Source organism: Chaetodon trifascialis, chromosome 2 (genome assembly GCF_039877785.1).
Source record: "Chaetodon trifascialis isolate fChaTrf1 chromosome 2, fChaTrf1.hap1, whole genome shotgun sequence".
Taxonomy (NCBI): Eukaryota; Metazoa; Chordata; class Actinopteri; order Chaetodontiformes; family Chaetodontidae; genus Chaetodon; species Chaetodon trifascialis.
Window position 1 is genome coordinate 12,825,841 of NC_092057.1, and position 72,089 is coordinate 12,897,929.

At 41.9% G+C, this 72,089-nt stretch overlaps 2 protein-coding genes across 3 annotated transcripts in view; one reads left to right on the plus strand and one right to left on the minus strand.

Moving 5' to 3' along the window:
- Nucleotides 1-30,385: 30,385 nt before the first annotated feature.
- Nucleotides 30,386-51,413, minus strand: ugt8 (UDP glycosyltransferase 8). Its single transcript, XM_070986878.1, has 6 exons — nucleotides 51,222-51,413; nucleotides 45,126-45,958; nucleotides 40,091-40,233; nucleotides 35,517-35,593; nucleotides 33,984-34,203; nucleotides 30,386-33,764 (listed from the first exon to the last, which is right to left on the minus strand). Exons 2-6 carry the CDS (start codon nucleotides 45,954-45,956, stop codon nucleotides 33,383-33,385), a joined length of 1,653 nt encoding a protein of 550 aa, XP_070842979.1. The 5' UTR covers nucleotides 45,957-45,958; nucleotides 51,222-51,413; the 3' UTR covers nucleotides 30,386-33,382.
- Nucleotides 51,414-62,546: 11,133 nt separating this feature from the next.
- spock3 (SPARC (osteonectin), cwcv and kazal like domains proteoglycan 3) overlaps nucleotides 62,547-72,089 on the plus strand; it is a 17,449-nt gene continuing 7,906 nt past the window's right edge. For both annotated transcript variants that reach the window (XM_070977355.1, XM_070977367.1), the window contains exons 1-2: nucleotides 62,547-62,636; nucleotides 62,809-62,931. In XM_070977355.1, the coding sequence (XP_070833456.1) occupies nucleotides 62,809-62,931 (123 nt within the window). In that variant the 5' untranslated portion in view covers nucleotides 62,547-62,636. The remainder of the gene's footprint in view (nucleotides 62,637-62,808; nucleotides 62,932-72,089) is intronic.

Below are 72,089 nucleotides of genomic sequence, written 5' to 3' on the forward strand. Positions count from 1 at the left end.
GCGAAGGGCCATATGGCTTTGTTTGGATCTGCACACAGGCCAGCCAGAGTATGTGCGTGTGAGAATGTGCGTGTGAGAATGTGCGTGTGTTTGATCTGTACGCAGGCCAAGCAGCGCTGAAACAGCAGCAATTTAACTGATGCTCCCACCATATGGTGAGAGTGATAGCATTAGAGAACCTGCGCTGAACCTGAAACTGAGGGGGGGGGGGGGGTAGGGTGGACCACAGCTAGAGGCCAGGATTTGTAGAGCAGCCTCATTATAGTACAGTGGTATGCAAATCATGCACAAATACTGTACATCCACAGACATACAAACTTGAGTGTGTGAGAACACACACATACACTACGTAATGTCCCTACAAGTGTGCAGGCACCTAAATGCAAATTAATGTGTGTGATCATCACACTGGCCAAAGTGTGCTGGCAAGGAAATACTCACAGGTTTGTGAACAGACGTGTGTGTGTGTGTGTGTGTGTGTGTGTGTGTGTGTGTGTGTGTGTGTGTGTGTGTGTGTGTGTGTGTGAGCCCGCATGTGCATGTACACACACACACGGAGGCCTAAATAGAAGCACAGTTATCCTGTGTGTTTCAGCAATCTGGGTGATTTATGCCTTGAATACTGCAGTGTTTTAGGTGGGATCTCGGGGAATTCACAGCCATATGTCCTCATTTTCCTCCTTCTCTCTTACACACACACACACACACACACACACACACACACACACACACACACACACACACACACACACACACACACACACACACACACACTTTTGAATACATACCCATACACACACAAACTGTGTTGCACTCACATACACAGGCACACACACACACACACACACATTATTTTCAGCTTAAAGGGCAAGGGCAAAAGAAGAGTGTGTGCAGGTTTGAGAGTGTGCGAAGCAGGGGGGATAAGGGCTATAAGGCGGGCAGTCAGAATTTTCTGCTCCAGTTAGAGGGAAAGTCTCGACTCCTGCTCTGGGAGTCAATGGACAAGTGGGATGAAAGGAGGAAAGGAGACAGCATGGACACTGGTAAACTTATGCAATTGGCTGATAATGTCCTGGTCGTTTTGTACGTACCGCGTGGCGTGTTGGTTGCAATGTTCCTGATGTGGGTGTGTTATGAAAATTGCTCTGACAGTGTGCAACTCTGACTCTAGTGCATCACCACCTGTGCCAGCCAAATGGCAAACAAAGACTGTGCTGGGAAAATCAGATGCAATGAATTCCATCCACATACCCTAATATGCAGTTCAAACAGTTGCTTTGATACCATTCTGATGCCAGATACAAAGGTAAAGTTGGATGGAGTAAAGAGTGGAAGAGCAATATTATGAGTTACTACAAGAATAGCGTGAAATATTACAGTGTTTATAAAGAATTTATAAAGATTAATGAATAAAAAATAATATGAAATATGTTATGGTGACACTAAACACTGTTGAGGATTATGGAATCGTAACATTTTTGGGGGAAATACACTTTAGAGTGCATTTTCAGTTTGTCCTAATAAATGCTTCTCTACCTTCCACATGGATAATGCTATCCAAACAATTCAGCTATAAGGCTCCAAGTTACATCACATTTTCAATGCTGCTGCCTGCTGTATAACTGCACCTCCTCTGCCGCCTACCTAACACAGGAACGTGATCAATAATGCATTTCATGCTTAATTATTTTCATGTAGGAGGAAATTAAATTGGCTAAATAAGATGCATAAGGAATAAACTTCTGTAAATGAGACAATTTAAAGATATGGGGACATTACCTATTTTTTTTTTTTTTTTTTTTTTTTAGGAAGATATTGACCCCACTGACTCGTGTACAAGGTAACTGTTTTTTGTTCTGTATGTATGGCATTACTTTTGGCTGAAATTGAAGTCCATAGCTTACTGCGTATGGTTGGCAGAGGAAGGACACATGGAGGCAGGGATAAGCTTCACCTGGTGTGCAGCATGGTTTACAGCTCGTTTTATCAGACAGAACCGATGGCTTGTGGAAAGACTGCATACAAAAAGGTAAAATAAATAAACTTGAAGTGAATTAAGAAGCTCCTGCAGCTTACTTTTAAACAGGAGGCTCCTCCTAAAGAAAACAAAATGTGCATAGTGAATTAAATGATATGACTATTTGCATGTAGGATTTAGACAATATCTACACAATGTCCTAATTACACTAACATAGAATTGGGACAGTCTAAGCTGTTTAGGGTCATAGATCAGAGGGCTTTCTTTGATAGCATACGTAGCATTATCACATTCAACTTTGGTCAGACTGAGGAGGTGTCCCTTTACTGAGATCACATAACCAATAAAGAAAATTATGCATACCGACCGCAATCAAATGAACCAGCACTGTCCACCTGCACTGTGGATTTAACGCTGTATGAAGAGTGAGCTGTTCTGGCAAGATCCCACAGAAAAGAGTTTGTTGGGGAGGGAGGTAAACAGGAGGAACAAACATAGAACCACAAATAGTATTTTATCTTATACACCATCAGTGAGGGAAAATGTACAGACTCACTGCAACTTGCATGTTAAGTTCAATGTACAGTACAGTTCTTTGACAGCATATATTCAACGAGAGAAAGGAAAAGCCCACTCTCCCCCTCTGACATGCTATCAAATGCCAACAGCTTATCTCTCAAAGCCAACCGATTTGGTGCCAGAAATTCCAAAATATCCACAATGAAAGATGTGTAGTATTGATTTCTACCCCCCTGTTCTGTGTTAATCAACATGGAAATCTCAATGTCAGTGGTATTATGTTTCTCTTGCTCCTTCCCTCCCACACCTGTTTTTGATTTGTGAGTTTCTGAGTAGTTGGTGGAGGCTCCAGTAGCATGTGTGCGACCTGCTGCGTTGGAGCTGGTGCTAACATTAGCCAGGCTAGCTGTGTAGCAGGGAGAGAAACGTTGCTCAAGCTTGGAGAAGTCACCTTGGATTTGGATATAGATGTCCATTTTGTTAAACTTCACTTGCTAGCTTCAATGAAAGTGAAACAGCCATGAACAGTCAGTGATGATGACCAGTTTTGTCGAGCGAGTAAGACCGTCAAATTATATTTTGCAAAGGGGGACATCAGGGAGGAAAGCCTCCCTGGTAAATTTTGGTAACTGACATAAAATATGACCGATGAGTGAATCTGGACTGAGCGTATTAATAAATTTATTGATTGTGACCGGTGTTGTGCAAGTTACTGAAATGTAGTTATATTTACTCTCAAAAGTAACTGAATTACTTTAACGATAACTGCATATAAGAGTAATTAGTAATTTTACTCTAATTTTAAATGTCTACTTCAGTTTCCTTGTTAAAGCGCACATAGCTGTATTATTTTAGTGGCACAGTGTGGGACAAGACTTAATTTTACATGAGAAACATAAAAATCACTATGATGAAAAGGTGACATTAGAATCTGATCTCACTGTTCGATCATAAACTGGAAAATCCGGGGAATAGGCCCACTGTTTTCAGGTAGGACAAAAGTAACTACATTTCAGCAATTGTAATCATGTTACTTTGTAATGCTTTACTCCCAACATTGCATGTGACAAATGAATGGATGGTTATTTCATTAACAGATCAGTATGTAGCCTTTACTAGATTCACCTGAAATGGCCAACTGTTAGCTAGTTAGCATGCTAATGTTCTTTTTTTTTCCATCCATCCATCCATTTTCTATACCGCGTATCCTTTTCGGGGTTGCGGGGGGGCTGGAGCCTATCCCAGCTGTCAATGGGCGAGAATTGGGGTACACCCTGGACCGGTCGCCAGTTGATCGCAGGGCAGCACACAAAGACAAACAACCATTCACACTCACACCTAAGGGCAATTTTAGAGTCACCAATTAACCTAATGAGCATGTTTTTGGTCTGTGGGAGGAAGCCGGAGTACCCGGAGAGAACCCACGCATGCACGGGAAGAACATGCAAACTTCACACAGAAAGAATTGAACTGGCAACTTTCTTGCTGTGAGGCACGTGCATTACCTGCTGTGCCTCCGTGCTGCCCGTTCTTTTTTTTTATGTAGGCAAACATGCTTAGTCTCAGAGGTCTAGGCAACACAGTGCGATGGCAGAAGTGTGCAATGCTATTTTAGCTTAGCTACACAACTAGAATATTGTTCTAGCATCACGGAATAACCAATAGACAGAAAAGCTGGAGTGTGTGTTTGGCCAGTGTGCAGTCTAATCTTACAGGGCATAGGTTTGTACTGTGACAGCTCCAACACAGCTTTCTTTTATTTAGCCCCAGCTCTTCAGTCCATTAGTGCCAGCATGCACCTGCAGATGAGGTTTGTAACACAGCTGTCCAAACACTAGAGGCTTGTGAATTAGAATGTCAAGAGAGGAGAAAGTGGGATGAAACATCACAGGGAAGGAGGAATTCTGTTGTGCAGTAGTATGGAGAGCACGAGTCAAGTCAGAACAACCCAGAAGTGCAGGGTGTGTGCGTGCGTGCGCCTGTGTGCATCAAGGTTTTTCAGAAGGTGTAAGTCACCTTGACTGTGTGCACAGCCCATCCGTGACTTTCATTCTTTTGGCAGACAGTCAGGACCAACTCTCACCAGAGAGAGCCATGGCTTTCGAAAGCTGTAGGCATCGTCATCTGAATTTCCAAGTGTTCAAGAGGCTACATGATGTCAGATTATGTTGTGTGTGTCTTCAGGAGAGCGAGATGGATTAGGCCCCAGTTTAAGCCATCCAAGTGAAAACCCAAACTGACAGCAAGGCTCCCCGAGAGAGAGGCAGAGAGAGAGAAATTTGAGGTCGAATTCTATTATTGAAATTGTATCTCATCTTAATATTGAAATCGTATCTACATTGTGAGAGCCATCATCTTCCATCTCCCTCTCTTGCTCTCTGTCTCTTTCTTTCGCTCTTTATCTCTACCCCTCTTTTCACCTTGGGCTTCCTCAAAGGAGAGCTGACAGACTTGGAGTGCAGGCTGGGGCAGACAGAAAAACATTTAGTTAGAGGGGAGGCGGGGCCGGGAGAGGGAGAGACGAAGAGTGCGGAAAAACTAGAAGGAAAGGGAACTAACAGGAGACGAAACGGGAGAAAATCTCAAAATTGTTTCTGCTCATCTATCTCAGTGCGTTCCACTCCTCCTCAATTGCTTTCGCTCCTCCCTGCCTCTGTCCCTTTCTTCTTCCCTTCCTTCTGAAGTCTGAAATCTCTAAGGAAGCTCGCTGGTAGGGCCTAATTTATTTACCACCGTCACCCCAGCTGTATCACTTCGTCATTAATTTACCAATGTCACATTTGCGTGAGCAGTTGGACAACAGCCCGTGCCATGCTGCAGCTACACAGAACATACATGCTGTGCTCTCATCCATAAACATGGACTCTATTATTACTATTCCCTGCAGAGTTAAGGCATTTGGTATGAGCAACTAATGAGCCCCAATCTGACCTATATATTTAAATCATAGATGTGACTTCTGTTATCAGCTGTTTTGGCCATTATTGTGAATCTGCCTTGTTACACACTACATGGGACCAACATGTTTTTTCCATTTGTTTTACAACTGAGACCACTTTCCATAAATGTGAAATAATGACTTGCTGTAGTTCAAGTTTGCATTCCAGGAATTTAGACAAATGAATGCACCAGAAACACACACACACACACACACACACACTTGCGTGCACACACATGCAGGGATGAGGCGTATAAATGAATCACTGTATGATCACAGAGACCACGCCCCACCATGCTCGACGATTATAAATGTATGGAAGACAGAGACCCTCTGCTTGTGTGTGGGCACAGGGAGAAAAGGGAAAAGATGTGTGTGTGTGTGCTTTTGTGTATGTGTGTGTTTGAAAGTGAATTTTCCCAATCTCCACAGCTCACTTGCCCACTAAATATTCAGGCAAGTATTACATTGATTTTGCATCACTGGAATAACAAAGTACATTCCAACTCATTAGGATACTCACATCAAACACATATATTTATGATGAAAGAAGATATTAAAAACTTGATGGAAAGCTTTCAATAATACGATGTAATGAAGCAATAATTCTCAGAGCAGGAAAGGTCTTCTCCAAAATGTCAAAAGAATTTAATTTATTAATCAATAAGCATACAAAGTTCATTCTGGGCTCTTTAAAAAATCACTTAATTTGTCCTGTTTTTGTCGAAGCAGCAGAGAAATCCTCAGCCTAAATGCTGTTAGGGAGCATCATAGAAGGAAGGAGGAAAGTGTGACTTTAATGAGAAGAAACTGGGATAACTCGCTGGATTCTAACCTTGTAACATGGGATCTGCTCTGTGGACATTTTAATGTAGTCACATCCTCAGTGGGATGCGCTGTAGATGTAAAACTGTAGCAAGTATCTCTCTGTGCTGTGCATCAGAACAGACCTCAAGTAAGAAGGAGATATTCACATTTTTTGCAGACTGACAGAGGATAAAGCTTTGCACTAGATTTGACAGGGTCAATGCATGTTGTCCGACCAGACTTCAAGACGTTCCTCCTGACCAGGGAGGAATGCCATGAAAGTGAAATGCTGCTCTGCTTTAGTGAACATGACTTTCTCTCAGGGACGGCAATTTTTTTTTCCTGATGTTATTCATGTTTAAAGACATTTTCAACTATCTGACTATTACAAGAGTGAGACAAAGAGAGCTAGAGGGAGAGTAGCAGACCAAGGGAAACTAAAATGTAGATTAGCTGTATTTATAATCAAAGTAATTCTGTGTAATTCTATGTGATTGTGTGGTTTAACAACATTGAGCTTGACAGTGCAATGGAAGACTCAAGTAGTCATTAGTCAGCAGGCACTCATGTGAAAGCCTGTGTGTCACCCAGCACATCCTCACCGAAGCATTTTGTTTAGAGTAAGGAAAAGATCATGTTTTATATATATATACACACACACACACACACACACACACACACACACACACACACACACACACACACACATACATATATACATATATAACATGACTTCAGTATATTAAGTATGTTCAGTTAAGTCAACACTGACTTTTGGTTTCATGCAAGATACAAACAGCGGTCTATGGGGAGATGCTTGTCTATGATTGTTTGACCCATTCATCCACTTCACCTCCTCCAGATGCCAACTTTCTTGCTCTTTATACTACCTCGCCTGACTTCCGTCATATTTACTGCCAATAGAGGTCTCTGCTGAACAATACACATAAACAATACACATACATACTTACATACACACACAATACACATAAACAATACACATTGGTGCTGCTGTAAACTGGAATTTCCCCTTGCGGGACTAATAAAAGGAATATTGAAATATAGGTCATAACAGCCTGCTTGCACAAAAAGCCTATGTTTTGTAATGTTCAATGCCAATTGTCAATTTTTTTTTCTTTTTTTTTTATTATTTCTATGCCCATTAACTATACAGGACAATTTTTTTTACATTATTTATATTCCATTAAACATTACTTACATTATTACATTTACTTCACTTTAATGACCATACAACTGGGGCCAGTGGAATTTATGAACAAAATATGAACTCGCTAATAGCTGCACAGCTTGATATAGTTGAACAGAAAAGTGGCCCTGAGCACACATTGTGTGTGGTGGAGGTGTGCCAAGAAAGAGGCAAGCAAGGTGGGAAGGGTTAAATATTTAATTATTCTCACTATCCCCTGCAGTAAAGACCCTCCGCTACTAAAGTTACCAGTGTTTGTGTGTTTGAGAGGATATGAGCGTGTGTGTAGCTGCATGCCTGTTTGTCTGTTAAATCATTAAGTGAAAAATAAAACCCAGAAAGGGCAGGAGAAGAAGACAGAGTGATGTTTAGGATGGTGTTATTTGATGGATGATAAGACTCAAAGATGAAAACAAACACAAACACACACACACACACACACACACACACACACACACACACACACAAACAAACTCTCCTCTCCTCTTGTTTCCTGGATATCCTCACATCTTCTCGTGCTTTGAAGGCTCCATCATTACGAGGATGAAAAGACTTACCACTGCAGATTCGTAGGTTTTCTTCCATGCTGTGCTGCCTATGGCTCGGCTAGTCACTCTGATGAACACGGTTGATTTTAAAGATTGTATGTTTCAAATTTAGTGTCATGTTCCCATTGCAGTGGAAAGCTTTTGCTCTGGTTTTGGATTGAAAACACAGAGGTTTGCTAACACAACTGTTCTCAGAATGTTATCAGTATATTGTATGCATATCAATTTGGATGCCTGTGAGTGATTTTCCATGTCTTTGAGAGCACCATTTATAAAAAGAAAAAAGTCTAATCTCAGGACAATTCCTTTTCATTTGGTACTGCTAATTAATTCACTGTATCGCTGTCCAAAGTAGCCATAATAAATTGCCAAAGAGAATTTTTTGAAATCCAACCCACTTAGCTGCCCGAGGCTTTCTAAGTCAGACACCAGTCAATACAGCTGAGAGAGTGTTTGTGTGTCACAAAGGTGAAAATCTACATTTATACCAGGGGACAGTGAAGAAATGCTAAAAGCATTAATGCATACAGTACACATGTAAACAGAGCAGCAAGTGCACGAACGCACTCACATAAACACATTTCACAACAAATAATGCATTTCATTCAAATGCCAAATTCTTCTCTTTCACCTTGATAAAATGTACATGTTGTTACTTCAGTTTCGTGTGTCTGAGTAATGCTGTATGCCTGCTGTGTGTGTGCGTGTGTGTGTATGTGTGGGCATAGATGTCACAGCAGCAGGCGGGGAGGTGTTGATAAGTTATTTGGCATTTTGACAGCGATAAAGGACATTTGTTGCCCTTAGCAATGAAGAAAACACACAGGCATGCAAATACACATTAGCAGTCAATGTATGCCAGTTATTTCTATAGAATACATAGATTTAAAAACATCTGCATCACGACGAAAGAAATTCTCTACTTCGCCCACATGCTACAGAAAAAATTCTGAGGGGATGTGCCACTCTTTGACAGGAGGCAGCTACACTGTGGACACCGAAGTCAAAGCCCCCAACAGCAACATTTCTTCAGACTTAGACTTTGTGAACGACGACAGCAGCTCTCTCTCAAGCACACACGCGCGCACACACACATGCACACAAGCCCATTCTGTACACATATTTTCACCCACACAAATATTGGCGCGCACAAAAACAATCACTTAGGCATGTTGTAGCATGCATAATCACTGCATCCTCTGGGCAACAAAACAATTAAACAGAAGGAGATGCTTCATAGATCACAATTGTTCCTGTAGGGCCAAAAGACGGATGCAAATGAAGCTTTTCAGTGTCAGTACTGAATGCTTGGGTGTATGGGTGTTTGTGTACATATTTGGGTGTCACTGTGAGCAAAAGACGGAATTAAATTCCCTCTGTATCTTCAAAGCTTTAGATAGAGTGAAGAGTCGCACGCCCAGATGAAAGTGACATTGGAGACAATTGCGCCACAAGGCACACAAACACACTGGGCCGCAGCCCACACACATGCTGTATGTGCAACCTGCTGCATGCAACAAGGAATGTAATAAGGGATGTAAATGGGAAGGAGGACATACTAATCAGAAAGGCAAAGGAAATGTGGAAGAGAATATGAAAGGAAAGGCAAATGACACAGCATAAAAAGACACAAAGTCTGCGTATTAAAGTATCAGTTCCACAATATTTACTATCCTGTCCCTCTTTGCATGTTCCAGCCAAGACTGCTGCGTTTAATTTTTGTTTGTTTGTTTTAATCAGAGTGGGCTTTTTTTCATTGCTGTTATGTTGGTGGGTTTGCTATCCCACTTGCTGAAGCACTTGCTGGCAATTATCACAGAGGGGTTCTGCCGCAGTCAGAGAAACAGGGGCCCACTCTGTCCTTATGTGAAATCTCATACACAAGATAAGTCCCCTTATGTTGAGTGTGTTTGAGAAAAAGCCTTGCAGATTATTCACTCATTACATGACAAGTAACATCTGTTTAGGGTATTCCTTGCACTGTTTTATATTTGTGTGTTTGTCCATTTCTTTCTTTATGGTTGTGTGTCTGTTTGGTCCCTTATCCACCTCCCCTGTTGATTCTGATCCGAGATGAACCCTTATCCGATTGGATCTTTCTTGCTCCCAGGGGGAGGGTCTGGAAATAGGCTTATCCTCTGATTGGATCGTTTGCCCCTGAGGGAAGGGTACAAGGGAGGTCAAAAAGAAAACCATGCTATCTTTTGGCCAGTGCAGACAGGGGTCCTGCATTAACTAGCACACACATACACACACTAAAGACATCAAGGTCTCCAGGAAGATTACAGTTTGAAGGGTTTGATGACCCCATAGAGAGAACAGCAAAGACATAAGAGTGTATTAGCCTCCACGGACAAACACAGCAAACACGTTGACCTCAACAAGCTCTCAGAGAAACAGCAGCTATCCAGGATTAATGACGATCAATCAGCAGTGTGTTGTGTTGGGAATACTAGAGAGTGATATGATGTGTTCCATAAATGGTTTATCAATTATTTAGTAGTTTAGACACTTTTAATGTCGACTTTTTACTTTACAGTGTTTCACTTTTTACTTTCCTGCTTTATACCTTTTAGTGTTTCCTAATGCTCTGCAACATTAAAATCTTGTGAACCACAGCAGAACTAGTAGGTACTGAATATTGTATAAAACATCTTAAATATATCTATATATATCTACAGATAGATAGATAGATAGATAGATAGATAGATAGATAGATAGATAGATAGATAGATAGATAGATAGATAGATAGATAGATAGATAGATAGATAGATAGATAGATAGATAGATAGATCAAATCAGGTGGCTTGAATAACCCATAAAGGAAATGCAGTACTTAACAATCCCTCTTGGGGAAATTGAGTTTTTTCACTCTGTTCTTATTTTCATCTCACACACACACACACACACACACACACACACACACACACACACACACACACACACACACACACACACACACACACACACACACACACACACACACACACACACACACACAGGCTCTATAGAAATGTATTAGTTGTGGAGAAATTTCAGTGATCCATGCTGGACCTGCTTCCAGCTGCTTGCATGGCTACTTGTAAAAGCTATAGGTCATTCTACCTCCAACTCAATATAGTTCACATAATGATTAACAATGGTGCCATAATACCAGAGGAACTATTTCCTAAGGACTCATGAATATTGGAGAGCTTTGCCATTTGCCTTTCATAATCATTATTTCAAGCAACAAGTCAGAACATAGCTGAAGGTAGATGTGATAAGTTGTCTTCATTGTGATTTCATGTGCATCTGTTAGCTGGTAGCTCGCTCACCATCGTTGTCTCCATATGAAGGAACATGCTGATGTTAGCTCATCATTTTCAGAAACCCCAAAGACAACTCGTGACAACGTACTGCGCATGCCGGCTTTGTGAATTTTAATGCTGATGGTCGTGGTGCGTGAGCGCACATGCGGTAAATATGTATGCACACAGATGTCCCCAACTCTCTGTCCCTAGAACACACACACACACACACACACACACACACACACACACACACACACACACACACACACACACACACACACACACACACACACACACACACACACACAGGCATGAACAGTTGGTGTATATGTAACACTTGTCTGAGGGGAGATAGAAATAGATCAAGCCGTGGCTTGTCATAGCAGGAGTTAGCCATAATGACAAGAGGTGTTAGAGGCGGAGGAGACAGGAGGTGAAGAAGAGAGGAGAACAGAAGCAGAGAGAGATGGAAAAAAAACAGAAGAAGGGTAGTGACAGAGCATGTGGGAGGGAGGTGAAGAGAGATGAAGTCAAGAAATGTGAGATAGAACAGGTTGCTTGACTGTAGGAAAGAGACAATTACAAGAAGGAATGAGAGAATGATATGTTTCATTTTACCTGGATTGAGAAAATGTAACAGCAGAATAATGGACAATTAAAGTGAAAAACATAGAAACTTTGTACTAGAGCTAACACAATTAGTCAATGAAATGATTAGCGAATTGACCAGCTGGAATTTTGATAATCAATTTATCATATTTCTCTAATGTTCTTATCATTAATCATATATATATGTGGATTTTGAACTTTGGATTGCACAAAACAAACAATTTTAAGAAAAACTGATTAGATTTTTCACTATTTTCAACAATAAAAAAGTTTCAAAATAAGGCTAAAGAGTAGATTACAGTAGAGAAAATATTTTTAATTCGGATGCCTCTGCTGCTTTAAGGTAATGAAACCAGCAGTGTGCGAGCAGCTCATCTCACACTCTGAATCACTGACCCTTCATCCAAACCAGTGACCCACACCTGTTGGCTGCTGTAATCAGACTGGCCTGTTTTCTAACAGCTATTCACCAGCTAAGGCCCTCTGTTGATTATTGCATGACTGGAAATGGACATGGATACTCTGAAAGCTGAAAATATTACTCCCTTTTTTTTTACCTCACAGGTCACAGACCCATTAAAACACTGATGTCATAATGTGACAAAAGCATGTTATTAAACTCTAGGGTAACTCAAAGTTAAAACAAATGTGAGAGTAAATATAAAATGAACTGTGTGCTAAATGACCTGCTCTGTGCTGTGGATGCTGGTAGATGCTCTTAATCTTAAATTTTCAAGATCTCAGTACAGCGTTTGACACTGCTGACCACATGATTCTCAAAGGTTTTACTGTTTCCACTGGCAGCTCATCCTCACACCTGCAAAGATTTCATGTGGGGTCCCACAAGGGTCAGTTTTAGGTCCACTTATTTTCTGTCTCTGCATGTTCTTAATGGGAAGAGTTATCCAAACGCATGACATCCCTTTTCTCTGCTAAGCAGATGATCCTCAGATCTACCTTCTTAACTCAATTATACAACTTTCTCCAAGATATTAATAATAATAATAATTCCCTTCAGTTAAATGAGGACAGGACAGAGATCCTTCTCCTTCCGGAAGTACCTCAATCACCATTGCACCTATATTAGACCACATGCTAAGAACCTTGGTTTTATATTTGATGCAGATCTTAGTTTCAACAGACAGGTAAATTCTGCTGTCATGTCCAGCTTCCTCAAAATTTCGGCATTTCCTATCACCCTCTGATCTAGAGAGAGTCATTCATGCACCAATATCATCCAGGACTACAGTAACTCCCTCTACCTCAGCATCTCTAAGGAGACCATTTCCATATCCTTGCATTGTTACAGTAGACAGGCTCCCATTCATTTAAGGATAAACTTCAAAATTCATTTGATTATCTACATATGTCATGTATCTCAAAACTCTTCACCTCTTACAGTACCACCACACCCATCAGATCCTCCCACCGTGGCATGTTAGCAATGTCCTGTTCATGGGGAAAAGGCTGGGGACTGGGCCTTTTCTGAAGCGGCTCCTCAACTCTGCCACAGGCCATGAGACAGGTTGAGTCTGTTGATGCTTTCAAGAAGCAGAAGACTCACTTTTATTCTATGGCTTTGAATTGTGTTCAACCTGTTTATCTGATGCTTTGGGGTTAAAGTTATGCATTAAATGTGTTTATTTTGTCTTATTTCCACAAAATCTGTTCATGCATATATCCTGTGCTTGTATGTGTATACTTACACAGACATGTCTGTCTTTGTGAAATATTTTGGTTCAAAACCTGTTTGCTTTGTGCTATATAAATAATATAGTGCTTCAAAGCAATACATGAATAAACTTGAAATTTGAAACATTTTCTCTTAATAAGGATTCTTTTGAATTCAAACAAATACCCACGATGGTGTCATGACTAGCTGACGCTCAAGTCATTGTCTAGTGAAACATTTTCTGTCTTGTTGGCTAATTGGTTTCAACAGAGGGAGAAAAATCTGAACAGACCAAAGTCCACTGACACCCATATACTGTTGTGTTTTGGCCTTAAAGGTGAGAAAAATATTTTTCCAATGGGTTTACTGAAACAAAGTCAATTTGTTTACCTATATATATATAACTGACAGAATGATCCCTTACTTGAAAGAATAAATAAGCTTGCTTCTGGAACCCAGCAAACAACTTTTCAAGCTGATTTGCGCAGTCAGTTTGTTTACTTTGGGGCTCCATGTTCTCCTCCAAGTGTCTGCAGAGGATGTGTCAAGTTGGCCCCAGGCAGGCTGCCAGCTTACCTGCAGAAAGTGTCTTCTTTTCCATCCAAATAAAAATAAATAGCCATGGTATCCACGGAAATGTACTGGTTTCTGTGATGGATATCTTACGCCCTCCCTCCCTGCTCTGTTGACCTTCCTACTTAACCTTCTCTTCTTCTGCTGTTTAGCTTCCCACCAGCAAGAGAACCAGCATGCGTTCAGCCATGCGTATCAGCAATATTTCAAACACACATGCAAGGTGCACACATGTGCACACACCTGCACGCACAAACAGACACGCAAAGAGACAAACAAATGAAACCATGCATAACAGATGTGCTATGACAGGTCTGATTTGATTTCACTTTCTAGGACATGGGCATTATACAGCATTGAACAAAGAAATACATATACGGATGTATTTAATAAGTTGCGTAACCTTTTCCTCCAACGTTGCAACTAAAGAGAGAAAAGGAAGATTTGCAATATTTCACAAAGAAAAATGTAAAAGTCCAGAAAGATAAAGTCAAGACTGGCACGACAGAAGAGTCTTGTATTTTAGTAGAGGGAGAGCAAAATAGAGCAAAATAGAGACAGAAAATGAGGGAGGCAGAAAGAGAGAAAGAGAGAGAACTCACTATTTGCTAACTTGGTGAAACAAAACTCTACTTTTCAGCATGATGACAGGTAATCGATGAGAAGAACAGGAGAGAATATGATAACATGACAGGATGCAAAGGGAGCACATGCTGCAGCTGGACACAGAGGTAATGACACACATGCACCACACTCAGGCACACACATACAGAATTTCAAAAGGTCATCAGCAAGTCTGACTACCCAGAAGACAGCTGACAATCAATAGAAGAAAGAAGATGGAACAATACATAAGGAGGCTGTTGATTTGGTATTTGGAGCATTTTGTTCCCTTAGAGACAAGAAAACTTGGTTGTTGTTTCAGCTGACCTTCAAGTGGCATCGCCGGTCCAAAAAAAACACATTGGACCACATTTCATTAAATTTTTCTGTGCAGCCATCAAAGAATTGTCAAAATGAGATTAAAGTTCTTCTTTTGGCATTGATTAAACCCCTAGAAACTCATCTGCGTTCACCAAAATTGCATCTTTAGAAGTTTTTTATATATATAAAAAACATTCCATTTATAATGTGTGTGGATATAATGGTCCCTGCTTCTATCTCCACCCACCTGCTCATCAAACACACAAACCTCTGCTTGTAATTTGTTTTGCTAGCTGCTGTACGCTACACAATGACCAGTAATAATGCAGGAGTAAATCAGCCAGACAGGTTCTGTCTGACAAACTTTCTTCATCAACACTCCAAAGCCATATAAAATGTCAGTATTTGACATGAATCATCACGTAACTCAGCAGACAAACATTATTCAGCACACTGCAGATTTGTTTGGGCTCAGTCAACAGCTGAAAGACAAGAAAAATAAACTTACCAACATGTTGGCTCGTACTTGCTGTGTCCCCAGGATCAGTGGATGGAACAGCATCAGGCTTCCATTTAAGTTTTATGGCAAAATCCATCTGTTTGTCACACTTGTGCGGAGAGGGGCAACAAGGAAGCAAAGGGTTGAACGCAAATGCGGACCGCAAAGGCGGAACAGGTGCAATTCAAATTATTCTAAAAAGGGCAATTAAAAGGCTCACCAGAAGGTGAGGCAGGCAAAGGTCAGATCCAGAAATCAGTCCAAACAGGCAAACAAATCCAAAATCCAAAACAACAAGCGAGGTCCAGGAACAAACAAAGCAGTAGTCCATAAAGCTGGAAAACACTGGGAAGAGCTGGAAAGCTTGACACATAAGGTACAATGATGAACTGGCACAGACTGAGGAAAAACACCGGGGAGGGAAGAGAAATGAGGGACAGGTGAAATAAATGAGGGGCAGGTGAAACCAATCAACAATTACAAAGGCGGGAAAACACAGGAAATGAAGCAAAAGGTGACACATGAGGAAAACTTCCAACATAAAACGTAAAGTAAAATATCAACAATCAAAACATGACACTTAAAAAATGTGATGCAAAATTTTCTAAAGTGTTGTGGGAAATGGCTCCTGCGAAGCATGTTTTCTATGGAAGTTTGGTTCTCGGATAATCAGATCCTTTGGTTAAAAATGAAGGCTGACCATTTGGCAACCACAAACAGAACACGTCTGCCATCATTTTGAAAATCGAGAAACTTAGCTTGCAAAACATGATGTGTAATTACACCTGGCTTCTCCTCTGATACCCCTCATTTCACTGTATAAGCACCCATGTTGACAGGATTGGTACCTTACTCCTGTTTGAAACTCTGTTGAATCTGAATCCATGTTTCTGTCATTGCTACACTGCAGTTCCAAGGCCGACATGCCCAGATGTGTTGTGTAGTGTTTTGAAAGACACCATATGGACATGTTAATAAAGCTTCAAAACTTCCTTTTCATTGGAGAGTCTTTAAAAATGTCTAAACAGTAAGTAGAAAATGATCACCTCTCGCTCTGGTTTAGAAGAATCTCAAATCTCTCTATGTCTTTTGTCTGATGTGCAATTTCATCCTGACTCATGCATGTTAATAGAACTGGTTAAATGAATAGCCCAGAGAATCTCTCTCTCTCTCTGTGTGTGTGTGCGTGTCTCCATGTTCAAAAGATATTCATATCAAGTCTGTGGCAACACTCTGTGAAATGAGGGCTCTCATCCATTGTGAGTGATACGTAATGAAAGTAAAATGGGTTTACACAAGTGTGTGTTTCCTTGCGAGAGCACGTCAGTATGAGATTATGCATGGCAAGGATCAGTTGGAGTTTGTTTAGGTCTATTATTGTCACTAAACCGCACGTCATATTGTTCCTGCCGAATTAATGTGATCTGCAGTTTGTAGCCTTTTGATGTGGTAATTTTGCTCGGCTGAATACACCTGAAACGCTTCCAAGTTACAAAGAGGCCGAGAGGTATCCCAGGGAGCCGTGCAAGGACATGTTTCAAGGAAGAAGGGGAGAAATATTAGTATGTAGCTGATATTTCACCCTGAGCGGCGAGGATAATATAGGGATATCTGAGGGATTAAAGCTTTCTGCTGCAGCTGGTGGCGAACTCTTTTTTACCTCCGGGCGGTTAGAAAAAGCCTGTGCAGGTGCTGTTAAAGTCTTGTTTGTTTGGGAAATAAATGTGGAGTGCGCCAGTAAGCATAGTCTCAGCTAATTATGCTCAAACACACACACACACACACACACGCACACACACACACACACACACACACACACACACACACACACACACAGGGAGAGTGTAATAAATGAGTGTGCTTAACCTCTGTGTCTCCAGAAACACAGCCTCACCTCCTTATCGGGGGCAGGTGACACAAACGATGGTGGCTCTAGTAGTCAAGCAGAAAATCACGCAGTTATTGGGGTATTTACTAAATCACAATCACACACACACACGCACGCGCGCACACACACACACACACACACACACACACACACACACACACACACACACACACACACACACACAGAAACCAAGCATTCTCTAGGGACAGTCACGTCCCTCTGCTTGATAATCTATCTCCATTAGGCACAAGTGATAGGTTCTGATTAATAGGGGCACAGGCAATAAACAGACACATACACAAACGCATAGAAATACTGACACAAACTCTTATTAGCCCAGCACCACCATCAACAACAATGATTTATTATTGTTGTGTCAGTTACAAATGAAAATACAATTTACACAATTAAGGTATGCACTTATTCTATTTCTTGCCCGTGTAACGGTTCGGTTGGGTGAAACGGAAAGTTAATTGTAAAAAAAATAAAAATAAATCAAAACATTTAAAAAAGGAAGAAATCCCAGAGGTTCTTTCATTCTTTCATCTCTTCAATAGTTTAAGTTTTTTCTTTAATCCTTAAATAGATAACATCTGTGAGCAGTATATAAATGTTTGTCATGTGGTGAGCTTCTTTGGTTACATAATTGTTTAACAGCTATAACTCCTCTTATGAAGCATCCAGAACTGATGTACACACAGTCAGCTGTACGAGTACACACACGTACGAAATCTTACAGTGCACTATAATGTTTATATATGTATACTGCTATACTTTATTCTGCTCATAAATACTAAATGGTAAAGTGATACCTTGTGCCATATAAATGATGGAATAGCAGAATTTGAATAAACTGCTCAGCATTCACATAATGTTATAGAAAAATTACTAAATCTAAATCTTCAGATTTGATGTCTGAGGCTCATATACTGCAACAGCTGTGTCTCAGATAACTCCCTTGTGCACTCTTTTCCAATAACAAACTCCTTCAATTATTTGCATTATCACAGTAAACGGAGACTTCAGACGCTCGTAAATCACAACCATTGTGTGTCATCACTGACAGGTGTCATGCCACACAACTCTAATCAACACATCTATTAAAAGCATTGCACTGGGGAAGCTCATATGATGCACACGACATTGACTTTTTCCATTGTGGGAATCCTTTACAGTGCTATAATGAGCATACATTTTACATTTGGACGCTCAATTTAAGTTTGAAATTAGTAAGAGACACAGACGTGATCTGTCAGCAATTCTGCCAGCCCATCAAAACATCCACACAGTAGATCTCATCAGCAGTGTTTTTGCAGGCTGTGTTGATTTCCCCCAAACAGCCAGTGCACCACCAGTGTGTGTCCATGCGTGTGTGTGTCTGTGCTGCGTTTGTGTGACAGGACAGACACTAACTGATCTCAAAGCTTACCTGAAACACCAGATTGTTCTCTTCCAGAGTGGTCTCCTTTTGCCGTTATCTTATTATGCCTGTACTTTCAATAAAGGTGCATGTCTTGTAAACAAACAAATTTATGTAAACATTCAGTATGCTGAGTGCATTTCCTTCCTCATAAAATATTTACAAGCCAAATTTTTTAAAAATGTTTCAAGTCCCCCATTGTCTGCACCCGTGTTTACTTTCTTGCGGTCTTCTTCTTCCTTGCCTTTGTTGGCACATTGCTGTGTTTCTTGTTAGTGGGTCAGAGAAATGAGCTTACATCGTCAGTTGTTAAACTGCTTGGACACTTGTTACTGTAATGCACTGTGTTACCACGTCCCACAATGGGCCAATTAGACAGAAAATCAATAGCAGCATTAGTACCTCTACTGTCCATGAAGAATAACTATGGAGCTTTAATCTATCTATCTATCTATCTATCTATCTATCTATCTATCTATCTATCTATCTATCTATCTATCTATCTATCTATCTATCTATCTATCTATCTATCTATCTATCTATCTATCTATCTATCTATCCACTAGTCTTCATTCCCTTCTCTCTGTCTGCCTTCCATCACTCTCTCGACCACTTTCCTGGCTTTGTACTCACCAACAGATCCAGCTAAGCCCTTCACAGTCCACCTTTCATTATATAACCAGAAATAGATTTGAGTCAAGAGTTTTTCACACAGAGCCCCCAATACAAGCTTCCCCACTCTCTGTGACACAGCCTCTAGACACAGCAATTTCATTTCTGCCCATGTCCAGTTCCATTCAATCCATATCTGTTCTCCCAGTTGACATGCACGCACCATCATGTATGTGGCATGTGCACACATACACACACAGATACAAAGACAGATGGACTCGAGCCCATGCGGTGCACCTACATGAGACAACAGTGTATTATTTCCCCGGTGACTTTGAGTGGCAGGGTTGAGTAGGAACATTGAACCAGATGCTCTTTAATCCTGTAATGAGAAAAGCAGCCAACCACACATGCAGGCACACACACACACACACACACACATACACAGACCCAATAATCTGTTAGACACAATGCCACTCTTTTAATCCCGATCCCTCTCTCCCTCATAATGATGACACTAAGACTCCCTCTCCTCTATTGCAACTAATCATTTATCTGTTTATCTCGCTACGCACACAGAGAAACACAGATTGCCTTTATGTGGCCGTCTGTTCCGTTCTAACAGGCTGAGAGGAGGACTGACAAGCTGGTGAGCAGAGAGACAGACAGATGTGCGGGCAGACAGATGTACACTGATCTGGCCTCAGAATGCACCAGTCAGTCCAGTCGTGCTCAGCAGTCAGGATTAAGCTTGGCAAAGTAAACGGGGCATATTATACATTACATCCATGCTTTCTGGAATTGAAAAATGTTTGTATGTGCACGTGAGTGGGTGCATATATACAATATGGGTGTGGTTACATGTGTGTGTCTGCAATTGCACGCATGCAAACGGCAACCCAACAAACAGACTCTGGTAACCAGGCAACTGATTCATTCCTAAATCTTTTAAAACCTCAGATACTATTGCCATTGTTTTTAGAAAGAGCACGCACGCACGCACGCACAAACGCACACTTGTGGATGCACACAAACACACAAAATCCCAATGTGGTAAGTGTGGTATACTTAGAATATAAACACACCGTTTCTAAGCTGCAGAAACTTTGAAACATATTCTCTCCCAGGCTTGCTGGCATCCAGAAATAGACGACAGCGAGAGCGCATCACACGCTTTGTTTAGGCCTAACGATTGAGACGGGTGAGACATTGGACAGATAGATACTGCATGTATGCTAAGTGAAAGAGTAAGGGGGGAGAGAGAGGGGTGAGAAAGGGAGGTAATCACAGTTCCACCCAAACAGATCTTTCTCTAGCATGGCTGGGCTAAAAATCGATAGCACTTCTCCCCCTCCCTCGCTCTGTCACCAGCGCTGCCCAGAACAAACACACATGGACACACACACACACACACACACACACACACACACACACACACACACACACACACACACACACACACACACACACACACATTGTTGAGGGGGAGAGATAAAGCACGCGCACACACAGGCAAACGCACACATGCATACACAACAGATGATGCACAGATCACTTTAACACGCTCACACACGGAGTCACGCCCGTGGGCCATCTAACTGCCACCAGATATGAGGGTTTGATCAATACAGTAATATCAGTGTTTACACCAGCCACACTCTCTGCTCCCACTTTCCTTTTATTTTCACTTTCTTTTGCCTGCCCAGGAAAAAAAAACATACACCCACATTTATCAAAAACCTGCTAAGCTGACACATGCACGTAGTTTGTCTGTTTGCATGTGAATGGTTTACACTCACACGAACACACACACATGCATGCACGCACAGGAGAAGCGGATGAAGTCAGTGTGAATAAGAGTGAGCTGCTTTCTGTTCTGCCACTTGCATACAATCATGCACATTAACACTTTTTATTAGATATTAACCAAGAGTGCGCCTTTGTGTGTCTTTGGCTTTGCATTTGTTACATATCCTGGTGTGTGGTTGCGTGTGTGCGTGTGTGTGTGTGTGTGTGTGTGTCAGGATAATGGCTTGTTTGTTTATTTGCCGTTTGACACCGGTCCACCCTCTCCTATTGATTAGTGCTCCTGCCTCTCTCTTTAGATCTCCTCCCAGTTGGCTGGTTATGAAAACACTATTGTTGAAGAGACAAGTACTTTGCCTAAAGGCTTCAAATGTTCTGTGCTGTGATTTCACAGGTGGTCATAGCGAGGCATATCCAGTATCCACGGGTGGAATCGAACACCAGACACCAGTTGTGGTTTCGCTCAACCAGTGCTTAATGCCTTCCTGTCACTCACATTAACTAACACTTTTCGGTTTCCCGTTGCCCTGTCTTTCTCATTTTCATTCCTCTCCTGCACTCATTCCCATGTATGTCCTGAAAGCCATTCAGACAGATCTGGTGATAAGTCTCATGTCTGTTGACTGCTTGAGCAGGTGATATACTGCATCTAAAACAAAGTGCCACTGCTGCTGCCAATAAACCTTTGGAAACCATTAGCTGAAGGCTTGGGACTCAACCTCATCATTTAGAGACACGTATATCCTCTTTTCAAACCCTAAATCAAAATTCTGCAGACTTCCATTGTGCATGATGTTCCTCAAAGCTCCCTGCTTTCAGCAATAGATTATGGCTAATCTCTCTGCAGCCTTAAATCTGTTTCATCTATACCTGCCATCTAAACCCAGGTATTCACCCTGTGCCCCACAATGCAACTGACTCGCTGAACAAGCTCTGTAAAAGATTGTTGTGAGCGGAGAGGTTTCTGCTCACCTTGTGTGTTACTTGCTATATACAGTGTATACATCTGTATCTATCGGGGTGAAAACTTGAATGTAAACAAATGGAATCAGAGCTACAAGTCTTCACCATCCTAGCTGACAAATATTTTTCCCAACTCGTATTAGAGGAATAAACACCTCTCCATTTTCTCCTCCTCCCAGTCTCCTTCTTCCCAGCATCCCACCCTCTATAGTGTCTCTCCACCACTCACTCCTATCTCCATCCCTCCATCTTTCCATTCCCATCCTCACAGCACTTACCTCTCTATCCCTTTTGCCTCCCTCCATCCCTTGAGTGGAAAGATACTATCTGTTTACCCCTCCCCCCAGCATCCCTGTCCTCTTGACCCACATGAAGGACAAAGCAGCCCAAGCCAGCAAACTTAGCTGAGGCCTAAATGCTTCAGAATAATCCCCTTTTGTTCTTTGTCCTTCCTCACGCTGGACATTTTTCCTGTCGCCCAAACTCTTTGTGCACCTCTAGGGCCTCATTTTTGTGAGTCATTAGCATGTATTACTGTCTCCTTTGCTTCCAGCTTCGAGTCAAACTCATCTCCACAACTCCATATCTATCTATCACGCCTCCATAAAAAACCCAACATCGTCAAATGCTCTGCAGAGGGTCATGTTAAGATAAAACGAGAGGGTGAAAAATCAATCCAATGCCCCACTAATTTGTGAGAGAGGGATGAGGACGAGGTGAGGAGTTGAGAAAGGACATTCAAGAGCCCAAAAACTCAGCCAGCAGTGAAACCCAATGTGATGGTTTACTAACTGCCACAAAACGAGGAGGCAAGAGGAGACTGTGAATATTCAAACTGATGAAAAACAACCTGAAGGCTTATGAATCTTTAAGAGAACAAGGGAAGGAGACAAGGAGATTAGAAGAGAAAGTACTGCGTGTGGAGCAAACAGGTAAATGTGTTCAGTGTAAGCAAAATGAATCAATCCTTTACCTCCATCAAAACAAGCAGTGCTTTGACTGTTTATGTGCCATGTCTCTACGCCAATGCTCTGTTTGCCAGATCCAAGAGCAGACTAAGATTTGCACTAACTACTCCCGCTCTTCAGTGCCAAATTAGATTCATCTGGAGGCAGCACAAACACAAACGGATCTAAAAGCGTGCAGGTTGTTTTGGCAAAGGGTGCTGTGCATCGTAGCTGGGCTGCTACTTTTGTCAGCTGACTAACAGTCTGTGGACAGTGTGGCTGTTTAAAGAATAAACACATCACCGGCGGGATGACCTCAGCGCAGCCGTCTGTCATCCATACATGCATATCTCGAGGAACAGATGAGTATTTGCCGCAGTCTCACAAAGCCATTGGGTGAGGCGCACTCACGCACACGCAAACAGACACTGCACAAAGCCTTGGAGGCGAGTGTGCGCCATCCATCGAACTAAACAGTACGACCACTGTACCTCACCTCTGACTACAGTAGGTCAACTGCATCTTTATACCAGAAATCAGCCCGATTAATAATTCATGCAACTCCATCAATATTTCAGTCATAAGCAGTCATATTTCTGTCCTGCCTGTAAAACTAAATCATTAATGGCCAACGGAACTCTTAAAAACAACAAAGCAGAGAGTGAGAGTGCATGCGTGCATCTGTCCATCCAGACATGTGAGCTGCTGACCCTGGGCACGTCGGCACCGTCTCATCACTATATCTCATCCTCTCTGCGCCCCCCCACCCTCAAATCACTTCTGCAACAGTGATTTAACACTCTGGGCGGCGCAGTCTATGCTGCTGATTAAAAGGAAATTAGTCTTTATTTTTAAACCACATCATCAGTTGAGACTTATCTCCAGGCCCTCACTGGGAAGTACCATGATTTCATGCTGAAATTGCTTTTTTGTGCAACTATCAAGTTTTTCAAAGCAATTTACTGGAAGTGTAATGGCTTTCACATTGTTGTGTAGTTCATAAAGAATGTCAGGCCTGACTTAATGCTGCTGTGACCAGGCAGCTTTGCAGCAATAAACAACACTCCAACTGCGTCCAAGATGAGAAGTCAGAGTAAAGAATTGTTCAGCAGACACTTGCTACACAAAAGGAATTAACTCGCATTAAGACTTGAAGCGACGGCATCGTTTAACAAAGACCAACAAAGACAGGACAAAGATAACGCATATAATTAAAAAACACTTTTAGAGGTGAGTGGGACCACGTGAAAGCCATACCAGCGTCACTAACGCGAGAGCTTGCAAAATGTCTTCACAGCTCCCTGATTTCATTGTCATCAGTATTCACTGACCAGAATGGATGAGAGTAATAGCTGATAAAATGGTCTGACTGTCACAGAGCAAATTACTTTCATTGCGACGCAGCACCATCAAGCAGCGAAAGCCACTGACATGTAAATAGGAAGCAAAAAAAAAAAGAGAAAGGCACTTACACAGAAGTCATTGACATGTAAATACCAATGGAGGGAGATGAGAGATGGAAGAGAGAAAGATGCAGAGAGAGGGGAAAACAGAGAGGCAGACAGAGACGGACTCAAAGCGACAGAAGGCTTTTGAGTTTTGAAGTGCTGTAATGGTCCTCGTTCTCATTCAGGTGTAATTTAAATGAATAGGTGGGCAATTTGATTGATAGAATCTCGGATGAGGCTTTCAGTTCTCACTGTAGCTCATGAAGAATGGAAATAACACTGCGCTCTTTATGAGCATCCCTCTCCCTCACACTATCTCTCCTCTCCAGCCAAGTGCAGCGCCACCCATGTGAGACGAAGTTGTACACGAGTCACATAATATCCTCTCTTTGCACCGAAATGGCTTCCTCAGCGTGTCAAGCTCTGTGCTCCAATGGCTGCTTCCGTTGCATCTCTTGCCTATGCTGTATGACTGATGACAGGGAGCAACTGGCTTCCATTGGGATCTAATCAAATGTGAGGGCCCATGCGGCTGCAGCCTGATAGAGAGGCGCTTTAACAGAGCTGCTCAAGGGAGACTCATCCATCAACCTGCAACCAACCAAAGAGCACTGGGCTACCGCCGGCAATGATGGAGAGCTCGCTGACTGGCTCAATGGAGGTGTGTGCAAGCATCTGTCTGCACATGCGCGTGCATGCTCGAATGCGTAGGTGCAACAGATATACAGTATGAGAGAAGATAACCCTGTTAGCCCCTGCGTTAACCCAGACTTTAAAATGAGTTATCTTTGACAGTAAGGATATCTGATCTCTGACAAGTTTGGTAACGCAGTTATTTGACATCAGATGAGGCCTTCAGGAACACGGCAGCACGAAAAAGCATCGCTCATGAAATTTGGTGTCAGTATCTTTTCACTGACTGAAAGTTATCACTTACCACTTAATGCACATAGGTGTCCACTGTTGTCTCCTGTCAGAGACACTGTGCTCTTAGAATGGCGATTGATTTTCTTCATGCTGTGTCTCAAGAGGTGAATCAGCAAAATGACATCAGCAAGTATTTTGTATTCAAAGCAAGCGAAAATGTATCAGACTCGCGGAGCTGAAGCCAACTTCAGATACGGCGAGTTTACCTTGTCTGAACTTATTTTTTAACTTAAAGAAAACATTTTCAGTGGAACAAAGGAAAAGAGGGAGGCCGCATGAACAATAGATGCTGAGAACAGATCATAGCGAGATTATCTCTTCCCGTAGCTTTTGGGTGAACAAACAGAAATATGAAAAGCAAGAAAACCCAGAGCGAAGGAGACAAGAGAGAAATGAAATGAATGAACATCTGATAAGATCAAATGATTTACTGAGTTCAAAATAAGGGATAGGGCACAGAGGGGGTGTGTGTGTGTGCGTCTTCCTGTTTTTTTATCAGCGCAGACAGCAGGCCTATGAGGTCAGTACCTAATCACAGTGGAGGTTAGATGTCTATCTTCATATCTTCCAAGTCCCCCCATTCTCTATCTTTCCATCTCGCCACTGGCCTCTCTCTCAGCTACTGTCTGAGATTCGCTGCAGGGCAAGGGATTCAGATAATATTAGTGATATGTTTCCAGGTATTAACACACAAAGACACATGCATAGAGTGGAAGGTATTTGGATTTTGTTGGCTAAAGCAAGTAAGCACGGGAGGTTTAGCAAGGGCAGCAGCGGGTGTTATGTTTCTAATCAAGCATGGCATTGACTTTATGTTTATTTAGTGCTTATTTATTGTTTACTTAGTCACATTACCTCTCCACTGTGTCCCTGCAGTGACACAGCTATAATTCACTCCCATAATTAAATATCTGGCCGAAAACTCAAAAGCCTGATTTTCTCCAATTGAATTCCCAATTCCTCACAGATACGCTGCATCAGCTTACGGATTCACTGAGGCTCTGGGTTGGGTGATGTTTGGCGGCTGGGAACGAAAGTGAATATGTAGTGAGAGAGAGGATGGGATGTGAAGTGGGAAGAAATTGGGTGGGGGGTGGTGGTGGTGGGGTTTCTGAGTAAATATAGAGTTGAGCTGAGAGTAAATTAGACAGAGAGAATTCGATCAGAGTGAAGCTGAAAGATGTAGATTTTTGTGCCAGGACAACATTTGGCCAACTCTCTCCTTCTGGGTGTTGTCCAGGCACTTAGAGATGGGTGACATACACTGGCATCTGTCTGTTTGTGTGTCAGTGCATCGTGTGTGTGTGAGTTTACGTGTGGTCACTGGAGTTTAGAGATTACCGCGAGAGGTGAGGCCAAACCGACAGCAGCTGTTGACATACAAACCACATGACATTGATTTATTTTCGATCCCAGTGTAATGCCCTTTCCTAACCCCTTAACTTACACACACATGCAGTTATAAGTCAGTATGATTGATATGAAAGCTGTCATTCTCTCTCCCTTGCTGTCAGGCTTCTCTTATCTCCATGGTGACACAGTGACAGGGCTCCATCTATCCCAGAAACCCTGACACACACGCACGCACGCACGCACGCGCGCACGCACGCACGCACACAGATACATAAGTGCACGTGGCATGTGCACACATAATGCTTGCATGCACAAATACAACACATTATATCTGCTTGCTGCAATTATTTATTACCTCCATTCATCTCTTTTTGGCTTCCTCTTATCTTTGAGGCTGCTGAAGGGACTGTGTTCCTCCACAAGGATCATTTAACTTTCATTTCAAATCTTATTCACATGCACACACACACACACACACACACACACACACACACACACACACACACGCACGGCACTTGAAGACCTCTGATGTTTGAATTGAATTCAACCAAGGCTTCCACTGATGGCCGGGGCCACATCTGTTGAGCAGAGTTTGAGACCAGAGATTGTGATTCAGGGAGATTTAATAGATTCAGCAGAGTTCCAGCAGGATACTGGGTCAGAATGACAACAGCAGCCCACGTCCACGCAAGAAACTACAGGCCGCACACGAGATATTGGAAGATCTTTGAATCTGAGCTTCTTCAACTTCAGTCAACAGGTTCGTCAGCTGTTGGTGGAAGCAGGGGAGTAGAGAGAAGAAGAGGAAAGAGAGACAAAAAGAAAGAGAGAAGCATGAGGTGACCGGAGGAGTTGATTATGGAATACTACTACCCTCTACTGGACATAAGGGTAACCTGCAGCTTAATTTCCTCCTCACTTTCTCTTTCCTCTGTGCACTCACACATACACTCATCTCATGCTACTAGTTACACTGATCAGTTCATCAAGCAGAAGCTGCCCTCTGTCATATTGATCTTAACCTTTCAGAAGATGAAACTCACAACCGATCCTACTTTCTTCCTCTCGCTAGACTAAAAAAGGGCAAAGAAAGTCGATGAAAGACAAAGAGCCAAAGACGACCAATGAAGAGCCGTCTGCAGAGTTTTTCACAGGCCTGTTTGATGATGATGAGCCCTCACATTACATGCACAAAGGCTGTATGCTTGTTCCCATGGTCCTTATCTTGAGGGTGACAAGGCAATGTGCAGCACTATCTTACGAGCTCAATGCTTTCAGAAGAAAAGCGAATATTTTCAGCTTTAAGAGTAAAGTACATGCTGCACACAGTGTAGCACTGTAATAAGACCAGCCAAATCCAAGAATACATGTTAGGATCTGAGCTATTTTTGTACAAGGGAACAGGGATGTTTTTCACATGGTTTCACAGCAACACAATTCAAATGTGAAAATGTTAGAGTGTGAGGACAATCTGACAATGCATCAGGTCAGTCTCACTCCAGAAGAAAATAAGACTCTTTTCCACTGTGCAATGATTAAATGATCTTGGTTGATCTTCCTCTCTTACAGTACAGTCAAGTTCAGTTTAGCTCAGTTCTGGGTTCAGTTAGTGATGGGAAAGTCCTTCAGTCTTCTCTAACAAGTTGCAAAGAAATACAATATAATTCAGGGCAGATCCATAGGTAGAGCTCTTGGTATAAACAGTATGCAGTGGCAGAATGTAAGTACAATAACGCAAGTACGGTACTTAAGTACGATTTCGCGGTACTTGTACTTTACTTGAGTATTTCCATTTACTGCAACTTTAGAATTCTACTTCACTACAGCTTTAGTTACTGGTTACTTTTCATATCTCAGTTTCTTCATACCCTTCCTGTCCAGTGAAAACCATGCATCTCCAAATTTGGTGATTTTGAAATCTTATTTTCAAAAAGAAAGAGATGAAGATTTAAATGTTCTTTTATTCTGTTTTTCTGAACTTGTGAAAAGTTGATTTTTATAGACGTACGAGATTCTCACAGGACACTACAAACATTATGACGATGCATTGCTGTAGATGAAACCAACCAAACCAACTGCATAGAAAGGAATTAAAAATTAGTTTAACCTTAAACACCGACAGTAGTGAAATGCAACATACACATTAATGTAGCAGTGATATTAATCTAAAAGAAGATATAATAGTAAAGGGAGAAGAATGAGTACTAGTAGTACTACTAGTATTTTCAGTGTGGTACTGCTACTTTTACTGAGAGATCTTATGCTTCCTCCATCAATATACTACATGCAGTATGTGCTGTGACAGAGATGAATTGACACTGGACGAAGGCCATCATCCATTTAAACTCATGCAAGCCAAATCAATAATTTCAAAACTGGCATGCAGCCTCATGTCACTCACACACGCACATACACACAACCACACACAAGCTAGAGTGGAGATCCTCAATGCAATGCACACATGCAACCCCTGCTATAACCTTCTAGCCTTGTTCTCAAACAAAGACAGTGCATTTCAGTGTTCAGAAGAGTCAAGCACACCCGTCTGGCAAACTGTTGGCAAATCCATCACTTAGATCTTGTGCAAAGACAGACGACTCTATCCAGGAAACCCACTTAGTCCAACACAAAGTGGTTAATTGCTCCTGATGATTGTCCTTTGAGGTGGAGAGGAAAGGTAGATAATAGGCACTTACAAGGTCTGAAGAGGGAGGGGTGGCTGAGAATGAATGGAGGACGTCATGAATGATGCCCACTGTGCTTTCTGTGATATCAGATTCCTCATCAGCAGAAGCCTGTCCTCCATTTCTCCCCCACTTCCTGTCTCAGTTAACAGTACAGTGCCTGATTTGGCCAACAGCGACAACAAAAGAAAACAACTTTGAGAAGGTAAATTAAACATACCTGCAGATGCTTTTGACTCTGTGTGTGTGTTTGTGTGTGTGATAGCGAGAGAGAGGGAGGGAGGGAGGGAGAGAGAGAGAGAGAGAGAGAGAGAGAGAGAGAGAGAGAGAGCTCTGCAAGGCCCCTGCAGGCGGTGTGAATAATTAACAGGGCCAGTGAACGAGGCAGGGTACCAGGCAGGGTGTTTTGTTACCCCAGCCTCACTCAGTATGAGCATACAGCATTAGATAGCCCTGTCTATCCACCCAGCTTGTGTGCACGCGTGTGTGCAGTTGGCTACTTTAGATGATTCTACCATCTGATACCTGCAAAACCTCATAGGTAACAATTCCCATCAGAAAGTCTATACATCCCCTATCAAACTGAGACTGGCAGCATCAACCTCAGCCTTGGTCGGTTGGTTGGTTGTGCAGTGGTACCAATAACATGCAACAACTGATTCTCAACTAGGAGAAGCAAAGTAGTTGAGTGATTAGACTTTAACTCTGTGACTCTTTAAATTTGTTATTCCAAAAATAAAGACACTCCAATTTGAGGAAAAAGTTTCAATCATCTCTGCAAACAAAATATGTCATTTTTATTCAGCATTAGTATTTTGTTTACATTGTTCTATTTACAACATGGACACACATGACAAGAAATTCGAGGACTTCATGTCATTTAAAAATCAAAGTAAAATGATTTTTTTTTTTAAAAAAAGCAAGTAAGTGGTGAGATCTACAATTTAGAGGGGAGGGGGGAAAAAGACAAGAATACAAAGACAGCAGAGTACATAAGGAAGTCAAGAGGACGACAAAGAGGTGGACAAATGGAACAAGCACAACCGACGACAGAACAGTCTTCAAGCTGATGACATACAAGTGTCACAAGAACAAGGACGTGTCAGGCTGCAGTTAGCACGGAAACGTGAGAGGCGGTAAGGGATGGGCATGTAACAGCGTGGGCTACAACATTAATACTGAAATGATCATTTAAAAAAAGATACATCACAAATATTTTTCCTCTCCAGACCCTGTTCATAGCTTGTGTAGCGCCTGCAGGCCCACCCATCACCCCCAACAGCTGAAATGTTACGGATGATGATGATGATGAAGATGATGATGATTCAAGTATAATGGGGTGGGGTCGGGCTGTGCAAGTGTGCTTGTTGCTCACAGAGAAAGGAAGATCATGTAACTTTTGTCATTATCACAAAGGAGTTGCGAACAGACTGCGTACATGTTGGTTGGATGTTTAGTCCTCAACAACTGTGACAGGTTAGGTGATAGCATTTCCTTTGTTTTCCTTTAAAATTTACAAAAAAAAAAAAAAAAAAATTACATTGCTGTATTGTCCATGTGTTAGGCTTTGGTAAGTTGGTAAACAATCTCTTGCAAGAACGCCAATTCGCAACTTTAAAAAGTAGAGGTCTGCACTTTGCTGCTGGAACAACGGAGGAAACAACGGAGGAAAATACAGTGTGTGTGTGTGTGTGTGTGTGTGTGTGTGTGTGTGTGTGTGTGTGTGTGTGTGTGTGTGTGTGTGTGTGTGTGTGTGTGTGTGTGTGTGTGTGTGTGAGCTGGTGGTTTGACAAACCGTGTAACTGGAAGTCTCGTGTTCATGAGATTTTTATGTCCCATGTCCACGAGCACATGCCCTTCTGAAATGTCCATTAGCAAGATATCGAATCCCTACAAACTCCAAAGATACTCTTCCAGCTCGCCCTGTGCTTTGATCTCCTTGACAAGTCTTCAAGAAAAGAGAATTTCACTGTGGGGACCAGTGTCACTTTGACACATTATTATTCATTGTAGAAGTCGTGGGGTTCACCTTTGTTGTCGGAACTAAGTCACCCTTTCACCCTTCCTCCGTCTTCATTAAGAATGAACAGACATGACGGCCAAGATACAACAGTGAAGTAATGTGGAGTGGACGGACACATAAGATGCTAGAAAAGCTTAAAGTCAGTCTCATTGAAAGAAAAGAACATAAGAATCCTTCACATGGGTGTTCACTCAGTGTGATGATATGAGTTCACAGGATAGTGAAAAAAAGCCAATAGTTGTTGTCTCAGTGGGCTAAAACATACCTCATCTACCTTTTTTCCATCCGCACACTCACTCTAAAGTTGCACCGTGATCTAAAACACGCAAGCATTGAAACACCAAGCACATACACAAGATCCAAGCATACTGCATACACACGTCTGAATTCTAAAAGGCCACATACAGATTGTGAATCACTCACACTCAAAGTTAATGCACGCACCTCAACATCTAAGTCGAACTTGCAGAAGAGAAGCGCTGAATGGATTCTGGAAATCCTACCTGAACGGTGTTTCAAAACAGAGTTTGCAACAGAAATTATCCGACAAATGAATCAGAGAGGAATGACATACAAAGTGTAGCACTAAAAATGGCATTCAAGCAATGAATACTTACTAATTACTAAATATATGACGGATGCAGAATTAAGATATGGGATTAATAAAGCAAGAAATCATAGATCGGCAATGCGCTGACTGGCTGAGCTCTGTGTATCCACAGTATCCTCGGTAGCTGTCATTATCATATCTCTTGATGGTACCATGATCACCCTCTTCACACTGATAAGCCAAACACAGCTGAGTTATTCTCCACCAGTACAAACTGACAGGCAACTGGAGCGCTGCACGGCTAAGTGCAGTAGCAGGTTGGCACAATCATGTGAAAAGGGAAAAATGGAATCATTAGTTTGAAAACAAGACCCCCGTGAATACTGTGGATAATGCAAAAACCACAGGCCTGTGCAGACTTACAATGAATGCTGCTGTCAGTTTTTGTTTTTGTTTTTTTTCCATCAATATGAAACATACAGTGTTCGCTTAAAGGAGAAAGTGCACATCTACCTTCATGCCATCACAACACTGATAAATGAAATAAATTAAAAATAAGATTATGGTTAAAAAGCTTCATCATTAAAATGCATTTGTACAGTAATAAATAGATTTGTCCTCTATTTACAGTTTGACAGACAATTGTTGAAGCAGAGCTTGCAGTTAAAAACACTAAATCCTAAATATTTCAAGAGTTATCGGTTTGTTTTTCTTCTTTTGTTCGGAGGATGAAGGGTTGGCGCTCAGGATTTTCCCCTCTTCATCATCCTGCGACTGGAAGCAAGGAAGGCAGGAAGACAAACATGCAGAACATGCAGGAGAGAAGACACACGTGAACAAACAATGTCCACCCATGTGTCTTTCCTGCATTTCATCCTCAATGATTCCAAATCGGTGTTGTATTGCTGTAGCTGCTGTTGTTGTTAGAGTTTTTTTTTTTTTCGTTAAATTTGCCTCAGTGCACACATACACTTACACGCACACTCGCACACTCACACACATTTTGAGCACCCGACGCCTTGCTCTGTCCCCCACACGATGCACTGTGTATCCTCCTACAGCTTCTTGCTCACTCTGAATAAAAGTTGCTTCTCAACCTAAGAACAGCTTTCTCTCAAAGCTTTTGCAAAACCAATCCTAGAGCTGAGTCCGTGGGGAAACTTCTTCCTCGTCCCTCTTGGCCATTCAAAACATTAATTCATCTTCTTCTCATTTTTCAAGGAGCCATTGCGTTTGTGTTTCCCGTTGGCCATGCTCTCGCTATGGCAATGTCCATTGGCCATGTTGCCATCATCCCTGGTGGCGCCGCCTCCTCTGCTATGGTCCCCGACCTTTCCCCTAAGCAATCGGACCAACCGTTGCAGGGCAAAGAAGCTCAGAGCCAGAGCAGCCCCGACAGTGAAAATCACATCTAGCAGGAAGTACTGGTAGGGGGACACCTCGTATACAGCGGACCGCAGGTGGTTGGCACCGTGGTGACGGAGGATGTAGCTGATCCAGTAGACAGCCCTGGTCACAGGATGGCCTGGCTGGTCTTTGTGAATGTTGGAGAGAAGACGTGCCTTCTGGCGGTACCTGGGAATAGAGACACAGAGGTTGGACACGGGGAAACAAGTCTTTACGGGCAGCTTGTGAGAAACATATGAGAGTAAATCCATGTATGAAAGAGAGATAAAGATGAATATAGTTCAAGCCACAGAATGATTATTCCACATATGGTCACCAGATGGCATTGAGACACAATAACACTAATATACAAAGCATTTGTGTGTGGTCATGCATTGGAAATCTAACCTGGTGTCTTTGATGACGCTGGTCAGGGCTGTGTAGAGGTCTTCCTCGCTCATGTACTTCCAGTGCAGCATGATACCCATACCTTTGGCGGCCACACGAGTCATGGTGTCATAGTGGTCTCCGAACAGGGGCACGCCGACCACCGGCACCCCGTGGTACATGGCCTCGTAGATGCTGTTCAAGCCACCGTGGCTCAGGAAGGCCCTTGTGTTGGCGTGGCCTAGATAACAGGAGGGATAAGGGATGTTATTTTGCATGTTAGGTGTTACGTTCATTAGTCTTTTCCTGACAGGGCATTCAATCTACTGGGTTGTTTTTTCTAGATTATTTGCAATGTATACAGTCGATTCGACAAACTGCTGCACACTCAGCAGTGTCCCAGTGTTGCATGAAGGTGGAGAGAGGCCTGTTTACAGTTTACATCTTTGTGTGTATCACTTCAACAGTATAATTAATAAAAAACCTCAGTCAGGGTTTTTATGTATAGGAGACATTTCTCCAAGCACATTTTAATCATTTTAAAAAGGTGTGGTTCACCTAAAACTCAGCAAATTTTAATTTTCTTCTGAGTCAGTCTTTTGCACCTATCTGCATTGAACAACACAAATGCTCACAGAAATGCAATGACTTTAGTAAAACACAGTTTGTTTCCTCTTAATAGAAACAGATCGTTGGAGGACACACTTCAGCCAAAACAAGCGCACAAATTCTGTAGATTATTGTGGGTAAAAGTCATTATATTTGGAAGGAGACTGTGATGCTGTTTTAATTAAATTGAACAGTAGCGTACCCAACTGATGCACCAACAGCTGAAGAACAATGTGACGTAGCCTAACCACCGTTTTGTTAGGTACGCTCAAAATAAACTTGCAATAAAATTTTGCCTTGTGACTTTGGGGCTGCACGGTGGAGCAGCAGGTAGTGGGCGTGCCTCACAGCAACAAGGTTGCCGGTTCGATTCCCGGGTCGGGCTTTTCTGTGTGAAGTTTGCATGTTCTTCCCGTGCATGCGTGGGTTCTCTCTGGCCACAGACCAAAAACATGCTCATTAGGTTAATTGGTGACTGTAAAATTGCCCCTAGGTGCGAATGGTTGTGTGTTTGTGCCCTGCGATCGATGGCTGGGATAGGCTCCAGCACCCCCCGCGACCCTGAAAGGGATACGCGGTATAGAAAATGGATGGATGGATGCTTCACTTTGGCTGCAATAACATTTTATAAACTTCACGCAACTTCTGCCAAAGTTTATTTTGTCAGTACGTGTGTCTGTTGCCACCACATGGCCATATTTAGTTGACATTGCCCTGCGATGCACCGACGATTGTACTTACATAATACACTGAGCTCTCTGCCAAATAAATACTGTTAATGTGCCTAATGCTACACTTTGTCTAATGGCATTACATTTAATTATTAATCCACATTAGTGGGCAGGTTACTCCTTCCAAAGCACATGTAGGCCTATACCTCATTTTGTTGACTAGAGAACTAGACGGTGAAGTGCACATCATGTGGTGTCCTCTCAATGTACTCACCTAATAGGTCATTCTGAGGCATCCAGTCAACAAGCTTGGTGTTGTTGCCAAGGTTAGTTGGTGGAACTCCAGAGAATCTACAGAAGGAAATAATGAAGGAAGGAAGTGGAAATACATTAGTGAGATATCAGACTTCATTTTTTTTTTTCGCAGATTGTGGTGTTATCACTGATTTTTACCATTTATACACAGTCATATTTCACTTCACTGGGTGGCCAGTCACGATGCCTTTCATGTTTATTTCTACGTGTCAACATGTCTGATTGTGGGAGACCAGTGTACACACATCTCTTGGACTTGCAATGGATTCTCTTTTATGCTATATACAGAAAAGCTGAACCACAAGATGAATTGCATTGATTCGATTCTCTTTTTGAGCAGTTTAGTTTCAGCTGAACATTGTGCTGCTGCTACTGTAGCAACTGCTAAGGGCATCAGTTGCACAGCAGCTTGTCTGATCTCTGACCAGTGTTAACAGACATCTTATCTACCCCTTGAATACCCTTCTGGAGTTTTATCTCGGGTTTCCCTGGATTTTATTTGTGACAAAGGTGGTGAACATGCATGGCGTGCGCAGTGTCAACAGTGACCTTTAGTGTGCTCTGCGCTTAAGTGGAAAAAAATCACGATTTCACTTTTACTTATCAACTTGAGGTCAGACAGAGGACAAAATGGCACGGAACTTGATGGAAAAGGTGAAGACAGGAACGATGGAAGGAATTTCCAATGTGACCAGTAAACAGACAGCAAGTTAACTCGCATGATAAGGAGACTAGTGAAAAAAAAAAAGCCTGATTTTGATAAAAAATATTCAATAAATAAAGAGATAACATAGAGGAAGTATTAAAATCCAGTGCAAAGAGATGGTTATGTGCAGGACTATTTCTTGACCGGGCTCAGTAACTTTCAGGAGTCTCTTATGGTTGCCTGGCAAACTCATGGTTGCCACGAGACTCCAGGAAGTTACTACAGAGAGTGTGAATCAGTGTATTTCCCAAAAGTATTCCTTTAATTTAGCTTTTCTGCAATCAGTTTACTGCAAACAAGCTAACCATTATACTACCTCTCTGAGGCTACTACACCATTTTAAGTAACTGCTGGGCTGTTAAGATATTTACTCTTTCATTTTCAGTCTTGTGCTTGCTAAACACAGCTGTGCACCCCTACCTGCAAAGTGAGAGCAGAAGATGTACACATAGTGTGTACAAGAGAGACTGAATATACAGAAGCTTCAATGAACCAATTGAGTCTAACATTTATATGATTCAGAGAGTGAACAAAGGGGAATTCAATGTTGATTTCTTTGTCCCCTAAATAAAATGCAAAAAGCAGAAGGCCTTCGCTTGTTCGCTCACAGACATTTAGGTTTCAACCCTTTGTCCTCTTCAGGCTGGTGGTGAATGTGCGCAGTATTGCGTGGGTGTCTGTGGTTGTGTGTGCGGAAGCATTTTCCAACAAATGCACCACACAATACATATGCATTCTACATTACGACCCCCATCCGTCCATCTCCGTCTCCTTCCCTCACTAACTCAAACTCTTTCATCTCTCTTTCTGCCTTCAACAAAGCACCAATTCACTGTCCTGCCAATCAAAGCCTACATTCATGTGGCCAATTATCAATGACACGATTCATTTGGCTTAGTCCCTGTCCCTCTCATCAGCCCTCTTTCTTTTCCATCATTTTAGTTTGGGAGGGCCACTGAAAGCCAGATCACCATTCAATGTCACATCCAAAGTCTTGGGCTCCTGTCTATCGCAACTAATTTCATATCAGCATCTCATTTCACCTGTAGACCTCGATATCTCACCATTAAAGGTCAGCGCTTGAGAACAGAGGAACGCGTTTTGTATGCCTTTGTCATCTTATGCGCTAAAATGGCACACTGAAATGACAACTTACCATGCAGCATTACTAACATATGTTGCGTGCCAAGACAAATCCAGTGTCCCAAATTACGACAGCTGTGCCCTTTGCTCACACCCTGCAAAGCTTTATGAGCAGACACTGCTCATAAAGTGCAGCTCTTTGTCTGATCTCACTATAATTCATCGAATCGTCGATCCAGTCATTTAGTGCCCTGATGTTGAACTCTGCTCCCAACACGCCACAGTCACCTGCTAAGGGTGCTGCACTCCTTATCTGATTTTCCTTCAGGTCTATGGACTACGTAAAGCATATTCTCTTTCCATGCAATACAGCAGGGAAAGAGAATATACAGTATACAGAAGATAAGCCATTAGACACTTAAACCACTCCTGTGTTAGCGAAGGAATCGATAGAGGGTTAAAATGTTGGTATTAGCCTTTACTTAACACATGGAAATACCATCTTTCCAATGGTAGAGTCATACTCTAGTTACTGTAGGAGAAACAAACTCACTGCCTTGTTGACTTAATCTGTGTCATCTGTGTAACCTTTACACAACGAGCTGAATTTCATCCTCTGCTTTATGATTCATGTTGACTTCACATCATCCTAGACTAATTTATTACATATTTTTCTGAAACTAGAATTACCACCTCATGGTGGTGTGCCTCCACCAACCAGCCAAGTTGCATTTACATCCATGTCTGTTCAGACTCATGTAGCGTAGCGAAGATTTTGAAGGAATTTAATAAAAGGTATTCAGTGTATTTTTTGGTGAAATGGAAACTGTCATGGTCACAATCTCCTCGTCTGTTGCTGAGTTATGGTGTTGAATAATGGCCAGAAGAGTGTTTTTTACAGAACATTATGATGTCACAGTCAAGTTGACCTTTGACCTATTAAATAAAAAATCACTTCATCTTGTTATCCGATGAGACATCTGTGCACAATTTTGCTATAATTAGCATATGAATTCTTGAGTTATGGCCAAAAATGTGTTGACCACCAAAATTCAGCCTTGAATTCAAGTGAACATTTGTGGCAAATCTGATGAAATTTCTTCAAGGCGTTCCCAAGACATCACTCACCAGAATGGGACTGTATGTACGCATGGCCAACCTGAACACATAATAACTCCACTTTCTATTTTCTGTCTCCTTCCTCTGACCTCATATGCTCCTTCTGAGTGCTCTTTCTAAACTCACAGGGGCGGTTTGTCTCTTAATGGCTAACTATGAACTTCACCCATGTACCTGCTTTTGGTTATTTGTTTATTGTTTATTATGTGTGGTGTCTTGAAATATAATGTTAGTAAATTACTTCAATCATTAATACGCACTCCAGAGAAGAGTTTTAGCTGAAGTCTTTGTTAAACACCTTTAAGTGGCTAAAAGGCACCTTTGCATGTCACACACAGTTCAAGAAGGAAATGGAATGACAGAAAATGATGTCACCGTAATTGTGACAGGTTACAATGTACGAACTGAAATAAAAATAAGAATGAACAACTCTCCACACATTTTGAATGTATAACCACAGCAAAAATGAAATAGACATCTATGACCCAAGTAAAAATAAAAACAACATATCATTTTAAAACTGTAATTATCCAGCACAGACACACCTAATGAGAGGTTACTCTCTCATTCTGTCAGGTATGACATTATAGTAAATTGCGTAGTGTGTTTGTTTGTGAAGTGAAGACCTTATGTACCAGCCACTAACCTCTGCACACAAGCACAGGCTCAAACATTAACCCAGCTAACATACCCTAATACATAGACCGACAGTTGATTTATTGAACGATTTATTGTCTGGTAAGGATTATGCATCCTGACACATTTGGATGTCTGATTAATTATTACTTTGCACCAGATAAAACAAGCTGAGAGAGAATGCAGTCAATGAACTTGGTAAGAGATAAAAGTTATGGATTAACAGGTTCATGGATGGAATTTTAAAGCACTGTGAAACTGGGTGTCCCAGGATGTTTTTTCCTCTCATTTTCATAGTCAGTGGCTCATTGCTCTGGGAGAGATTACATTTTAGCCACATCTATTGATTTTAATGGACAAGCACAAACACAATTTGATAACTGTGTAGGACTGAACCCTGAACACTTAAAGGTCTGCATTTGTAGAGCTGTTTTTGCACAGCTTTTTTTTAAATTTTATTTTATTTTTTCCTCTTAATTCTGTTTAAACCCTGTATTTAAAGATAGATGTAATCATTTCCAAAATTCACATATTTTTAATCGGACATATTTTTCTGGTTCAGTCCATATTTTTTGGCGTTTAGCTTTCCAAAGGCAACATTTTCACTGCAATCAAAAAACTGCTTGCACTGCTGTTTACTGCACCAAAGGGAGGCACACACCTGTATTAATGAGCCAGTCTAGCAACAATAAGCCCAAGGGTGCGATTACTCTTTCATCATTACTTTATGCTTTGATTGGATTAGCCTGCTGCCTACACGTATTTATGTGACAAATCGGACCAGATATATTCATAATTCATTTAATCCGATGAATCACTTTATTCAAATTGAGGATTTTCTCATTTTTCATTTTTATTTTTAGGGTGATGATGTCATTAAGTATGATGAATGACATTTGAAGCTTCTTTTGAAAACCTCAATAGAAGCATTGAATATTAAAAAAATAATAATAAAAAAAAGACATTCAGTTCCTTAACAGATACCTTACCTCCAGACGACACGCTGAGGCAGTCTGGCAAGGGCTCCCGCCAGTTTGTGAGCAATATCCTGGGAAAGGTACTTGACCCCAGCTCCAAAGGACACCACCACAAAGCCGTGCTCCGCTGTGTCATTCACCAATGCCTCAAAATCCTGTCGGAATATGAGAGACTGACAGTGAGAGCTAAAAATACACATTTTGTACAGCTGATTTGCCCGTGAAAAAGAAAAGGAATAATACAGTGCAACACTACTATGCTATGTGTTTTGCTGGAGCAATATTTTCAGCTTTTAAATTAATATTTTACTTCACCTTATTGGTCCCTTCGTTTCATAGTAGATTCATTTGTGTGTTTTACATGCATTCAAATGACCAATATTGGAGATAAAATGTGTTAAAAACATTTAACATCTACTTTGTAATTAATGCATTTGAGTGAGATAAAAATAAAACAGAGCATTCACATGAACTTTGACATTGTAGTGTTGTCTCATAGCCGGACATGATCCATGTCTAGCAATGATTCAGTGAGGTGTGTTTCACACCAATCCTTTGTGAATGATGAATAAATGGTTTGCACATTTACAGATCAACATGACTGAGTTTGTCAAAATATACCGAGCAGAATAAAATAATGTCTGAGCATACAAATGCAAAACATTTTAATAATGTTGTCATTTGAAAAGCGGCAGGAGGACGAGAGACTCCCAGACTATAAACTTCTTAACAAGTGCAAAATAGATATCATATTGCAGCTGGTACAGGCTGTAAAAAATATTTCCTTGTACAAAACTTAAATGAAAAGGAAATTTGTAAAGTATGAAAAGCCCATAGAAGTTTATCAAGCAAGATGCGGCGTGCCTAATGCATGAAGCTGTTAAATATACAGTTTGCAAGTTAATGCGTCAGAACTGCCAGTACGGATGTGCTGAGCATGGATTTTGCAGTGTGGTGCCTGGTGTTGCATTATACATCATCACTCCATGTTATGACATTAATGAACTAGAAGGGCACTCGGAGAGCGTGGACCTCCACCAAGGCCACCGGTCCACTCTTCTTAATCTAAAAGCACAAATTTCACGGTCAATATTACAGCTTGCTCTCGTGAAGCGTAAAGTTCAAACCTTTTTTCCTCAGCAGCTCTGGTGGAGTTCACTGCAGCCAATTCACATTTGGATGTGTGTATTTACATTTCAATGGCCCTGCTTTACCTTGAACCATAGGCTGGTCCAACTGTTCCTGTTCCCTGACCTCGAGTTCTTCATAACAACTGCTTTCTGTGTGAAGTTCGAACGACTATGTGTGTCGGCAGTGTTGTGCCTGAACGCGTTCATTGAATGATAGTTCATGAACTCATTCATATTTTGGGCGAACATGAACTGAACGTACTGTATTACTGCCTGATGAATGTGTGAACTCATTCATTCTGGTGTCTGTGAACGGCACGCTCTCTCAGTTTAACTTCGTTCAATATGGTGCCAGATTTCTATAGAGCCGTCCAGGCGAAAACACGGTTAAAACATACCGGAAACAGGCCTTAATATGTGCGGAAAAAACAGCCAATCTGGCAACACCAGCCACCAGTGTCGCACTGTCGCATGCCTTATCAAAACAAAAAGCAGCATGGAGGCAACAAAGCAGCAAGGAGTCGTCGTATGATCATTTAAATGAGTTTCATGACAAGGTCGGTGAGGATGGGAAAAAACTTTGCCCGCTGGCCTTCAAAAAGAAAATCCGCACTTCAGTCACACGGGGTGAAAGCTGCAGCTGCTACTAGTGTAGACGGAATGGACAGTAACAAAGCGTTAAAGCAGCAATGGGGAAATGCTGTCTCCTCAATGCTAATGTAAACCCTGGTTGGATAAGGATTCAAAATTGGATACGAAGATGAAATCTGATGATCGGTTACACTGTTAAAACTGCTAAAATAATTGCTGTCTGTGGTTCTATATGGCCTGTGGCAATAATTTTGAAAAATAATAGCTTGCAGCAAAATATGGAAAAAAAGAACTATGAACTAGTTCATTTTTGGAACGGTGAACTTAGCTCAAAAATTTGAATTATGACCTATGAACTGAACAAGTTCAATTTAAAATTTGTGAACTGAACTTTGAACTAGTTCATGTAGAAAGTGAACTTTCCCAACACTGGCAGTGATGTTCATGACAGAACCATGTCTGTTATCTACCCCAGAGGATTACCGGTCCCCGTAAAGTGGATTGTGATATGCAGTCATCGTATTTGTACAATTGGCCATGTTTATTGAACACTATTACCATCTATTGAATTAAGATGTACGGCAGTTATTCTGCAAGGGCAAGTGCCCTGTCTTGCAATGTTAATGTGAAAAATAATTAATTTATCCGCTGCATAATTCAGATGAATATTTAATGGGTTCTTCCTTCATCCATGCTATACTCTTCCACCAAGATTAATGAAAATGAGGCCATTTGTTTTTCTGTAGTGCTGCTGCCAATTTACTTCAAAATATACCACTAAACATACGGTTGGCAAGTAGTGCAATTCCTCAAGAGATCCCTATTTTAGTCTCTACAGAGCACTGGCATACACTGTGTATGCATTACCTTGATAAATCAATAAATACAAAACTGTAAAAATACAAATTCAGGTACTTCATTGTGTCTGTGGGGAAACTAACTCACAGCACTGCTGATATACAATAAATTACAAAGCACCTTAAAACTACACAAAATCAATAGAGCAGCCAGCCATCAGAGCAACACAAATCACAAATAAAGTCCACTCGAAGGCTTCTCATCTTCTCATCTAATCCATACATTCACAACACTCTTCATCGTTTAAGTTCACCTAAATCAGTGCAAACTTATGTGAACAAGTTTCAGCTTAATGTGCCATGTTTTGACTCAACACAATGGAGGTGACAATAAAGAATTTCTTATTATGATGCTGATAGAAAACTAATCAGCAGCACATCTCTCTAAAAACGACATCCCAGCTACTTTAGGTAATCCACCGCCCCCCCCCAAAAAAAAAATTCTATAGAATAATAATAGAATAAATAGACCCAACTCTTACAGTTAATATAAGCAGAGGTGAAGGTATGAACTCATGAGCATTTCAATATAGAATATAATTTAAAATGACTTCTGTTATTCAGATCTAAGTCAGACACTACAGCGGAGCTCACGGCTGTAATTACTACATGGCCGTTGACACGAAGAGTATTTGCAAGTCTGAAACTGGTAAATATGGTAACATCTCTGTATGATCTCAGATTATCCCATTTCCTCCTATGACATAATTTCCTGAGCAAAGTTAAAGGGTCAGGGAAGAAAACTGCAGCTACATCTAATTAGAAGACAAACACCAAATGAAGCAGCTAATGACACGATGAATTTTACATCTGCCCCCCACCCTAAACACTGTCCATATTCATTGGTAGACTGTGGCTTTGGTCTATGAAAAAAAGATGTAGAATGTCACCACTATGGTTAAATCAAAAGACAAGAAGGAGGCCCAACAGCTACTCTGAGGCAGTGAAAACGAGAGGCACGACATTCCTTTGGAAAAATGACGACAGTGGTATCCTCCTCCAGGGCCTTGTTCCTGGGGGCGGGAGACCCATTTACTAAAGGAGTTAACCGTATTATTGGAACAGGCCATGAAGTGGGACTGTTTGGTAGTAATGCAGCTTGCTGTCAGCTGATCAAAAAATGCTTTTCACTTGGCAGATGATGTATATTTGAGAATGAAAAGTAAAGATGTACAGACTGTGAGGAGGGATCAGGGAGCAGCCATGTTGGAGTGATAGAAGTGGAGGACAAGCAGAGGGAGGGAGGCTAATGGTCCAGCTGCGGCAGCTAAGACCCGCCCTGGCACAGAGCAACCTCAAGGGCACACTGGGCTCTACTGTCCCCACAACGCCGCCTCAGTGACCCCATAAAAGAGTCTCAGTGTCCCCAGAGCTCTGCCCGGAACAATGGCCTCGTTCTCCCTCCAATTCCATTCTAACTCCCTCCACACAACACGGCACAATGCTCCCTATTGGCTGGAGCGGCATTGCAAAACCCCCCGCAGTAGATGCCGACGGCCCGCGCTCTCGGCGTCCAAACGCTGGACTGACCCCCGTCACCACCCGCCTCTGCTCTCCATGACTGCCCTCCCTCTCCGCTCAAAATCTACCGTGTCCATTCAACCCAAACCCATCCTCACCCCAGCAACCTCTATAAAGGATGGCTTTGTAGCAGCATCTGATAATAAGGGATACCAAGTGATAGCAGAGACAATGGGTACAAGCAAGGGTAGATACAAAAAAAAAAAAAATACTGAATCTCTGTCAGGAGAAGGGAGATAATCCACAGAGAGAAACCAGAGAGACAGGCTGTCAATGAATAGAAATGTGTGCTTTTTTTGTATGTGACCTGACAATGAGCTACATACTTTTCATTCAATACATGTTGCAGTCAAGGTGAGCCAAGTGACAGTTACATTAACAATAATTCAACCAAGGAAGAGCCCAAACCATTCACATGTGTGAGCAAAAACATTTGGAAATGCTCAGCCTGTGCTTATATGCAATACAGAAGGATAAACTTCTGTCTAACAGTACAGTTTTCTTAATGTCATGGTCAGACTCTGGTGCCATGAATTAGCCACTGTATTGCAGTGCTTTTGTCACCAACAGCACAGAGCCCTCATTTCCTGTTCCAGCACTCTTATACCGTGATGACTATCCCTTTTATCATCTCTAGGTGTAATGGACCATTGTGGGTGATGTTTTATATCATATGACTGATTCATAACGACATAAGGAAGAATCTTAATGTCTCAGGTATTTAATTTGCTGGATTATCCAAAAACAGACATTGCAGTTATTTAAATCTGATAAAGTTTCTCTCTGCTTCGGTAGAGAATATAGATCAACAATGTGAGAGGAAATGACATATGCTGTGACAGGGACCTCCTACTCTACATAGTATTATCCCTGCTGTGCATGAGACCACAAAACTACAAAACCACCTCATCATGTGCATGCCAGCTGTGTGGGTGTCTCAGTACTGACCTGTGGCAGTGGACTGGGGGGCTTGGTAAGGATGCCTCCTATGTACACCACATGAGGCAGGGTGGGCCTGGGGAACTCCAGAGCCATATCGGTGCATAGCATCCATAGCCGGCTACCCTGCACCAAGTCAGCCATGGCCACTTGAGGCTTCACTCCATGTTTCTTCATAATCCGGTCATACTTGGGTAATGCAATATAATGGACTCCAAAGCGCTGCACAAGGTAAACTGCTGTGTTGGTGATCCTCTGGACCAGAGACATGTGGTCTGTCAGCAGTGAGTTGAATTCGGGTACATACGAAAGTGGAGCTGGGGCACCCGCCTCTGCAGGGTACCACAGGCCTGTGCTGAACACAGCATATTGCACACCCAGGATGTGAGCGAGCACAAAACCACACATCTCATTAGGGTCCACGAGCAGCAGGTCAAACTTGGCCTCCCTGAGGCGGGTCATTACCTCGACATTGCCAACTACAGCATCACAGTTCTGAGAGTAGTGGTCAAGAATGTCAAACAGTTCCAGAAATGTCAGGCGGCCTGAGAAGATGTTGCTGACTTTGGACTGGAGGAAATTGTCAGCCGTGGTGCTGTTAAAGATCCCTGGGTAGTGCTGTAAGTGGTAGTGAGGGGACGGGGGCACCGCACGACCCTTTGAAATGAGAAAATGGGTCTCATGGCCCTCCTGGTGCAGAGCTGTGGCCAGTGTTTTGAAGATGTAGAGATGTGATTCGAACATGATGGGAGGGACCACGATCACTTTAGCGGCCCACGATGCACTGGGACTCCAGCTGAGGAGGCCAAGGAGGAGCAGCAGTGACGAGGGTAGTAGCATGGCTGAAATGATAAAGAAATGAAAGATATCAACGGCTAACATGAAAATAAAAACAGAGGACTGTTGTCAAAAAGCAATGCCATAATAGAATGGCTTACTTAAGTGTCTACTTTGTCATCTTAAACTTTTATCTACTCTATGAACTTTATTTTGGCCTACCTCTTATCGGTCACCGACGACGCAAGGAAGTTACAGTTAAACAGTCACACACAGGGAAAAATAAACCACATGTATCAACTTTCACCTTTAGAAATCAATTCAATCTCGTCCTAAAATAAATGCTGTTGAGCATTCTGAGAAGTAGTATTGAGAGAATATCGCTTCTCTCAATACTTCTCTCACACACAAGTATCAACGTGGTTCGACTTTTTATTGTTAATGATTTACTAATCAACCTATGATTCTATCTACGCATTTAGATTCCTCTATTTCCTCCTTTGCTCTGTGCACAACCGTCACCGACATGGCGTGGGTAGCACCAACGTCACTCTAAGCCTCTGCCTGCTCTATTCACCAACACAAAGAGCCATTATCATGCCACCATGTCATACCCTGTGCTCTATATGCTAACAATCATTGTCCCTCTCACTTGGATAAATCATCAGCAATGGAAACCACTTCATGGACAGGCATCACTTATCCAGGTCTTCCTAATCCACAATGACTAACCCATGCTCTCCTTCCACAGGTTGTTACACTGTAAGGAATGTAATGGCCATTGGAGGAAAATGTATAAAGGACAAAGCAAAAGTTTGATTTGGGCTTCAGACCTGGAGCTAAATAAGCAATGTAAGCCACAGCCAAAAGAAGGGCTTTTTCTTGCGTTCTTGAGCAGCAAAATAAGTGGTCCGCATTTTTACCTTGCTGAAAACAACATCACACAACGTGGAAGCAGATTAATAAAATGTTGATCCATTTACATAATATGTGTAGTTTACCTTCTCCTTTCAAAGCTCTCCTTTTGTTCAAATATGCTGTTACAGCATCGCATGCAGATTATCAGTTCATAACTTCCGATAAGACCAATAAGCAAATAAAGCAAGAAAGTTTGCAAGAAGCAGGTAAATAAAACAAGACAGGTTCAAGTTTAAATGTTATTGTGCTTGCATGGTAATCACAGTGTAAAGACCTGAAAATAAGGGGGATCGGAAAGTATAAACTGCCTGTAGGTGTAGATGTGGTTGTAAGTGTGACAGGATAACAGCATAAGCCGTTATTTTTTAAATACATCTCATGCACTTATCTTCATTGATGACATTACTGTCAGGTCTGAATCTATATCAAATGGCAAGGCCCATATCATTTCTGCTGAAAGTCTCCTGATAGCATCTGAACAGGATCATATAGTGCATCAGCCACCTGTTTGTCCACAATATGAGGTTTCTCTCCGCAAACAGCTGGGACCTGGTGGGAAGAGGACTCAAGGTGGCGGCCATTTTGTTTAGCATTCGGAGGATTTTGTTACAAACACTTCTCGGCCCAGACTGTTGACAGTAGCTATAGGAACCAGCCACTGTCTTCTGTGGACTCTGATCCTGTCAGGACTTAAATTACTAACAATGGAGTCTGGTTACCATGCGCACAGGTAGGGCTGAGGAAATTATCTGGATTAAGAGAATTGAAGCAGATGCAATGACGAGCTCATTTGGGTAAAGACACAGTGGAGGTGAAAAAGGCACAATTTGCGAAAATGTAATATATCCATGTTTTCATTAGTGTGTAATCACTTGAAATATGAATTGTTGGGTTTTCGTTACCTAGGAGTGGGTCCTCTTTCACAGAGTCCACCATATCGTACCTCCATGTTTCTACAGTGGCCCAGAATGGACAAGCCAAACACAGACTCCAAAGAGCACCTTTTGCGTTTTTCGCAGCCGCCGTAGAGGAGGGTGAGGTAAGGTGTGTTCAGTTGGTTGCAACCTGTAACTTCACTGCGAGATGCCACTAAATCCTACACGCTGAACCTTTAAGTTTTACCCAATATTCATTTCAATAAAATTATTAAAAGTAAATTCTAATTAAACGAAGAAAATTAGTAAAAGTTTTGCTTTCCACATATGAAGAATTCTTTCTGATAACCATGCAGTACAAGTCATTGCATTGAACATCAATTTGATTATTTTATATGATTATACAAGCATATGTTATTTTCCTATTGATTTTTTTTTAGCATTAGCATTTTAGCTTTATATCAACAGTTCACATCCAACAACCACATCTCATTTTATCAAAGCCACACCAGTAAATGGTAACCAACTACTACACAGCAAACAAATGTAGTAAATAATTAGAAAGTCCCACCATATCTCTGCGATCATCTCAAATTAACTGGCTTGTATTGCAGCTTTGGGTTGTGTATTATTGAAAAACAAATCAATTACAGCTTCCACAGAAAGAATTTTTATCCATTAAGAGTGACACAAGATGGTAATTGTACAGTAATTATACCTCTCTAATACCATAATCTAGACGAAGATTTCCCTGATTTAGCACAGCAGGAGGAGCAGCCTTGCTGCCTCCACAGTGAGGGTTCATTAGCTCAGTGCACCCTGCTGAGAGCAGAAATGTGACTCCCAAGAACTGACATTAAGTCCAACAGTCAGTCCAAGCTGTTTATCTTGCCTTATATCTTTCAAAAGGAGACTGATTAGCTAATCGTGTCTTTGTTTGCTGCAAAAGAATCCAAATGGGGTCTCGTGAAGGTCAAGACTGCCTACAACACGCTCTACAGTATACAGAGCAAATGGACGCATAACCACTGAGACGCACAGTTCGCTTCCGCTTTCAGGTCATGTAATGCAGCTTTCTGGGAACGACAGCATGGAGACAGATTTGTCACCTATAAAAAGCTGTTCGGTGTCATGAAATCATTAACTGTAGCATGGCATTTTTTAACATATCACAAGTCTCTGATAATGACTTCTTGGATGTCGACACATAAATTGGTCTGATGGCTGCATTTCAGTGTCAACAAACTATATCTCAGAGCATGCATGTGTGGATAGGCACATTAGCTCAAAGTCGGCAGAAGGTTAAGATAATGATGCGATATCCGTAAAAAATTGTCCTTGTGCATCGAAGATGAAAGGTAGAGCCGAGAGCTTCGTAGATAAGTTAAGCTAAGGTCCAGAGCCCTTGAATTTTTGGTGAAAATGGTCTCTCTGCATACCCTTATATGTATAAGCTTTGCCAGCATTTGAAAGAAAGTGTATATGGGATATAAATAAACTAGTAAATGTCCTCCTCATACATAAAGGCTGTTGAAATATAATTGCAAAATGTCTGACTGGACGTTCAGTAAAATAAACCCACATTAACTCAGTCAAGCCACTGCTGCTTTGCTGCAACTACAGCCCAGACAGACATTCAGTGTCCTAATCAACCCCATTTAGTTCCACCCATCAGCTCTTCTTCTTCTTTCTCACGTCACCTTTTTGCATGATGTCACTGTGGACTCTTGGTACTATTTCTTATCACTTTCATAATCTCATATTACCTCAGACACAGAGCAACCATCAACAGCCAAGAACAGGTCAGACCAGCTCGGTCTTTCCAAGAGTTCATTTCTGTTTTACAAGCAACAAATGAGTTTTGTATTCTTTGTCTTTATTCTTATTTTGCTTTTAATTCTTGTTTTCAACTCAGTTGCAATTAGTTTCTAAAGTGGATTTTAGTTTGATTATCAGTCTTAGTTGTAGGGGTTTGTTTTAATAAAATATGGGGGGTATTTCACAGGGGAAACATTCAGAGTAGCCTCCTGATGCTTGCTGTGTTGACGAATTTGACTAAAACTAAAGATGTTTCATGTATATTGTTTCAGCTAGTTTTCATGTTTTGTCTATAGCCTAGTTTCTATTTGAGAACTCCAACGTTTTTTTTTTATTTCACTTGTCTCAGGTTTTAATTTTGTTTTAGTTAACTATAATAACCTTGCAGGGGACTGAGACAAAGCAGTAAGGTTTCAAGTAACGGTCAACAGAATCTCATCAACATAATGTACTGCAAATAAAGAAGCACCAGTGAACATGAGGAGTGGAAAAAAGAATGTAGTGGTTAAAAAAAGACATAAATACATGCTTCAAAATGCCCTTGCACCATATATTCAGCCCATAGTAATACCTCTTGAGATTACATTTATTATGAAATAAAGACCTATGACCATCTATGATATCCTACATGGTTATCAGACTCACAGCGTTGGCTAGACGATGTTAAAGCACCTGTTTGGAGCTGGCTTTCTAATGTCCGACATCTTCTCCCACTGGAAAGGCTCGCATGTGAATGGGTTGTCCTCTGACTACAGCCCTGTTATTGATTTCATGAGAGGGGATAGTGCTGCAAATTGCGATAGAAGGTTTTGCAACTTTTGGATCTAACCGATTACTCACAGGGTGCGGTCGACTTTCATTCACATTTTTATTGTAGTCATAAAGCGGGGGATGACGGTCTGTTGGTCGGATTGCTTGCGTAGTGACTGGCTATAGTGGTTCTGTTATGCGCCATTCTTTCTGAGGAGCAGTCTAAACTGAACATAAAACGACTGAAATAGGGACCGAGTACAACATGCTTTGGGTAAAGATAAACAGGGCTGGCCCAACAGGTGCCCTGATGCAGGTGTTCTCATTGAAAAACAAAAAGAGCAAAAGAGAAACACTGCTTTAAGGTCACGCGGGTTTGACGCGTAATTCACCCTAAGATTTCAGGTCATACGCGATGTCCCACTGGAGATTTGGGGTTAGAGATGGAATTAAAATCTCCCCCACACCTGCGATGCCATGACAATACTGAGTTGGTAAAGTTTTGTGACAGTGTTTGCTTTTCTGGAGCTTAATATACAACGAAACTGTCTGTGCGCGTGCGTCAGGGGGGGAAAAGGCTCACCAGGGTCTAACACGGAGCGATGAAGCCATTCTGACAACCCAGAGAGCACCACAAGCATTTGACGCTTGTAAACAAACGCTTTGAAAATGCTCTTAAAGAGAAACTCAAAGTAAAACTGTTGCCTTCTCCCGTGGTAACATTTTCGCCATGGACGTGAACGCAACAGACCAACCTGGCTACACCTGCGTCTCAGGAGCTCTCGACCATCACACCTGAGCTTCCATTAAAAACAGAATTCACGGCTTTCAACTTTAACAACGTTAACCTACTCTTCGACAGCCTGGAAAAAAAAAAAAAACGAGTAAAAGGTGGAGTTTGGCTGAGTGATTCAGGATGAGGTGACACTGCACCTGTTGCCACTTCGCTCGCGTCTGACGGCCTTACCTTGTCAATTGAATGTTGCTCAGGAGAGGTGGGGGTGAAACTGCAATGGTAGTCCCAAAGTTCACGGATTTTAAAGTGTCGGGGAGATAAAAACACATAAAAAGTGGCGAGGACTTATGGCAAAATGGGTCCCCGGGTAGAGAAGACGCGCAGAGGGAACATTAAACTCGCAGTCCCGTTTGCAGGGGCGGTGAAAGGCGGGACTATCTGCGGTGAGATGGAGAGGAAGGGCGGGCCACACCGGAGGGGGTGAGTGAGAGTGGTTGTGTAAAACACAATAAGGGTGGAGTATCTGCATATAAGGTGCTTTGCCTCTATTACAGGTGAGTCCATCTGTGTTGATACTGTAAACCGCGGGGATGAGGGTGTTGATCAATGGATGAACTCATCAAGGAAGAAGCTGAACAGTGATTCAGTTACAGAGAGATATCAGAAGAAAGATATTGTCTCTGAAGGAAAGGAAAGCTTGAACTCATATCTACAACACACACAGTAATTGGTGAGCTGGTAGTTGTAGGCTACATACTCTCTGATACAACCCTGTTTCCAAAAAAGTTGAGGCAATGTGTAAAATGTCAGCAGAAACAGGATATGATGATATGCAAAACATTGAAACCTCATATTTAATTGAAAATAGCACAAAGACAACGTATCAAATGTTGAAGCTGAGAAATGTAATTGTTTTTGGAAATGATTTAGAGTTTGATGCCAGCAACACATTTCAAAAAGGTTGGGTCAGGCTCATGTTGAGCACTCTGCTGCATCACCTCTTCTTTTAACAACACTCTGTAAGCGTTTGGGAGCTGAGGAGACCGACTGATATCATTTTGATGAAATAAGGCCTTGGCCTTGGCAGCATATGTTGCTCCAAAACCTGTGTAGATATCGTTCAGCATTTATGGCGCCCTCACAAATGTGCAGGTGGTGGCTGTGTTCACAGACGATGGTTTTTGGAAGTGTTCCTGAGCCCATGCAGTGATGTCCATGACAGAACCATGTCTGCTTTCAATGCAGTGCCGTCTGACACCTGAAGATCACGTCCATCCAGTATTGGTTTTCAGCCTTGTCCCTCGCATACACACTTTTCTTCACATTCTGTCAATCTTTTAATGACATTATGTACTGTAGACAATGAAATCCCCTAACCCTAACCCAATTTACATTGAGAAACATTATTCTTAAGTTTTAACTTTTTGCTAGCGCAGTCTGTCACAGAGTGGTGAATCCCTCCCCATCTTTCTTTCAGGAAGACTCCGCCTCTCTGGGATGATCTTTTTATACCCCATCATGTTCTCACCTGTTGCCAGTTAACCTAATTCACTGTGAGATGTTCCACCAGCTGTTTTCTTTCAGCATTTCTCAACTATTCCAGTCTTTTGTTGCTACTGTCCTAACTTTTTGAAAATGTGTTGCAGGCATCAAATTGTAAGAAGGAGGTTTTAAGTATAGGTTTTAAGTTTAAGTAAAAGTCATACATTCAAACTCTTAAGAGGACAAAAGTTACAGATCAATGTATTCTAAATATTAATTATATAGGACTATGATTACTGATGCAGTGACAACACTGACATCACTTCAATGTTGCAGCTGGTAAAGGTGGAGCTAATTTAACTTTGTATACTGCTGATGTAGCTTAACCTGTGATATTACATCATAATTTACTTGTTGATTTATATTTTCTATTATTGATCTCAATCTGAAACATAACTAGTAACTAAAGTTATCAAAAGAGTGATAGTAGTAGTTGTAAAGTAGATAGCCAGTATTTGCATGAGTGCAGTTTCATTCCACCACAGCTTATCAGACATACTTTATTGGAAGTTTAAAAGTTTTACAGCTGCAATTTACAATTATTTTCATTATGGATTGAATTTTTTTCATTTTAAAGGGTTTTTGTTTGAGGATGAACTGATTATTGTTTAACCCATTACAATTTCCCATAGCCCAAGGTGACGTTTTTAAATTGCTTCTTTGGTCCGAGCAGCAGTCCAAAACTCAAAGATAATGAATTTACAAATAATATCAAAGACAAGAAAAGCAGCAAATCAGCAAAACCTGGCAACCTGAAAGTTAATCTTTTTAGTGGATTAGAGTTGATCTGTAAAACTTTAAAAAATGTTTTTTAGAACAAAGCAAGAACAAATTACAATTTTTAAACCACTTATAATGCGACAATGGATCCTTAGCATAAAGTGATACCATATTATGTATGTGTGTATGTATGTGTGTGTGTGTGTGTGTGTGTGTGTGTGTGTGTGTGTTTGTATGTATGTATGTATGTATGTATGTATGTATGTATGTATGTGTGTGTGTGTGTGTGTGTGTGTGTGTGTGTGTGTGTGTGTGTATGTATGTATGTATGTATATATGTATATGTGTGTGTGTGTGTGTGTGTGTGTGTTTGTATGTATGTATGTATGTATGTATGTATGTATGTGTGTGTGTGTGTGTGTGTGTGTGTGTATGTATATATGTATATGTGTGTGTGTGTGTGTGTGTATGTTTGTATGTATGTATGTGTGTGTATGTATGTATGTTTGTGTGTATGTCTGTGTGTGTGTGTGTGTGTGTGTGTGTGTGTGTGTGTGTGTATGTATATGTGTGTGTGTGTGTGTGTGTGTGTGTGTATATATGTATATGTGTGTGTGTGTGTGTGTGTGTGTGTGTGTGTGTGTATGTATGCATATATGTATATGTGTGTGTGTGTGTGTGTGTGTGTGTGTGTGTGTGTGTGTGTATGCACTCACTTTTAATTAACTGTAATAAGCAGGCAAGACACTGACAAACTTGGTGTTATGCAAAGGCCGTTCAATTTCTTTATTGCATGTCAAGTATCGGATTACATATGATTATTATATCAACATACCACCATACTATCTGTCTGTTTCACACAGTCACCTTTTGTGTGTGTGTGTGTGTGTGTGTGTGTGTGTGTGTGTGTGTGTGTGTGTGTGTGTGTGTGTGTGTGTGTGTGTGGTGCGCTTCTGAAAGATTGATGACTAAGGGCTGGAAGATAAAGTTCCTGACGGTGCTGAAATTCAGCACTTCATTCTACTAAAACCATAGTGGCAAAAACGCTTTTTAACGTAGCTTAATAATCAGAAGTATAATTAGCTGTTTGGCCAAAGCACATTATTACAGCATCAGTCGTTTGTGTGTGTGTGTTATAGATAGCTTAGTCCTCATTCATTTACCTTAAACATTCTACCCTGTGGGTATGGAGTAGAAAGAGCTTGTGTTTGCCTGTTGGGAAGGCTTTGTAAAAAGGGGCTTGGGGGTTAACTCCCAACCGGCAAACAATGGAGAGAGGACAGATGCTTATCAGGCGGAGGAGATAGAGAATAAGAATTTAGTCCATTATAATTACGCTGACACAAAGAAGTAGGTCTGTTTACATGGTAAACACACACATGCACATGCCCATACCATGCCATAAGTAATGGGGGGGGGGCTTTGGGGGGAGGGGAGCAGAGCTGCGATATGTGTTGTTAAAGACAAATGGATGTTTCTTCTCTCACAGTGATCCATTTGTTTATGCATCTGCCCTCCACACACACACACACACACACACACACACACACACACACACACACACACACACACGCTGTTCATCTCTTTCAATACATTCACAGCCCTCAGCATCCCATTTCCTCAGCTATGCCCTGACTCATCACAATATCGTACTTTGCTATTGGCTACTGGGCCAGTCAGCCCTCCAATCCAGGAATGGCCTGTGTGTCGACTGGAAGTGTGTGTTAGTCTGTTAACTGGCTCCTGCCTTCACACTCGCTCAGCATGTCTCTCTTTGCTAGTTTGCCCCTGCGCACTATTTCTCTCTGTTTCACTCTCTCTTTTCACCCCCTCATTCTTCCTGGGCTATTCTCTTTCTCCCCGCCCTGTCGTCCCTCCCTCTCCCCCTCCCTGCCATTCTCCCCTGCACCTCCTCCACCCTCCCACATATCAGGTGTGTTACCTGAGCTCCATATTAATAGTTAATCACCCTGGGACACCCAATCTACAGACCATGACAGAACTCTCCTGTGGAGAGTTGTGGTGATCATGATGTGTGTGTGTGTGTGTGTGTGTGTGTGTGTGTGTGTGTGTGTGTGTGTGTGTGCGCGCGCGCGCGCGCGCGCGCGCGTGCGTGCGTGCGCTATGACTCACATATTTTGAGAGGAGTGAAAAAACGGCAACGACGAGGAAGTGATCTGATGTATAGTTAGTTACATCGTCAGGTAGTTTTGGGGGGGCTGCAAATTTAGCATAAACTAGCTAAATAAATGCTTATGATAAATAAAACTGAATTAAACAGGGAATACAAAGCACTTGAAGCAATATGGCTCCATAGTAAAAAAAAAAGGGGGCTTGTTTTTTAAGCAGACTCTGCTTCCATAAGTGTTCTGCTCTGCCCCCTAGTGGAAATATAATAGCATTACAAGAGAAGTAACCACATGTCAGCTCTTAACTGGCTTTCACTCGTTAAACAAAAGATGTATATTTTATTACTTAATATTATTATTGAGGTGATAACCATCAGCAGCACACAGACAGGAACTGTCATGCCTCAGAGCGTTTGTGGAGGCTGCAGTTTGTGGTTCTGTTTAACTGAACTGCTAAGAGGTGTTTCTATTTTTTACTCGACCCTTATAGATGTTGTATTAGAAACGCATCTCAGTATGAATATAATTCAACATTTTTATTTAAACGGAGGGCTGTGGAGAGGTGGAGATATGAAAGATTAACGTTCGCTCACCAAAGGCCAGAAGTGAATTCTGCCCAGACAAGGAAGGTCATTTCTTGGTTGGGAAGCCAGGAGTTAGTAGTCACGACTGTGTGAAGTGATGACCGCTAGCACAGGGAAAGGACAGCCAAGCATCTGGTAGTGGAATATGAATAAACCGGCTTATGTGTAGCTGCTGGAGAGCAGCCTGGAGGTCTGCAGGGCCAGATCCTCCCACAACTGATCCAGGATATCATGCACAGCTGACCATAGAAGAGAGGAAGTTGAGATGGAAGAATTTTAGTAAGTTTAACAAGTGGAGCTTGCAGCCTTCACGATAGAGCAACTATGTTAACCTGTGACAGGAGCCGAGTAATGAGGGTGGTACAGTAATCCAGGAAGAAAATGACTACAATTTCAAGAAAGGGGGTTGGACTAAATCCCCCGTAAAGATGTGTCTGATACCTCGGATGTGGAGTGTAAACACGCAGGACCAGGTTGGAGTTGCAGTGATGTCTAGACTCATAGCAAAAGTTCATTTTGGTATTCAGGCCAGTATTTTCAGGGAATAACAACCTTCTTTCTGTGGTATTTATACACATTTAGGCATCTAAAACACACATTAAATCTGAGGACTGGAATGTGTATTTTTAACATTGTCCCAATGTTAAAAGATGAATGAAACGACAATATATATACACAGCATGTTCTGCAATAGAGTAATTACAGGTAAAGAAGTTTTAGGAGAATTATTTTTGGCACAGTTTGTGGAAACGAGTGCACAAGTCAAGAGTGATACAGTATGTTGATTTTACAGTTATCCCCTAAGGGTTTAGCACCAATTGTAAGAGTTTGCACAGCTGAAGACTACACTTTTAGAAGCGAATGACGCCAACTATAGACAGCAGGTGAGCAGTCAGAACATTTGCAGCAAACTCAGACATTTCACATTTCAAAACTTGCCCTTCACTTCAATGTGTATTAAAGACTGTTAGTGTTGTATGAGGGCTGCACGGTGGAGCAGCAGGTAGTGCGCGTGCCTCACAGCAAGAAGGTTGCCGGTTCGATCCCCGGGTCAGGCGGGGCCTTTCTGTGTGAAGTTTGCATGTTCTTCCCGTGCATGCGTGGGTTCTCTCCGGGTACTCCGGCTTCCTCCCACAGACCAAAAACATGCTCATTAGGTTAATTGATGACTCTAAATTGTCCGTAGGTGTGAGTGTGAATGTTTGTTTGTCTTTGTATGTGGCCCTGCAATCGGCTGGCGACCGGTTCAGGGTGTACCCCGCCTCTCGCCCATTGTAGCTGGGATAGGCTCCAGCCCCCCGCAACCCCGAAAGGGATAGGCGGTATAGATAATGGATGGATGGATGGATAGTGTTGTATGAGCCATACAGGAGCTCTCAGTGGACACAGAGTTAGCAGTTAATCATGCAATCCACTACAGCAGCCATGAAATTAAACACCAACCAGTCTTATATCAGTTAAATCAATCAAAAATTTTTTATCATTTTCATGTCTGAATCCAACTTAATGGTAATGTTTGAGGCTGTAAATAGAGATGTTGTATTAGATTGCATCATACGGAGTGGTACTTGGTGGGACAAAACATTAGAAACTAGAGAACCAACATGTTTTTGACACAGTGTGAGCAAAAACTGAACATCATAAGGCTGCTTATATATAAGTGTAACAAGCAGCAGTCATGTATCGTGTCTGTTTTTAAGACTGAAATTTAAATGTGCACTTCACAGCATCTGTTTGAGTTGAATAAAGTGTCTCAGTCACTTTTCTGTTTAGTGCAATATGTAATAGTCACCACAAGGGGGAGAACAAACACCATCATCAAAAACTCTGCAGCATGCTCCTATTGGTAAATTCAAAATATTCCAGTGATTCCACTCTTTCTCTTCCTCTCGTCTTATTTGTTTTTCTGTTCATTCTCTGACCCACACACAAAGCCTCTCTGTACATCCTCCATCTTTAACACGTTTCATGTGACTCTGGCTCACTCAGATACAGATCAAAGACCTTCCTGACTTGAAACTTGGACTTTCAGTACATTGCTGATAGTGGGAGAACATAGGGAATAATATGTGAATGCTACCTGAAATGGAAAACTACAGCTGGATGTCATCCAGCTATCATTTACCAGGCAGCTTTTCTCTCTCTCTCTCTCTCTGGAAAACAGACATTTTCATTTCATAATAAATATAACAGTGACAGACGCATAATTTTGTCCTCTGTCGGTCACTGAAAAGACAGGCTCACCTTGTCATCCATCTATCCATCAATTTTCCATATAATTTATCCTATTTTCTCCCACCTTCTCTCTCTCTCTCTTTACTTCCTTTCCTCATGCTCACTCACTGGCTCTGTAATCAGCCCTCTCAGCGATGGCCATTTTGTTTCTGTCTACCTTATCTCCTGTTTGCAGTTTCCCTCTCTGTCATTACTCTGCTATTAGCTTTTCGTCCCGGGGCTAAAACACAGGACTCACACTGACCTTATAGTCACAGCTATGCTAAAAACGTCTGCTTTGCGAGATAACACGCTCACCCACCACCCTCATCTCTGGCTCTCTTCATCTCTATTTCAAACACACATAGAGCCATGTTCAAAACAAATTCACTCACACACGCCTACATATCCATGTATACACACTCCCACACATGCAAAGTTCTGGACAACATCATGCAAACCCACAAAACATTTTCACACAAAACATTGTTTTCATTTCATAAAAGTGCCATAAAACAATTAGCAGAGTTGTGGTGGAGCCAAGTGAACCTAAATGTTTCATTTCACTGAGGAAGAGGGATGACAAGAAATCCAATTAAAGATTTAGGCACACCTGGGTCTCCCTCTAATTCGCTTTTTTTATTGCCTTTCTTCTCACATCACGATGGAAGGAGACAGAGGAGAGCAAAGAGAGAGAGACAGAGAGAGCATCTTCTTAATATGATACTCCATTATTTCTCGCATGGTAATTTAATCGTTCGCAATTCTGCCTGAGTGACACAAGAGCTGCACTGAACAAGAGGAAAACATCTCTAATAGTGGATGTGGAAACCCCTGTCTATGCACTGGCATGTACTTTTGATCATGAACTAGGCCACTTAACTTGAATCAAGGAAAATCTTATTGCTACTTATTTCAAGACATTTTGGCATGTCCCAAAAGAAACAGGTGTAAATAACACAATTAATGATGGCTGAATTGCTTTCAGCAGCGTCAGTGGACCTTTTTGCCAAAGCAGGAAAAGAACAGGTGTGATTAATAACATTAATGGTGGCTGTATTCAATTTAGGCGAGCCAGTTCTGGGGTTCGGTATTGTGCATGTTGGCTCCCTGGAGAGGCTTTCCGGGACATTTAATGGAACAGAGCCATTGTTAATGTTAGTCGTTCCACCTGTGCTTTTCCTGCTTTTGCAAAGTCAAAATGTTTGTTGTGAAAAAGTGCTGTTTGAGAGTCCTGGTGTTCCTTCATGCTGGTCCACTGCCACACTGTCATGGCTTACTGGGACACTTTTATAGAGTGGAGCCATTGTTAACGTTATCAGGAAGATTGGTGCTTTTCCTATTTTGATCAGTCAACATGTCGTCTGTAAAAAAGGCTGTGTTATTCTTATTTTAACAATAGCAAGCTTTCTGGAACTTTGTGGAAACTTTACTGCGTCAGCCTGACCGTGCCCCCGTGCACAAACTGAGGTCTATAAAGATAATCCAGTGTGGTGTGAAAGAACTGGACTGGCCCTCACGCAGCCTTGACCTCAGCCCAAGCAAACATCCTCATGATGATCTGGAAGACTGACCTCGAGTACGTCCAACCTCATTAATGTGGTTGTGAGTGAATGGGAGCAAATCTCTGCAAAAATGCTCAGAAGAGTGGGCGCCGTAACAGTGACATTTTAGCGTTTATGGTTAAGGAATGAGATGTTAAAGAGCCACATAAAGGTGACATGCTTGGGTGTCCAAATACTTCGGTATGGTAAAATGCAGAGCGGCACACTCAGCATCAGCTGCGATGATAGGGTATTGTGTGGTGGGTTTTTTTCCACAGCAGAATGCATTCCTTTGCTCACCCTAATTCTCTCTTGATGGATTTTGTACTCCCTTTTACCCCCAAACCCCCTCACCTCACCTCCCTCTTTCCTCTCATTTCCTCCCTCCCAGCGTCTCAGTGAGCAGGTGCACAGTGACAGAGTCACTGGGCTGTGAAATCTCAGCTCCTTGAGACACGTTCCATGCCTCTCCAGTCCAAACACACACACACACACACACACACACACGCACACACAAAGACAGAGGCGCACACACTCACAAATTACGTTGTTTTTACCCTGTTTTTCTTCACTCCCTTCTTTTCTCCACTTCTCCTTTCTCATCTTTTCTCTCTGCCTGTGTCGAGATTGAGTCAACAATGTGTGATGCTCATGAATTTACTCAGAGGAGAAAAAAGAACAAACTACACTGGGATGAAAAATCTATGCAGAGTTTCATTAGGCAACAACAGACGTCTGTGTGTGTGTGTGTGTGTGTGTGTGTGTGTGTGTGGCCATTTATGTGTAGATTTGCGTGTGTGTGTGTGTGTGTGTGTGTGTGTGTGTGTGTGTGTGTGTGTGTGTGTGTGTGTGTGTGTGTGTGTGTGTGTGTGTGTGCACTCTGTGTGTCTCTCCTGCATATGTCTCTGACCACATCTACATCTTTAATGTCTGAGACTGAATAATGTATGAACCCCCTGGGCTGGAAGACATACACACACACACACACACACACACACACACACACACACACACACACACACACACACACACACACACACACACACCTCTTTTATTGCTTCCATCTGCACAAATGTCATAAAGAACCACCTAACAGTAAATCATAAAGGATGACCACGTCATCCACAGTCCTGCACACCACAATCTTCACAACTATCTTGTCATAACCAAGATTAGATCATCTGAGAGAACACAGCACAGCTCAAAGCAGACCAGCGCCTGCTGCTCTTTCACCCACTGTGGCTTCTGTGCCAACAACTTCCTGTTGACTTGCTGCACACTTCCTGTTGGAGTGAGGGCAGAACTCACATTGCATATTTTGTGCTTGCCTCTACCTGAGTGTCCTTTTGCTTTTTGACCATTTAGCATCTCAGTTGTGCCCGCCACATGAAACACTCTCGTGTGTTTCTCTGATGCAGTCATGCATGCTTCATATTCTAATTTGACTTTCAAATATCTGCACACTGTCATCTTTTCCACATGCCCACACACACACACACACACACACACACACACACACACACACACACACACACACACACACACACACACACACACAATTGTCTTTTCTGCTGCTCTTATGAAGATGAAGATGTGAAGCTGAGGTCAAGGTTTCTACAGCAACTGTGCATAATGCCTTGACCCACCTGACCACTGTACAGTGTGGTATTAATACTCTGGCACTTGCTCATCCTTTCCATGTTTGCAAGGTTTTGGCATTTTTACTTCCAGTTGGTTATTTTACTCCGTCCATCTCTTTAACAGAAAGATTGACAAATTAAAAGGAAAACCTTAGTAAGTGAGTGGAGAAGCATTTGCAATGAATGCAGACATTTCCATACAGGACACTTAGTGGTTTGATAAGCATAATAACAATCTTCCACTATGGCCTTTGAAGTAAACAGATTTCAATGGAGCTGAACATCTGACTGTGAGATATTGATCTCACAGTCAGATGTTTCCTTTAATTTGTCACCCACTTGTGTGTCTATCTGTAGTGATAACACTGCAGCGGTCTCTGTGGTATCCTGTTGTAGCCTGAAACAAAAAAAACCCCTTCAAATTCTTCCACTCAGAACACCCCCTATCACACATAACTACAGTACTCTGAGGAAGAATGTTTTGGGACTTGGCATGTCCCAGAAAGGTCTACCCTTACAGAGAGCGGTTCCACCCACCTCTACAAATCATCCAGAGTGGGCCACTTAGGTGCATCTCTTATGGAAACCATATTATCTTGCGGCATCAATTTACAGTCCTGAGCTAACCTCTGCCAGGAATGTGAAAACTCTCTCATGAGTCACTACTGTACAAACAAGCTGGAGCAGCTCCCATGTGACGGCTCTAGCAGAGCATAAACATGGGAGAAATTAAGGGAACACGCACACAGGTCTGATCTACATACAGTAGGCATATGTCTTTTGGAAAAGAAGGTCCAATTTGGATTTACAGCATCTCAGTGATACTCTATAGTGAGTCAACGGTGATGCTGTTTTCCGTTTCTTTTGTTTTTTGTTCTTTGTGTTTTTACATGCAATCAGTAAAACAATTCCACATCTTTCTACATTTTCCCGTCATATTCAACCCTTTGTCAGCGGATTGCCCAGTGTCTTTTACATAGGAGGTAATCAGTGGGAGACACTTTTGCGGTGGCCTGATAACAGCCCACAGAGAGCCATCATGACTGTTTCCTCCGCACAGAGGAGAGGCAGAGAAAAAAAATGAAAAAAAAAAAAAAAAAAAAAAGAGGGACAGAGCGCAGGGCCCGCGCACGATGCCATGCGCGTTCCCGTTTCCGCTGCGCACAGACAGCCGGTGCGGGGTGAGAGAGAGAGAGAGAGAGAGAGACGCTATTACTAGTGACAGAAAACGGCAGCGAGCCCATCCAGTCTGGAGAGCAGTTGATGCGACAAGGTAGGGGAGACAAAAAAAAACAAAACACCTCCGCATCATTATATTCAGTGTGGACGATCGGTATTCGTCGCCGATGTGATGCAGACTGAACTGCCTCTGTTTTCAACGCGACTGCGGTGTCCTACAGCCTGATCCGATGTCCTCTCTCAGTGCTGTTGTTGTGTGTCCGCAGATGCTGAGCGTCGCCTTGCTGTGTGTGTGCGCCGTCGCCGTTGGACACGTCTCCGCTCGCTCCGACAGCGGCAATTTTTTGGATGATAAGTGGCTCGCGGGGAGATGGGATAAATTCAGAGATGTAAGTAATATTTATGGCTTGTATTATTTACGCCGCTCTCCTCCTCATTATCTCATTTAACAGCCCCCCCACCCCCCACCCCTGTTCCTTTCTCCCAATAGCCACCCTCATTGGTTTGTAATCATGCGCTCCTCGTTTTCTCGTTGTGTCCAAGCGACGCGTCACGGGGCCCGTTGTGGTGTTTGTCACACGTTCGTCACCTGCTCCGCCGAGACAGTAAATAGACCAATAGTCCCTGCCTGTGAGTGTGTTTTCGCGATAGGAGTCCCTGCTTAGCAGAGATACCCAAGGCCTCTGCGAAAACACAAACGCTGGCTGTCCGAGAGGCACCGCCGAGTCCCAGAAAGGGGCCTACTTATGGGCAGGTAGGCCTGGATGTGCCGCTTGTTCGGAGGAATAAACACCTGTCACAAGGTAGTGGCAACAAACCTGTGGAGATTCAAACCTGGATGTTATGCTTTAACTGTATACTCATATCTGCGTGTGTTGAGTGTGTGTTGACAAGCTCACTAATATCACAACAAAGGTGCGAGGCCTTATTGGTAACGACATATTAACGCAATGACAAAAACAACAACAAAGTAGAGCAAGTCCAGTGTGAAGTCTTAGACAGACTGAGTCCCTATGCTAAAGGAATATTACATCCCATCCCAGAGGCTTTGTGTCCCGGTGGTTTCCTCTCTCAAGCAGTGCTACAGTGATTGTGTTTGATTTGGTTCATACATGCTGGTGCTGTCAGCCACCATTGCCATGACATGTTCCTATAAGGTGAGTAATGCCGCCTCTGATTGTTACGCCACATACCACACAGCCTCTGATGGTGGAGCCCAGCCGACTGACCAGATTCTTAACCGTTAATCACGCGTGGCAGTTTTGTTTTTTGTTTTTGTACTAAACCCCGTTCATAGCTGGATAGGAACCAAGGTGTTTTGAAGTGCTCAGCACCTGTCTGCGAGGGCATCAGCAGGGCCAGTGTCCAGTGGGCGGACTTTCCTGTCCTGACAGTCAGGGTGCCCAAACACACAGGGCAGCAGCTTGAAGCTTGTACCCAAAATAAAGTGTTTACCCAACTGAATAACTTCACCTCACTGTATTACATCATGAAGGTAGCATGGAAGCATCAACACCGTGTTAGAGAGCATTTGAATGGCTCAGAAAGCCTGAGGAGGCGATAGGTCCACGCCCCTGTTAATGATGTTACACCAAATTCTGTAATTAGATTCTGTGAGCCAAATGGACTGAACCTCTAATGTTAACCCGGAAAAATCCTATCAGATCACAGAATCTGATGAATCACGGAATATGGTTGCACAACTGTACCGACGGTTGCCCAGCCGGCAGACTGGATGCTGGATAATTCACCCTCCTCCAGATCCCAACAACAAGTACCACCACATGACAAAAATATCAAAATATGATATTCCCCACTGTGGCAGCTGATGCGTTCATGTATGAGCTCTCAAACACTGAGTTGCTGGAATAGCTGTTCAAAACTGGATGGAACATTTTGTTGTGTTTGCTAAAACATCTGGCTGTTAATTGTACTGATTCTCATGTCGGCCTTTAAATGATGTCGCTTTTTTCATTGAATTTCTTCTTTCAAGTGGCACACCACCTGAACTATTGGACTGAAGTGAAATGGCATGGCAGTGAAGTGGCAGTCAGATTACAGGCTGGGATGAGTTTCTTATATGTTGACTAAAATCTAGCTTTCTTTGATTTGTTTAATATATGGAGGAAAGAGCTGCTTTTTACAGCCAGCTCTTGAAATGATAATAATGAAAGCCAAGTCATCGATTGATGCGTGACCCCAGACTCATTCATAGATTTCAGAGCTAAACTGTCAGATCTTCACTGACCCCAAAACCACTGGCCAGATTTGAGCAAAGCTCACTACTGTCTCCTCCTTATATTCATTAGACATTAGCCTTTCAGCATATGTTCAGAAAAAAGCTTATTGTTACAGTAGTCTGACGCGTAGATACATTCAGGCTCTATATGCAATGCATTGAGGTTTTATCTAAAAATACTTCTCAGCTGTAGATTACAGATAGAGGAAAATCACAACTGTTACTCAGGAATGAATGTCTCAGAATTACAGAAAGGAGCAGAATTCACAGTAAAAAGTCTGTTTTAAGTCTTTCTATATAATAGTGCAATGCAGGTTTCAGGCAGAGTGTATCTGTTAGAAGCATATCTTGCCTCTAACCACAGATTGCAGTAAATGGGTCCATACAAGCAGAAGTGATTTGTACACGCTTGCACTTGCACTCATGCACACACGCATGTGCACAAGGCAAAGCAAGTATGCACGTATATGCACACACACAGACACACACGCATGCATGTGCGCACACACACACACACACATGAATTTGAGAAGCAGGCTTTCTGTTAGGGAGCTGTACTTTTGAGTGTGCTGCAGAAACAACATGGTTAACATAATGCACCAGAGAAAATACAGTTTTCACTCACACCAGCTTTAATGAGTGGTTTTACCACTATGCTGCGCGCATGCAGCAGGATTTTCCTCTGAATTAGAGCCCTTGATATATTTGATGTCATAGAGCAAAAGAGGACCGAATAATGAGAACAAGAACAACAAAAGCAGGAGCAACATTTTTTTCCATTTTCAAAGTGCAAGTGCTCTCTTTTATACACATTTTCATGTTTTCTGCATAACTTGTAATAGGATTTTTCTGTCGCTCACTTTCCCTACCTGTCAAACTGAAGTGTGTGAGGCCATCGCCTTAGGTGGACACATGTGATACACCTCAGGTCCAACTGTTGAATAGGATTTGGATTATGCAAATAGGCTGTCAGGACTGAATGCCAGAGAGGAAATCTGATTGGCCATGTGCTGCTCTTTGAGATATATACACCGGGACAGAGATTGTGTGTGAAGAGAGGGGAAGAGGTGAGAGTGCTTGGTGACTGTGTTAATGTGGAAGTCTATAAATAACCCCAAAAACAATGAGAAGATACTGAAGACAGCCAATAGATAGATAGAGGCTCTGTGTTCATTCATGACTGTGTTTTAACCTTGAGGCTCAGACATTAGAGGTAGAGGTGGAGGACCGAAGCATTATCTGCGCTGTAGATATGCACGCGCCTTTCATTTCCTGTTTTAACGCCGTGTCCCAGATTGTCGTCTGTGTCACTGTGTGCTTTTGCATTTATTGCTTTTTTCCTCTTTGCTCCAAATAGTAGATATTTGTGCTTAATACCTAATTGGCCTCCAGATTTTAACAAGTGGCTTTGTGCACTTGCGGTAAAATTAGATATTCTAGAGGAAGAAGTGAAGCCTGCTGTGTTTAGGTGGGAGCAGTTGCTGGAGTAATAATGAACAGAATATGGACAATGCTTCTGCTGTCTCATTTATGAATCAGTCAATTTCTGAATTCTTCTATTCATTATCTAGATGTGCTGCAGAAGTGAGGTGATGCCAGTCTGATTGATACTGCTTTGCATAATGGAACATATGCACATCCCAATACTGCCACAGTATTGTCACGTACTGCATACGCTGTGCAGAGGTTACAGCTCGAGGGGCCAGTTCGCATCAGGAAAGCTGCAGTTGTTTGTCATGACACATACAGCACTGCCTATGATTACACATGTCATGTAAATTTTACTCCTGAGATACATGCGTATATATGGGGGTTTTTTTTGCAGGAAGTGAAAAGGTCAGTCTGCTTGATTAAACCAGAAAAAATTACTTTTTAATGAGATGGCTTTAGTTTTAACCTAGTTTTCTAGTTTTAACCTGAATTTATGGAGCGATGTTACCAGGCTGCTATGTTTCCAGGGTTAGGGTTAGGGTTTTGACCCGAACACAACAGGAGGTTTGAAGTGTGTTAATAGAATATTGAAGAACCCTGTGAACATAGATCCACTCAGAGATGACTCGGGCTGTTCATTGTCAGATACTTTACAGAAACAACCTAACAAAGCTCAAATTCACAAGACGTTATGCCAATAATGAAATAATGTCAGTTAGATTAATTAGATTCCTTTCTCATCGTGTGAATACAACTAACCCCCAACATATTACTTCATGCAAGTATATATAACTGAAACAAAGCCATGCCTTCATTTGTCAAGTATTGTCTTTTCAGTTTAGCATTAGCATTTAGCACTGGAATTTTTGGAAGTTACATTACACCTTGTGATGCTGCTGTAACTTCCTCTTTAAATTACCATCCGCTTTTGATGGGACTGGGATACAGATGTTTCCAAGCAGAAGATTTGCACATTACTGTCGTCTTCACTCGCTGACACGGTCTTGACGTTGTAATGGTGCAAATCTCCAGTTTGAAACAAGCTAATAACTCTGAATTAAAGGACTTTACAGACAACCTTAGTAATAGATTTATGAATAGTTGATGAAAACCAACTCTGCTTAAAATGACCACCAACCTCAAGACCAGTCTATACGGTGATTTATCATGCAGGTAGTTTATACAGAAGTTTGGGTACCTGTTAGGGATGAAACCCTTTACTCCAACTTAGAGCTGTTAGCACTGCCTTAATTCCATAAATAATTAAGGCAGGTAATTATACATTTTTACATTTTCTCAGAACGGTGGGAATACACCTGCTTTTCATTTTATGTGCTAGTATTTTGTCCCAAACTTAACTCTGATTTAAATTTTGACATTTTAGGCATGTATGCCTACTGTCACTTTCATCTTTCAGCAAGAGCCATAAGTGGGTCTCCTGCTAAGTGCACTAGATTGGATCTTGGTCACCGATTTACTGTAAGGCTTGTTAGAGCGGCTGGAGAGGCCTGGGGCTGTCTTTGCTGCACTATCTCAGTTTTTTAGACATTCTGCTCCGTTTACTGGGCTTTGGCCAGCTTTCAGCACCGCCACAGAGTAAACAGATAAGCTGAGGAGGAGGAAAATTTAACAATGAACGGAAAACACAATGAACATGAAGTTCAAGTTATGAAGTGTGTTATAAGAATACATTAATATCTTGTTTACACCAGCCTCATTAGAGCAGATTACACCTTTTCATCCACTCCTCTCTTCACCTCTTATCTCTCTCTCTCAGTGTTTTTACTGTGCATGTCCGTCCTGCGCTGTTTGTGTTGTGGAAGGTGAATGATGTCGGGGAGGTACAGAGCTTGAGGCCTTTTCCACTTCAAAGCACTTCGGTGTGTATTTGTGTGCATTTGTGCATGCATGCATGCGACAAGCTTGAGCAAGACAAGTAGAACCAGTACAGAAAACATGTACATATTTTTCCTTTTGGAAGTTAGGGGGAAGGTAGTAAGCAGTCAGGAAAGGTAAGGAAGCCATTATAGGACACAATTAGCTGGGATGATTTGTGAAAATCTGAAGTGAGAAAAGGGCTTGTCAGAGGCAACGTACTCATGAGGACCTGTTTCTATACATGCAGATAAAACCACATAAAATCAGTATGCACACTGGCAAATTAGGATGTGAGCCAGCCGAGCTGAATGCACACGCTGTTGTGTTTGTGTGTATTTCTGCGCATGAGAAAAAAGAGACTTATCACTGTAAGGCAGAGAGAGGAATAGAGGTGGAAAGAGATGGAGAGATAAATTGAAAAGTTGCTATTTTTAGCATACACTCAGGAGGCCATTAGACCTATTGTTGAATTTTGGGTTTTCTGTGGTTTTGGGAAAGTGGGTGGTTGCATGTGCAGTCAAGTGCATTCATGCTGTTATTTGATGTTTTGTAGTGCTGACAGGTTCTGGCATTACAGTCAGTGTTGTTGTGATAAGTTTGTTTGTTTATAGAACTGTGTATGTGTGTGTGTGTGGTCGTGCATATGTGTGCTTTTGTGCAGTTCTGTGCGTGTGTGTGTGCGTTTTCGTGTGTCTGTTGATTCCATTAAGGAATCAGACCGCAAGCACTTTTGTTGTCTTGACTGGTCTAGAGGGCCTGGCCCCCATAATGCAATGTTCTCATTATTCAGTCTTCATGGTCTGCAGTGCTAGAGGGGAACACCCTGAACAGAAACAAAAGTACCTCCCTATTTGGCTTTGTCTTTGCTAAGCTTTCAGTGTGTTTTATTCCTATTAAGATGTTAATGTACTGTGCATAATTCTGAACAAAAGAAAGAGACCTTTGTGGAAGGGAGGAGAATAGTGAAAGGTAAAGAGGCACAGTGATACAATGAGTAATGAAGTCTGTTGTGAAGATGCAGAGGGTAAGAAAGGGGCAGAAATGAAGGACAAGAAGGAGAAATTAATTAGAGCTTAGAGAAAGTAAGAGCTGACCCTGTTCACCTTATAGCGCAAGGATGTGAGACAGAGGCGGACAGTTAACGTTATGCTTTTTGAAAAATAACTGGGATCTTGTGGCAAACAGTATCACAGTACAATGGTTCAGTGCATTGTACATACAGACGCATACACATATAAATACATGTAGATGTCTCAATTCAGCTCAACAGAACCAGTTCAAGCAAGTTGAGGCGTGGGTGTTATTGTGTAAAGGTAATACGCGACCTTTCCAATGAAGCAACATACATGGTGAAGGATAACAGTTTGTTAAATGCATCGATGCATCGAGTATAAATCATGCACATTCAATATGGTTCATTCACACTGAAAGAAAATAGAACAAATTGCTTTTGGTTGAGAAATCGTTAATATAAAGTGCATCAGACTGCAGTGTTCCAAGCACAAACAATGCATCACGAAATGCAGCTCTGTAACTATGTCTGTTTTTTCCACGGGTGACAAGACAGGAAACTGCATCTCGCAAACAAGCGTGGCAGAGAAGTCCAAGGTGTTAACGTATTTTAGCTGCTTTAAGAAAAATTGACAGCCTGTTAAAAATCTTTGCAAAACTGCAAAGTCGCGCTGCAGGAAGATGACGTATCTATGCAACCGCAGTTCAACCAGCGCTGAACCTTTCTTACATTATGTGTTTCCACATTGTCAAACCAGACAACCTGGGCAACACGAACAACATTTGTTTCACCATTTACAGCAAGACAATCTGAAGTAGCACAGTGCAGTATGCTGTAGTACGCTGTATAACTGCATGTTTATGAAAATACTTACACACCTATTCACTCACCAAGAACTCCTGTGTGTCTGTATCACTTTAAAGTTGGTATACAGTACAGTTGTGACACAGTTAATTGTCGGCGGATTTGATTGATTCTGGGTTAAGCCACGACTCTCACCTCAGCTGGGACTCCTGGCTTCATGTGACTAATCAAGTTTTCAGTGTTCACATACATTTTGGAAGGGCCTTTTCGAAAGCACGTTTAGCATCACTATTCTTTAATTTCTTACTGCATCATAATTGATAACTGCTTTCTTATTGATGCTGCTATGGCCTCCCTGTGTCGTGGCTGATTCACAGCTAATCCCTCTGTCGTCGATACCACACATCGCCATGAGTAAATGCTGCATACACAGGTAACAATAGTACAATAATTCAGCTCTGTCCAAGTGACATTGAGAGGTAATTGCTTCCATAGAGATTACTGAACTTTACACTTACAAAAAACATTGAATTTTATACATCCTGTTAGTGGCGATTTGCACAAAATTGGACTGTGAAAAATCTGCAACACAGGGCTTTATTTGGGTGGACAAGACACATTCAGCCACGCAGTGGGATTTATTCTGATGGGGTTTTTTTCTCGTCTGTTTCCTTCCTTTCCAATTTGTTCTGCTATACAGAACTGAATGAGTCACACATACACAAGCAGTTGTTTTTCCATCACCTCAGAGGACATTACACAGACTTACTGAAGAATTACCCTAACCCTAACCCTAACCCTATCTAACCCTTACCCTGACCCTAACCCTAACCTTTATCCAATTTTTAACCCTCAACTTTAATGGGGACTTGTGTTTTGTTCCCACAATGTGACTGTGAAACAGATTTATGTCCCCACCACGTGAGTAATAAATGTCCACAGGGAGAGAGAGAGAGAACACACACAGCAAAGGACAGAGGCACAAAGAGAGCTACAGAGAAAGTCAACACTTTGTTGAGTTACAGTAAATCACTAGGTGCCAAAGCTACCTGCACGCAGGTTCAAGCTGCATTTTGATAACAATAATCCAAGAGTGAAGTAGTAAATGAATTGAAATTAAGAATGTAATTGTGTAACATTGTGAGGCTATCAAAGGAATCAGTTTTTTCATCTGGTTATTTAATCATTTGGGGTAAGCAGATTTTGTCATTTACTTTCAGCGTGGGGACAAAAATCAATTGACACAGTCACATTAAAAAGGTGACACCCAAAAGGTTTGCCAGTGTTAAGGTAAGAGCTGTGGTTATGACTGTGGTCAGGATGAGTCCTTAGAGAGGGAGTGTCAAGTCAGTGACCACCTATGTGGCAAAACAAGTGTGTGTGTGTGTGTGTGTGTGTGTGTGTGTGTGTGTGTGTGTGTGTGTGTGTGTGTGTGTGTGTGTGTGTGTGTGTGTGTGTGTGTGTGTGTGTGTGTGTGCGTCAGACTACAGGGATTAAATTTGGTTGAAGACTTGGGTTAAGTTGTCTTATCTGTTGCCCTGCGATCGACTGGCGACCGGTCCAGGGTGTACCCTGCCTCTCGCCCGTTGACAGCTGGGATAGGCTCCAGCCCCCCCCCCCCCCCCCCCCCATGTGTTAGTGCTGTGTATAATGTAAAAGACAAAGAGAGGAGACAGAACCCAGTGCAGTGTTGGGTTTGAATGAAACCAGACACAGAGCTGAGGGTGAAGCAGAGAGTCAGAGCACACAGCCCTCTATTTCTTAAGCTCCTTTTACATTTGCATCATAAGCCAGCACCCCCTGGGTGTGTCTCCTTCCTGTCCTTCTATTAAAAGCAGACAAATCACTTACCTGTCAGCAATTCCTATTTAGACTGTTGACACACACCCACAGGCAACAAGTTGAACCATTTGACTCTGTCTTGGAAGATGTTAAAAAAACAAGCTTTCAACAGTTAGAGAAAGAGTAGAGTACTCTGGGAAATTATATCATTACTTAAAATGGTTCATATTTGTATTTTTCTTTATTTAATGATGCAGTAGGCTTTCTGTTGATATCATAAATATAAGAGCTCTGCAGGTATTGCCCTTAATTACCTTAGTATCACATTTTGCCAGGAAGTTTCAGTATTTTCCCAGAGTGGTAACAATTAAGCTTTTGACTGAATTGGTTTCTTATTGGAC

What these genes read in the sequence shown, in the direction of transcription:
- ugt8 (XM_070986878.1), bottom strand. Translation starts at nt 45,956, where the DNA reads ATGCTACTACCCTCGTCACTGCTGCTCCTCCTTGGCCTCCTCAGCTGG. An exon ending in CCCCCAGTCCACTGCCACAG is followed by an intron (nt 40,234 to 45,125) that starts GTCAGTACTGAG and finishes ATATTCCGACAG; the next exon opens with GATTTTGAGGCATTGGTGAA. An exon ending in AGCGTCATCAAAGACACCAG is followed by an intron (nt 33,765 to 33,983) that starts GTTAGATTTCCA and finishes CTCTATTCCCAG; the next exon opens with GTACCGCCAGAAGGCACGTC.